The sequence below is a fragment of the Electrona antarctica genome (genome assembly GCF_951216825.1).
Source record: "Electrona antarctica genome assembly, chromosome: 3".
In the NCBI taxonomy this organism is placed as follows: domain Eukaryota; kingdom Metazoa; phylum Chordata; class Actinopteri; order Myctophiformes; family Myctophidae; genus Electrona; species Electrona antarctica.
The window spans coordinates 22,774,218-22,846,306 of record NC_136808.1 but is presented as its reverse complement, the minus strand read 5'-3'; the positions used below and the strand labels follow the sequence as shown (position 1 = coordinate 22,846,306).

Genomic DNA, 72,089 nt, shown 5'->3' with positions numbered 1-72,089 from the left:
CCACAAGCCCCCTGGTCCAGTTGCATTTAGCCTCCGAGTTGAAGGAACGTGCCTGGGTGGGGAAGACGGGGGGGACGCGGGTCTAGGATTTGAAACCTGTGTGGAGGAAGTAGAAAAAATAGAATCAAGAAGGGTTTGGTTTGTTACTCACTCATACAAGCAGCGAAATGTTGGTATGGCACGTTCCACAAGACTGTGCCACTGCCAACTACTAGACATGTAATGATGTAACGGTATGAGGTTTTACAGTAAGGTATAGTATCAGTACTGTATACCATGGTATTTCACTGTATTAAGATTTGTTTTTATAATTTTCTTTTTGGTACTATTGCTCATCAAAAAAATACAAAAAATAATAATTTAACTTTAACATTTAGTAATGAGCCGTACCGTAACATCCGACGTTCTGTACTTCAAACAATTCAATACACAACTCATTTCAGAGGCTGTTTGGAGAATTGTATGAGGGACAGAATAACAACTTGTCAGAGTTAAATAAATGTTGCATTTAGACACAGGTGCATTACATTCACCCATTCACGCAAACATTCATACACCGATGGCGGAAGAAACCATACAAGGCACCAACCTGCTCATCGGGAGCAATTAGGGGTTCAGTGTCTTGCTCAAGGACACTTTAACACTAACTCTGGGGGAGCCTGGGTTCGAACTGGCAACCTTGCGGTTCCCATCCGGCCATTCTACCCCTGAGCCACCATGTTAATGGGGGTGCTGGTTTGGAGTGGACCAAGACGGCAGCCAATGGAAATGGAATATATCATCTGTGGTTGTTTTTTCTTCCAGCAGAACGGTAGGAAACGTGTCGCCCATTCAATCCACTGCAGCCGCTTAAATCACACCAGGGCTGTTACTGTGAAACTGATAATGTGACCGACCACTTATCTTAGTGTGGACGTGACCACTTATCTTAGTGTGGACTGTGGACACAAAATGCGTCACAAAATACAGCCAGCTTGGAAATCTTGTTACATGCCAGGCCTAGTGCCAACAACAATATAATAATGCAGATACATATCACACACACACACACACACATACACACTTTGTGACTGATTTGACTTTTTAAGCTATGCTGCCCTCTGGTGGCGATAGCTCTGTGAAGAATGCTCAACACCCATCTGCTATACTATACTACAGCAGGGTAAACTGAATTAAACATTGCAATGATGATTTAACAGAAGACACAAAAATATCATTACGAATTATGTTAATTAATAGGTTTGTGAATGGGCATATGCAATACAATATCCAAGAATCAATGAATGCAGTAGAGGTTTGAGGAGGAGCGTTCTTCAAAACCCAAGACCTTCATAACCTGGATAAATAATTTAAAACCAATGGTGCATTTAATCAACCATTAGTTTGGGTGACTGTTGTTCAATAACTATATATATATAGTTATTGAACAACAGTCACCCAAACTAATGGTTGATTAAATGCACCAGTGAAGGTGCAACACCTTGAATTAGTTGGCATCGTTCATTTTATGCCCTGGATAGTTCTGACAAAGAAAACCAACAAAAGGCCTGCACTGACCATTGCACTAGTCTTGTAGCACCACTTAGTGGCAACATGCAATTATGCGTTTGGCTGTCAAGCTTGATCATATCGACGTGTGCCATCATCCATGCCTAATGATCATTGGTTAATTGATTTATGGAGCATACTTCATGTCTACCGTTATAATTTAACTTTTATAATTAATTAGGCACATGGGTCCTCTACAACGGATACAAGGAAACGACACCCGACTACAGTACAAGGACACAAAATACAGAAAGATTCAAAATATTCTTATTATTACAACAATGTTTTTAAAAGACACAGTGAATACTGTGTGTGACTCAATGTAGGACCAACAAAGCCATTATGATTAGGCTTACATTCCTCGAATCAATTAGCCCAAATAAATCTGTGCATGGATTTTGAAATCCCTCAACACAGCATGAAAGGTAGAGACGTCACATCATAGGTCACATTAAAATCCTTGCACTTGTCCATCTTTGCACGTTTACAGGTGCATTCAGAATCTTGCCTGAGCTCCAAAGTATACGACATACAACAAGTAACAAATACCCCCAAAACAACTAAATAGCAAACTGAAGCCTGTTCATTTGCTAAGTTCATTATAACTGCACCACAGGTTATGTAACTTATGTTTGTACATTGGCAAGAATGCCGCCAGGTGATTCTTCACCACACAAAACGTGTTACATTTACAATGTAATTATATGCATTGACATGTGACATTCTGCAGGAGGAAGCCTGAAAGAAAGGCCACGCCAAAATGCTGATAAGAAGAGCCAGTGTTGTTTTTGTCGACTAAAACCAAGCCGAAAAATGTTTGTCGACTACCTTCACTGACGAAAACTAAATGGAAACGAAATGAAAACTAAGCTATGAAGACTAAATATACTGTCCCTTCCTAAAATGTTAGGAAGTGACTAGTAGACAAGAGATCCAGTATAAGTCATTTTACAATTAGTTGCATGCTGAAAATAGACAATCTACAAGCGCACAACACGTTGCGCTGCGACGCGTTGTGGGCTTGTAGATGAGTGAAAAAAACCCAGTCATTACGACGACATCAAGGCCCACCAAAATACATTTTGTTCGACTAAATCAACTGTAGATTTAGTCGACTAAAATCTTATGATATTTAGTCGACTAAAACTAAAACATTCCAGGTGAAATGAAAACTATTCAAGAGACTATGACTAAAACTAAAATCAAAATGTGTTGCCAAAAAAAACACTGATAAGAGCAGCTGGCTCTCGTGTTGGCCTCAGGGTTTGCCAACAACTGTGCTCTTCTCTCTCTCTCCATCCATCCATCCATGCATGCAATGCACCCACACCCCAGTTAAACTTCCCCAGATGAGCCAAACTAATGCTGTGTTCAGATTTAGTCTCTCAAGACAGATGTGTTGCTCACAAAATCTTTCAAATGCTCTTCCGCCAACTAACAGCCTAATAACTCAGAAACTTAAATGAAAACCCAAGTTTGTTATTTTATCATAAATAGGAAATTCAAAACACGACTGTCTACAGTCGTAGTGGTCGAATTACTCAAATACCCTTTCGGTCTAAACTTACGAAGAGCAGGTGACAGGTCAACTTCTAAGTGGGTGAAATTACAGACAGACTGTGGCATTCTAAGATTGTGGAAGAAGCGAGTCTGGTTTGAGAGATTATTATTATGTTCAGACTAATGCTGTACTCTGAACTTCAGACAGAGTAGGCTAGGATTAATTTGTTTTGCAGTCATGTTACAGAGCGGATACGGAAACGGCCTGTGTGTGTACATCACCGGATGGAGTACGACCGGATATAAGCACCGCACAGTAAACAGAAAGGCGAGGTTTTTTAGTTCAGACTTCAGATGAGTGGCCGACACGCTTTGTCACCGGTGTCGGTGAGACTCTGAAGGCAGCATTAAACAGGCTTCACCTCGACACAGTGTCTCTTCTTGTCATAAAGATCATCAACACATATACGAGCTAACAACGTGCTGCGAAGGCTTAGAACGTCACTGAAGCATCATCATGACAACTACTTGTACTTTGGAACAAACACGCCATTTAACACACCGACCCAAAAAAATGAAATGAATTTTACAAGTAAACTGCCCCGATTACTTTTTCCTCTCTCATTTGGAAATACGTAATTTTCTTCTGGAGAAAATACGCCACTTTTTCGCCCCCGAGTTGAAAATACCTCTCATTATATGCCAGGCGATACTTTGGCTGATTAGCAACTACAATTCACAATAACGATAATAAAATACAACTTATAATAACAATAACTTATAACAATTATAACTTGGCACGAAGCTACTAGCTTGGTTCCAACACCGTGCCGTCAACAACACATTACGCCGAACAAAAACAAATTTCAGGATTTCTCAACAACAAACAATCTTAACCATTTAATTGAAATCTCAAGTTGTTACAGGTATATTTAATATACCGTACACACGATTATTGGGATTAAACATTGACCTGCTAGCAAGATGCTAACGCCTAAACCTCCACATTCACTTCAACAGCAACCGACAGGGTAATAATATATACATATAAAACGAATAATAATACTATATTGCGTGTTTTAAATATAAAAATAGGTCTCTAATAAATAGCATGTTAGCTTCGACCATCATAGCTGCCTTAACGCTGTGATGGGGAAGGAGAAAGCTAACATGCTAACAGGGCTATTGGCTCGAAAATAGCCAATCTACAAGCTCACCGCGCGTCACGCACGCGACGCACCGTGAGCTTGTAGATCGGCTATGTTCGGGGAAGAAAGCTAACAGGCTAACGCGCTGGCTAACAGGCAGTGCTATTCGGGCTCGACAAAACTGCCAATCTACAAGCCCACAGAGGGTCGCGTCCGCGACGCATCGTGAGCTTGCAGATCGGCTATTTTCGGCATGCTAACTGGCTATTTGAGCGATAAAAGCAAATCGGGATAATTGATCTATCCTCAAACAACTATGGCGCTACGATGCATTTATCAGCCATGCATTTTTAACGTGTTTCTGTGTGAAGGACTCGTTGGCGTCGGAGCAGCGTGTGGTGTTTTTTTATCAGCACACTGGAGTGGTATTTTGAGGCGTTGTTTAAAAATGTTTAGGGCTCGACACAACACAAACAAAACAAATAAACACAATAAATACTCACTGCACTGTCTCCTCTCGACGCCACAACGGGACCACGCGGCGGCCAAACAACGCTTCGTTCTCAGAAAACACAAAAGAGTCCACATTTGTCACGAAACGTCCCCTTAAACCCCGAAAATATCACAGGAAACACATTTTTATCTCAGAAATTAACATTAAAATCCAAGATGGCGGCGAGCAGCAGAAGAGGCGAGCGAGAGAGAAAGCCGCAGCACCGCCTTCTACGGGAAATAGATCCCCGATCGGCACCCACGGATCGATTCTCGGCCTTGTTTGTTGTTCGTTTGTTGCTCAGATCCGGATCGATACTTCAAGGCATCGGGGTGAAAACGACTTTATTGTTCCCGTATTTTAGGCGAGAAGAACGAGTGTCTTCCTCGGAAAGCAGCAGTCGCGCCCCGGCCCCGCTCTCACAGTTGGTAGAAAACATTCTCGGATGAACACACAGAAAGTAGTGCTGCATAAACAAACCTCTTCACGACGCTTCCGAGGCTGAGCAGAATCTAGTCGTAGAACGCTGGGTTCGGGTTCTCTCCGCGTGCGCGCGCGCCCTATCACACACACGCACACACTACTAACGATATGGGTTCTGCTCAGGGTTCTCCTCCCTCTGAACACGCGGTGCGGTACGTTGTTTCTCAAACATTTTGAGATGCCAGGCCAGGGACCCCCCAGAAGGCCAGAACACAAGAGAATACTTGTGTTGTTGTTCAGTGTTAAAAAAATGATTCAACATTTTGTCAAGATCTTTGAAGATTTTTCCAAAATTGATGCAACACCTTGTGGGGCTTGTAGATCAGCTATTTTTGACTACATTTGACCAAACACATTTTGCTGCATGTAATGGGGACGGGGACCACCCCGGACACCCCTGGGAGTCCCTGGACCCCACCTCCACTGCACTATAGCGAGGGTCATGCAAGCACCCTGATCACCTATGGTTCTCACTGCTTCTCAGTGCTTACAAAACACGAAAGCATACTTTAATATGCTGAATCTGACAAGAGATGAAACAGGCGATAATGCATAATGTCTAACAACTTAAACCCTACCCATATATACTTAGTTGAGCCAGGTCTGTCTATTCTTGGACCCCTCCCTTTTCCCTCTACACCAAATCTCTTCACCTTGTTGTTCATCAGTTGTGAGCAAATGTGTATAAGTTTAGGATTACATTTGCCCTTGACACCACACCAACGCAAGTTCAGAGTCAGTCAGTTCCAGTCAGCACCACACACTTTTATAGTAAATAGTAAACATTTGTATTATTTGGCTGCTAGCACAGTCTACACACTGTCAGAGCATAACACCAACATTTCACACGCATACTGTAGGTCTAGTGAGCATGACAAATACATCTCTTGATTCTTTCTGAATTTTGAAAGTCACCTTTGTCGCATATTCATAATCCGAATCCTTTATTGTCACATCACACGATTAGGTGGGTACAGTGATTTTTGCAAGTTTTCAACATTGCAGTTACAGCAAGAGTTACAGTCGGGGGAAAAAAGAGAACAGAGAAGAAAGGAACACAGAACAAGTCAAATAACCGGAAGGCACAGTCAAATCAAATATACAAAGTCCAGTATGCATAAGCTGCATGGCCACAAGCAGACATTACAGGTGAATACTTCTTATAATAACCCTGTCTCTAACCCTAACCGCACGCCGAAGCCATGTAGTCTGCTCCCGGATAAAGATGGGTAAAGATATGGGCTCTTTATGCGTAAAAGGGGACAGCCCCCCCCCCCCCCCCCCCCCCAGTGGCCCCAGCCCCTCACCAACCCCGCAAAGGTGTGACTACGTGACAAAAAGAAAGTCATGGGGGAGGGAAGCTCAGGGGTTCTAATTTGTCTGTTCCTATTTTGTTCATGGGTGTACTCAAGCACCGACGCATGCACCCACATAGTTGGCGCAGCTGGATGGCACTACGGAAGGCAGTGCCAGTAATGCTTATCTTGTGCAGGTGGAAAACCTGCTACATAAGAAAGTATACAATCACAGTTCCATGTGCACTATGGCTAAAGTGGCATAGTGGGAATATTTTACTGAATACATGATGTACTGTATATTGTTGAGCAATACCAGTTAGTGGAAAAGGCAGTTTGTTTTAGCCTGAAAGCTAAACGAAAAGGAGAAATATGCAGTAGGGAATTTTGCAATGACACAGCCTGACAGAAAGCTGAGTTTGTTTTTTATACCCGTGAGCACTGCACAGACATGCTTTTAGAATTGAATTTGGTGGGTGTTCAGATTGTCTTGTGTGTGTACATGTGTGGGCTGCATTCCTGCTGCAGCATTAGTTAGGAAGCTAGCTACCATGGAAACCACTTAAATGCTGTACCTTTATCCCCAACAAACTATTAGTAGTCCGGCAGCCGGGGAATTTGGTATATAGTCTTTTTTATTGGCCTAAAATATTGTCTATATAATATATACATTCATGAATCCACTTGCTGACCGGCTGTGGGTAGGGGTATTGGGCTTTTTTTTAATAGGGGTTTCTTGTGACCCTACCATTAACATCCTGTATAAGGCAAAAATGTTTTCATGATTCTGAATCCATTCCAAGCATTAGTTTTGCACAAAAAACACTCCTTGCTTGGGCTAAAAACAGCCATAGAAGTCATGACAAATGTGATGAGATCAGCACAAAATGTGATGAGGTCAGCACATTTGGCTATGGCTGTTTTTAGCCCAAGGAGTGTATTTTGTGCAAAACTAATGCTTGGAATGGATTCAGAATCATGAAAACCCCCTAGTTTGACTTGTCACACGCTACTTAAAGCAAAAGGAAAGTTTGACATTTGTGCCTGCCCTGCCATAGGATGTTAATGATAGGGTCACAAGAAACCGCTATTTAAAAAAAAAAAGCCCAATACCCACAGCCGGTCTGCAAGTGGATTCCTGAATGTATGTATATAGACAATATTTTAGGCCAATAAAAAATACTATATACCAAATTTCCCACTTTAAACAAAAGAAGCCTGTCGGCTGCCGGACTATATAGCCTAACTTCTGCTGCCATTCTGAAACCTTGCCTTCTAAACCTTCTAAAGTAAACTCTTTTAATAGCCAGCATGCAGGCCTGCTGTCCTCGAGTATGAGTCTGTATGACTTTTGAAACACCAAATCGACGCTGCTCAGTCGTGATTGCAAATTGCATAAAACTGAGCAATACAGTATATTGATGCTTCCAGGTGGGAATGAGAGAACGATGCCAATGAGTGTAAATCAAGGAGGAGCCGCCCTCAAAGTGGGTGAAGGTCTATATAGGCATTAGGCAGGCTATGCTAAGAACAAAACATGATATATAATGTATATATATATACATTATATATATAATATGTATTACAATTAGAATAATTGGTTGCTTTTTAGGCTGTGTCAGGTGCACTCATCTCACTACTGTGATTTTATAGAGCACATTGTGAAATACTTTACTGTAAAACTGCATTAGTGCACTACTGGCTACTAGTGGCTGCTGTAATACTGGACAACTCACCCCGGTGAGTTGTCTTCACTTTCTGACATGGCGGGGTGAGTTGTCTGTACTTTCTGCGGGTGCGAGTTGGGCAAGTTGGTATTGGGAAAAGACGGACAGCTCGCCCAAGAGTTAGTATTTCCCGACCACATAAGACAGTATAAATGACTATAAGACATTGTTAAATAAGCTGTTATTGCCTTTTGCTGTCTGAAGAAGGTTCATTAGCTATTGTTCAATATACAGACAGCTCAAGGAGGGTGATGGGTGAGGGATGATGCTAACAGACCCATCAGATTGGTACATCAATCGTAGACTACTATGTGTTTGGTAATTAAAACAAATTGCAATCTAGCATCCTCCCCTGTACATGCTATTGTTCAATACAGACAGCTAGAGGGTGATGGGTGAGGGTGCTAACAGAACAAATTGCATACCGTTGTAAAATAGTAGTTCATAATAACAATGATTATATTTGTATTGTTTTATTCTGTAGTATCTATCCACAGTTGTCCTGCTGCATACACTTATCTGTGTATTGTATGAAACTGGCAACACTTATCCGTGTTATCCATCCATCCATCCATCCATCTTCAACCGCTTATCCGTAGTCGGGTCGTGGGGGCAACAGCTCCACCAGAGTGCTCCAGACTTCCCTCTCCAGAGCAACATTAGTGACTTCCTCCTGGGGGATTCTGAGACGTTCCAAGGCCAGTGAGTCGATGTGTTTCCTCCAACTGCGCCTTGGTCTGCCTGTGTTATATTATTATCCGTGTTATATTATTATCCGTTTTATATTATTGCGAAATGTTCAGTAAACTATAAAAATAAAAAAGAGCTCAAAGGGTATATTCAGTAAACCATAAAAAAGAGCTCAAAGGGTAATCAAATGTATGTACACACACTCTGTGCAAACACTCAACTCACCCCGAGACAACTCAACCAGAAAGTGAAGACAGCTCACCAGGGTGAGTTGACTTCACTTTCGGGGTGAGATGTCCGGTAAGTTGTACGGACTTTCGGGGTGAGATGTCCGCACTTTTTCGTCAGAGGTGGAAAAAGGGTGAGTTGTCTTGTTACCCATTCGTTCAGCGACTAGTCTGTCTGCCTTCCTCTCTCTCTCTTTTGGGGGGGCTGGGTACCCCAAAATTACAGCGAAATGAAAACAAAATACCCCAATTTTTTTCGCGAAATGCACCACGCAGCCCAGGAGGGCCCTGAAAATGTGTCTAGCCCGTGGGAGGGTTTGATTGATTGATTGATTGAAGAATTTATTAACCGTTTGCAGAATTACAGTACATTTCAAGCACAAACTCAATACAAAGGCTGTTAACTGTGAGTGGACGACCCAATTAAGCATTACACTTGTTTCCAATAGGGTCCACCATGTTCAAATCATCAAAACATTTAGAGACGTACAAATAGACACTTCTATAGACAGAACAGGAATTCATCATAGTAAATTCGGCCCTACTTGGGGTATCACTTTTAATGCTGTAAGACACAGCTAGTATTGTTTTCAGGCCATCTCGGGGGTGTACAATGCACACATCCTGTTTATGATGTGTGGAGTTAAAGGACCACTTCACCACTATCAACCAATCTTCATATAAATTGGTCCTCCCTAATGATCATGATAAAACACATTTCCTTTACCAACTTGCCCCCGCGAAATGTTTTAATGTAGTTAACAGTTAATTAATTTAGTATTTCCCTCCCTCTCTGAAATCTGAAATTATCTTGTATACAGATTTATTTGATTGTATAGTCGATCTCTATACTATAAGAAAGAATAGTTGGTTCGGAACTGGAACAAAATAAAATAGCTGCCGGTTCCGTGAAAGCGCCAATGGTTCCAAGAATCTAGAACCGAACCAGTTCTAGAATCAATGTTTATTTGTTTGTTTGTTTGTTTTTTTGGTGGAAAGGGGGCCTGTCTGTCTGTACACTATACAGGCCCCTTTCCCACCAAAAACGCTGTACTTGCAGTGATATAATAACTGTGTAAAGCGTTATGACCCTGAATAGTGAAGACACTTTCTATTCTAATTTCAATTTTCTATACCCATCATCCCCATCCTTCTCTTACGGAACCCCTTTTGGTGTTTTAAGCAAAATTGTTATAAGACTACTTTAGGCTTTAGCTATTGAAGCAGATCTACAAGCTCATTGCTCTACGAGCTTGTGGATCTGCTATTTTTGAAAAATCGTGAAAATGTGGCACAAATCTTTGAATATATTATATTCTTTCACAGCGAACGTTTTTAACTCAAATGTTTGCTTCTGGGGGGTCGCTGGAACAACATATTTTCAGATGGGGGTCGGCGGCCAATTACATATATTTGTATATGTCCTTGAAATGAAAATGTTTGAGAACGACTGACATAGAAACATGAGGTTTTTCAGAAGATTGTCAGGATTTAGAAGACATTGTAGAATCGTCCTCAGGTCTAAATGGGTTAAGTACCCACGACTATCCACCAGGGGGCTCATTGGGTTAAGAGTACATTTCATTTTTCATTATGTTACACATTTAGAGCAAAACGAATTCAAAAACATGATGTGGAACGTAATGTAAACACTTAAACATAAACACAGTTGGCAAGTTATAGATACCCTATGAGAGAATCTGAACACGATTAAGGGCCCTTTATTCTCCAGATGTTGTTCTAATATGTAATTAAAGTATTATTATAATATAGATATTGATCCACGTTGTGGACATTGTATTTATAACGGCTATATTGAAATGATAATCTAACGTTATTTTAACAGTTGAGTTACAGTATATTTTATTGATTTTAAAATAAACGTGTAAGGTAAAAAGAAAAAAAAGTAGGTCATTTAATGACGTCAGAGTTGGGGAGGTCGGAGTTGAAAGTTGACAGGCAGTCACGTGGGTTGCAGTGGAAGCTTCGCGGGATTCTTGAAGTAATATTTTATTTGATTTACTTTATACTTTTAACCACTTTTACTAAATATACCGTTAGAATATGAACGTCACTAAGAACAAGCAGACTAGGATACATTTCGCTAAAGACTTTAATACTGCATGTGAAGTGAATAGCTTGAGATATAATCATCATTTAATAAATCAAATGACCATGCACGTCTCTTCAGCGGTCATTAATAGCCGACATTAATGCGTAATTTTGTTAAATACGTCATTAAGTAAAGTTTTAAAGAATAATGACGACGTGTTTGAATGATAGTCTCTAGTCTCTATTGCCGAAGCATGGATTGAATTAGCCTTTAGCTACTGTGTGTCTGCAATGCTAAGTTATGCTAACTCGTTTCTACTCACTGTTGTCAAGACTGCTACTATTGTTGTGTGTGTGTGTGTGTGTGTGTGTGTGTGTGTGTGTGTGTGTGTAGGCTGGCTGACACAGTACACATCAGTCTCATCATATTCACTGTTAAAAAGTGTGTAGATAATAATTCATCTGTGATACATCAACATGTATGTCTTTTTTGATGAATTGAACAAGGTGGACCCTTGTAAACAAGTGTAAGTCTCTTTGTATTGAGTCTCTTTGTATTGAGTTGTGCTTGAAATGTACTGTAATTCTGCAAACTGTTAATAAATATTTCAATCAATCAATGGGGACAGTAATGTATGTACGAGTATGAAGGACCCCCAATGGAAACAAGTGAACTGTCCTTTCATGTGCTTTTTTCTGCACACTGTCTATCTATCTATCTATCTACAGTATCTATCAATCAATGGTGATAGAGTGACTGTACATCATTATTGATATAATATGCATTAATTTATATTAACTCCGTTAGACCAAGTGCAGATGTCTACTAAAGCAGTGCTTCCCAAACTTTCATGTCAAGGACCCTCAAAATTGACACGTATTAGCCCTGCGGACCCCCATTTGAAGAGATATGCCAGGGACCCCACATATTAAGAGAAGATTTTTTACAGCTCTAGCAGTGATTCTCAACCTGTTTAATTTCAAGGACCCCCACAGTTTGACATGCATTAGGGTATGGACCCCCCATTTAATGGCATTTCTATCTCTGGGATCCCCAATGTATATTGTAAAATCAATGTTAATTTAACTCGGGAGTGCATTTGGTTCCATTTGTACACTCTCAGAGTTACAGACCCATAAGGGTCCATTTGGTTCCAAACTATCATTTAGCTGGGGACCCCTTGGAACTCCCCCAAGGACCCCTGGGGGTCCCCGGACCCCACTTTGAGAACCACTGTACTAAAGTACTGACAGACTTAAGTATTTATTCTATTGTATTCTTATCTGTGTTTCATAATCATTCTTACGGCTTTTGCGTTTATGACACCTGAATTGTCCCGTCCAGGATCAATAGGGGTCTGTCTATGTGATTATTGGCTATAGACGACGTGAAATCACTGGAAAACCAAGATGGCAGAGAGGCCAGAGGACCTTAATCTTCCCAACGCGGTCATCACTCGCATTATCAAAGAAGCGGTGAGTTCAAATACATGAATTCCTAATGTCTATTCCTAGTCCAGTGTTCAGTGAAGAGGTGACCACCGAAAGGTGGTTAGAAAAAACAGAGAGATGTGTTGTGTGAGCAGTGACCACCTTGTTGTGGCATTGAAGCAGAATCACAGTCGATACATAATCTGTAGTCTGATGATACTGTGGATTGACTATTATGTATTTGTTCTGAACAACCCGTATCTCCATATTTATTCCTATATGGCCATATCGGTCTGATTGGCAGTTCTGGACAACCAACTATCTCTGGTTTTCAACCAGTGGTCCGGGGACCACCGTGGTCCTTGAGGGGGTTCCAGGTGGTCCCCAGCTAAATGATGGGAGAGTTGGTAATGGATTGGACCCTTATAGATCTTTAACTCTTGAGAGTGTAAAATGAAACGGATCCATTTGGTTTCATTTTACGGTCTCAAGAGTTAAATTATTATTATTAAATATCTGCATTATTTAATCTACACAAAGTTTATACAATTATATAATAATAATTGTTATTTTGTCCAGTGTTTGCCTGTTATCTCTCCTAATGGTACCAACATCAATACAGCATGGAATTGTGGACAAAATGTTATCCAACAACAACAAAATATTCTGTCTTGGATCTGTGAGGTTAAATGTCATCAAATGATGGTCTGTGGCTCAAATTCTTGATGTAAAAAGGGTTGAAAACCTGACCGCAGTCCCCGCCTCAACGCTGGGGACTGCACTCCCTGAGGGCGTGGGTGACCATCTTGACAAAAGGAACAGATCTATAAGCCAGGGGTTCTCAATGTTTTTGGTTAGGGACCCCCAGAAATGCTTTGGTCATGTCTTGCAAAAACATTTTTATATATAATTTGGGGACCCCCCAAAATAATTTGGCGACCCCAGGTTGAGAACCCCTGCTATAAGCTAACAAGCTTGTAGGTCAGTCAGTTCTTTTTGGCAAGCAATACCCTTGTTTGACGGGAGTACAAATTGAGCTGAAATTGAGCATTAATTGTCTAAAGTTCTAAACCTTATTTGTTTTAACAGCTACCAGATGGAGTGAATGTTTCAAAAGAAGCTAGGCGAGCCATTTCCCAAGCTGCCAGTGTGTTTGTGTTGTACGCAACATCATGGTAAGAAAATAGCAGTTTCATAATTATTGTGGGCTCGCTCCAGCGACTCTCTACAGGGAGAGGGGGGAACAACATTTTCAGATGGGGGGTCCGTGGCCAAATACAGATAATTCCAGGGGTCCTTGACATGAAAAAGGTTCAGCACCACTGACAGTTTTTCAGAAAACTGATTTAGAAGACATTCTTTTTAGAATCGGCCTCAGGTCTAAATGGGTTATTTCACTGTGTTTGGGTAAGACCGGGTCGAGTGTACCATACTGTCTCACCTGCCAGTGAGGAGCGCCCGCTAGCAGGCACGAGGACAGAGTGGCATTGCGACTACGTGGCTTCCGCGTGCGGTTAGGGACGGGGTTAGTAATGCAGCGAGTCTGAATGGCAATGCGTTGGAATAGCGGGCTTCAGAATGCCGGTGTGCACTGATGTGCACACATAGACATCAAAGAGGGCTTCAGCACCTGCCCTTTTACCCGTCTGTAAAACAACTGCCCTCTTCAGACCACGAATGCAGTATTTACTACAGTGAAAGAATGCAAATGCCACTCCTTTCCATGCCATACTGGAAGGCAGCATTCAGGAGAACTGCTTTTTTCCGAAGTCTCAGTATTTTGCATTGAACAAATCTGTTTAGAAATCCATGTCGTACGTCGCATCTCCACTAGATAAAGAGTGCTGGGTTGCGCCCCGAAAATAGCTGATCTACAAACTGTCAACGCGTCACAGGCGCAGCACGATGCGTTGTGAGCTTGTAGATCTGCTATTTTCGCTATTTTTGTCCAAAAGTGCCCTCTTATGGGATTTCAGCCCCTGCCTCTCTAACCCTCTCTGCACGTCCCTGCCGGTGTGTAACCGGCAGGCGCCAACCTACAGCACCCCATTCGACTGAATGTATTGAATCGGTGAAATCATTCGTTATCAGCACGTTTGAATAGTGCCAAAATGTCCATACTGGCATCCTCACTGTTCAGTATGTCATTATCTGCGATTGTAGCATTGTCATTATCACTGATGTCCTGACGGAGGTGCGCCGTGTCTGGTGGCCATGAGCTACGTGAGGCACCGCCGAGCGAGGCGCTAGCCAAGCGAGTCGCCGTGCCGAGCGTTGCGAAGGCCACCAGACCCGACTCAGCGCCGTCCGAGTTACGTCCTGATAGGCAGAGAATAGTATATATTAGTAGCTCCTAGTTCCATGCACCGACAATAGTTGGAAATGACACGTCCACCAGGGGGAAACCTTGACCAGGCTATGTGGTGAGGATGCCAGTATGGACATTTTGGCACCATTCAAACGTGCTGATAACGGATGATTTCGCCGTTCCAATGCAGAGATAACGGTCGAATCCGCTGCCTACAGTGTCGTGACGAAGATCACTGGCTCCCCTATAAATGCCAGATCTGAGTTTAAGAGTTCCTCCTAACCTACAAAATGTTACACAACCTAGCACCATTAAACATTATACTCGACTCAACTCGAGTTAGGACCCTACGATCAAGCAATGCCGGTCTGTTAAAATGTGATGTGATCGAGCCGCTTGTCTATATGGAATCATCTCCCCACCCACATCCAACAGTCCAGCTCAGTCAACACATTCAAGAATAAGCAAAACAAAAACACACCTTTTTTGCATCAGCCTTTGACATCATCTAGTCTGAACCAAGCACTACATTATCCAGCTCATTGCTTTTTATTTGAAATGGCCAACGTCGTTTTTATGTGTGATTTGTAGCATGTGGATGTACCGTATTTGCAGTACTTCTGTGTACAGCCCTTTGGGACATAATCAAATTTGGCATTAACTTCACTCAATTTCCCCCTCCGATAGCGCCAACAACTTTGCCATGAAAGCCAAACGGAAAACACTGAATGCAGGAGATGTCTTGGCAGCGATGGAGGAGATGGAGTTTGAGCGATTCCTGGAGCCTCTAAGAGAAGCCTTGGAAGGTAACGGTTATGCACCCATTCTGGACGGGAACCCCCTTTGGTGTTTTAAGCATTATGTTATACTTTAGCTATTGAAAAATAGCGCGCTACGAGCTTGTAGATCTGCTATTTTTTTTATGATTTACCTTATTAATTTATTTTGTATATGAAACATTGACATAGACAGACAAAACGCAACGAAAGAAATGCATAACAAAACACAAAACAATATAACATAGATGCACAGACATATCCCGCAGTCCACCCCAGCCCCAATTCCAGACATATTCCTTCAGTGTATTTTTCTAAAGTTGCAGCCCGTTCAGAGCTCACTCAGAGCCAGAAACTAATCAGAGTCCTGATACGTGCATATGGTAAAAGCCCCATTTTAAGTCATAGTCGTCCATCCTATTGAGCAGCCTGTATGACAGTCTTACGTAAGCGGCCAATAGTCCCATCGAGGCATCCCAGAGGGATGGAGCAGGTGCAGATGGAGCCTTCCAGTCCTTGACCAACAGCCTCCTACCTGACATAATGGCCGTTTGTATCCATTCAGCTAAAGGAGGAGCAACATGCCTCAATGTGCCCCCAGAATGAACGGACTGGGTGAAAAAGGAATGTGTAGGCCTGTTATTCTCTCCAGTCTTTCATGTATAGCAGTCCAATATTCCTGAATTTTGGGACAGCCCCAAAGCATGTGTAAAAGTGTGTAGATCTGCTATTTTTGAAAAATCGGGAAAATGTGGCGCAAATCTTTGAATATATATATATATATATATATATATATATATATATATATATATATATATATATATATATATACATACATACATACATACATATATTCTTTCAGAGCGGGCGTTTTTAACTAAAATCTTTGCTTCTGGGGGGTCCCTGGAACAAGATAGTTTCAGATAGGGGTCGGTGGCCAAATTCAGATCATTCTGGGGGTCCTTGACATGAAAAAGCACCAGCTGCACCACCAATATAGAAACATAGGTTTTTCAGAAAACAGTAACTAACCCTAGAATCGGCCTCGGGTCTAAATGGGTTTTAACGCTGGGGAAATAGAGTGTCACCACCATCTGCTCCAGAACGGTGCTGACCATTGTAAATGAGTGGCCCTTTTTATTATAAGGGCATACGATGTATAGTGTCCAGTCTTTCTCAGAAACATTATTATGGGCACTTTCAACTGGCAAATATGTAGATTTGAAAACCCTCAGTGACCATTAGACCACTACTACACATTTTCTCTGCAACCTTTCTGATGCTAAATTTATGCTCCGAGACTGAAAATAGTTCACAACGTGTCATGGATGCATCGTGTGAGCTTAATGACCGGCTATTTTTGGCGCACCACACTGTCGTACAACTAAAAACGGTTTTGTCTGTCTTTTCGTGAGTATTTGGGCACTCTGAATTAGGCTTTAATTGATACATTTTAGTGAAAAAGTGTTTAATCCTGTAGATCACTAATGTACACCGTAAAAAGTGTGGTATTTTAATATTGAGAGATACTATTTATCTATGTCTCTGTCCACAGTACACACACACACACATACGTTTTATCCATAGCAGTGTCATTGGATTCCACAGCCAAATAAGATGCTTATAACATATCTATACAGTACGTTTTATCTATGATGTAACCAAAGCCAAAAGAGGGCTGAGACGCATTAACAGGATGGAATGGAAGCTAATATTTGTTTTGTTCCCTAACAGTATACAAGAAGGGCCAGAAGGGGAAGAAAGAGGTGTCCGAGCAGAAGCGCAAAGACAAGGAGAAGAAGAACGACGCTGAGCACGATAAGAGCAGGGAGGAGGAAGAGGAGGAGCGCATGGACGAGGAGCCGGAGGGGGACAATGAAGCAGAGGAAGAGGAAGTGGACAACTAGGGACAGGCTGCTGCTTATGGACTCTCATAACTCTGGGATTATTCAAATACGGACGGGTCCATTTGGTTCCATTTCAATTCGGTATTTTAAGTCCGACGTCATTTTGTAAGTCCTACGTTACGTCCGGGTCCAAGTGGCACCAGCTCCCGTCCGCTTCTCATTGTAAATAGAATATCTAAGCGTGTGAGTCTTTTTTCAATGACGGTATTTTTCAGAAAGGAATCCATTAAAATAAAATGCTTCCAACTCGAGTAGAATTATTAATGTTCTGTACAAGTGTCCACGACAAAGAAAATATATGATGTGGAGACAATAAATACTATTATTATTATTGAAGGTGGTAACAGTCCATTTGCTCAGTACAATATTTCGGTACAAAATTTAGAATGTGTGCAGGGTTGAGTATGTTGAATCAGGTTTGCATAAATGAGGATTTAGTTGAAAATGAAATAAAATGGCGATAGTATTCATTGTGGGGCAGACGGCCTGTCACAGCCAGATTTGGGAGACCAGTAGTTTTGTTGTTGCAAGGAAAGCGGTAAAATGAGACTTTCGTGGTTGTTTTCGTCTCAGATTTAGTCCGACGGAGGGACACAGTATAACTATGGGGAAACATAAGCGACACAAAAGTAGGACCCGGAAGTATCTCTGGAGGGAGCGCTTATGTCACAGCTAAAATACTGAACTCTCAGAGCTACATATCTGTAAGGGTCCTTTTGGAACCCTGAAGGTCCCTCCCTGGACCTCACTTTTGAGAACCACTGGTTTAATTTATACTCCACGTGGCGACACATTGCGCCAATTTGTTGATCCTGTTAACATTTTCTGCAAGCAACACGGTTGTACAATTAGGCTTCACAGCAGTGACGACCTGGACCTCCGTCTTCTACACTGTTTCTGAAATGTAATGTTACCACCTTCTCGGTGGAACCTTAGTGTCCCTTTTCTAGGCATGTCATAGTAGACATTGAGACTTGGTGTAGAGGGAAGAAATGAGGTAGCCACGTATAGATGCCTGGGGTACCCTGGTCAACAAATGATTTAGGGTTTAAAGTGGTTAAAGACAAGACTTAATACTACAAAGGGCGAATATGCATCAATGCTACAATTAAAGAGATTACTCTACATAAGGATGGTTTAGGGCTTGTTCTTCACTTGAAGAGCAACCTCCTGAAATTACATTGTAATTTGAGGATGTACATTGTACAACCCTGCATTTTATGTGGCACCAAGAGAGCGAGCCCTCGAGACACAATGCATTTGGAAGTTATTTTCGATTCTCACCTGCAGAATTTAGGTTACAATTAGTCACCCTTTCATTTTAGCTGATCATGCTGTAAATGGTTCTCAAATGAAGTACAGCTTTTTGCTTTGTCCTATAAGGTTTCACAATTTCCAGCTTGTATCATGTTCATTATGGTTTGTTTTTCTTTTGTACTTGGAAGATGCATATTACATTTGATTAATAAAAATAGTTGATGGTTGGGCAACTATATTGCAAGGTCAAGGTTTGTTATAGACTACCTTCACCTAATGTACTCTGGAACTCATGTTTATCTTCTGTGTGTATGCACTGTAGTAGTTAAGGTAAACGTGCAAAAAAGCAGCACACTGAAGTTAATTAACCTAGTATAAATTGGGCATAAAGACTAATTTTTATGCCCAATTTATACTTTGTTGCATGCTGCTGCACACCCAAAATATAGTAATACAGCTCACATGATATGACTGTCCTGTATACTTGGAGCCTGGATTGGTGACAAACCAATTCTTCTGGGGAAAAGAAACATGTATCAGTTATTTTGACCTCATGTGTTGACCATGAGGTAATTTGCTATGGCAAAGTTTTACGTTTGCAGAGCCAACAACATTTGTACTTTTGTAGAACTGCAAGACTTTTTCAATAAAGATTTTGTACAAGTGAACAAATTATTGAAGCATGTCATGTCCCAGTTAGCTGCATCTGGATGGATTATGGCCAGTCACTTTATGGTCATGCAGATTTGCCACCAATCAAATGGTTTCTTGAAAGCAACGGAATAGGCTGGGGATAAAGCCTACCATGACATGCTCATTCCACTTTAATCAACAATGGCCATCACAGGTTTGAAGTTCTACTCAGGATGGTCTGTAGTAGCAACTCCCATAGCAATATTTGGCATATTTATAGTTTGTTGGAACAGCAGCCACAACATTCCTGCCCAAGTCACCATGTCAGATCATAATAAACACAATATGAATGATGTCATCCCCAGGTTCACGGAAGTACTTTCTCTATGGAGAACAACATTCACAATAGTCTCAAGAATTGTAGTTGTGAGTAGACTTACGATTGTCAGTCACTCATATGATGAATCAGTTTCTAAAATGTAACTAATTCAACAGCAGTAATATTAGTGTTTTCTCTCAGTCAGTTGATTCTTCATATCCATACGAGTGTTACAGCCAGGATGATTTTTCAAACGCACTTATATGAGGTGATCTAAAATACCCCTATGAGGATTACAATGCAAATACTTAGGACTTCGCACCTACTGATATTTACATCAGACTTGTGCTCTATAAAATGTCCATTTGATATCACTGGCTTTAAATTAAACCCCAATATGAACAAGAATGTCCAGCCGTAAAATGTTCACTTGATGTCACTGGTATTAAAATGAATAAAAAGCCTTTAACACAGTATGGTCAAGTTTTGTAAACAAATTTATTTTTGCTCTCCCATTTACTCCGATGGGCACTCAACCTTGCCAGCATTGATGTCATCAATGACATCATGAGGAGGACGGCCATCAATGGTGCAGCCCACAGACTGGGCGGTACCAAGAATCTCCTTGATGGTTCCTGAAGGATGAGAAGATTTAAGACAAGATTAGACTTTAACCAAACTACCTGCCGTTTGTTTGTTTCTGAGAAACTCATGTTCCAGGCCTTTCGGCACAGAGTTACCCATTGATGTAGGCAGCCCTGCTTCCTAGAGCTGGGTCAATTTCAGCCTCCACTGGATTATACTCAGTCACTCTGACAGACAGGTATAGTGGCGGGAGGCTCAGTCATATGGTCCACAAAATACTAGAGCCTGATTAACCAATTTAGACCTGAGCTCGATTATACAAATGTCTTCTAAATCCTGACAGTTTTCTGAAAAACCTCATGTTTATGTCAGTGGTTTAAGATTTTAGTTAAAATGTTCACAGAATATATATATATAAAGATTTGAGCTACATTTTTCAAAAATAGCAGACCTACAAGCTCGTAGCGTGGCACTCTGTGCCGCACTATGAGCTTGTACATCTGCTATTTTTCAATAGCTAAAGTATAACAATGCTTAAAACAGCAAAAGCGGTTCCCGCCCAGAATGGATTAATTACGACTTTTTGATTTTTATTGTAACTGATGCAGCCGGTTTCCCGATCATCATAGCTGAACTTTTCCAAGATTCAAAATGTTCACAATAGCAGATCTAACAAGCATGCAATGCATCGCTACGCCAACAGCTTGTAGATAGGCTGCGTTTATGAATATAGCTTAAGTAGCTCATAAATTGAAGTTCCGTTTGTGTATTTTATATTTACTTGTCTGCTTGTTCATTAAAAGTTAAAATTATATATTAAACATAAATTAATGAAAAGAGCATTTTACGTACCAGAGAGCTCCCTGGCAATGGAGCGATGCCTCATGGTACGAGCAACGGTCACAATCTCGTCAAAGGTCACACTCCCACTGTGCTTGACTGTAAGCAAAGAAAACTGTTAAAACTTCAACGTGTCATATTCAAAGAGAAATCGCATGTGCTTAATTTAATTCCAAACGTTTTAGCTCCCCATCCCCACATAGAGGCACAAAGTGTGAAACAATGGGTGTTCCAGGCCTTTCGGCACAGAGTTGCCCATTGATGTAGGCAGCCCTGCTTCCTAGAGCTGGGTCTATCTGAGCCTCCACTGGATTATACTCAGTCACTCTGACAGACAGGCATAGTGGCGGGAGGCTGCCATACAATACATTACAAAACCAGATGACCGATAGAGCACACGCATTATTGTTCAACATAGTATAAATTAGGCCTACCCCCCCATGTCAATACATTTCAAATATAACCACCAATTATTAATGATCTCAAAGTGCTAGTGTTGAACTTACTGTTCTTGACCTTCTTCCTGTCACGAGGAGGCTCCTTCAGGGCCTTGATGATCAGTGCCGAGGCAGATGGAACCACCTCAATCTAACACAGAAAACAAAAAAAAATTGCCACCATGCTGGAAACTAGTCAAGCTCCAGAAATTGCATGTGCTTAATTTAAGAAAACAAAAAAAATTGCCATCATGCTGGAAACTAGTCAAGCTCCAGAAATTGCATGTGCTTAATTGAATTCCAAATGTTTTAGCTCCCCATCCCCACAGAGGCACAAAGTGTGAAACAATGGGTGTTCCAGGCCTTTCGGCACAGAGTTGCCCATTGATGTAGGCAGCCCTGCTTCCTAGAGCTGGGTCTATCTGAGCCTCCACTGGATTATACTCAGTCACTCTGACAGACAGGCATAGTGGCGGGAGGCTGCCATACAATACATAAAATACACTACAAAACCAGAAATTAGGCCTACCCTTATAATTGAAAGGAAATAACTAGCACCATATCAATACATTTTAAACCACCTCAATCTAACACAGAAAACAAACAAAAATTGCCATCATGCTGGAAACTAGTCAAGCTCCATAAGAGTCAGCATCATTCCAGAAAGATTCTTGATTCACTCTGAACCAAGAATACCTATATGGATGGATGCATAATGGAAGAGCTCAGAAGATGAGAACTAAGCATCCATGTTTCTACGTACCGCTGCGTTCCTGTTCTGGATGGTCAGCTTGACCGTGATCCTCAGACCCTTCCAGTCACCGGTGGCCTTGGCGATGTCATCACCAACTTTCTTGGGAGACTGAAAAACAGCACAGGAGCGAGGGCCTCGTTTTCAAACTGTTCACATAAATCCCCCAAATGTGTTAAGATAAAAGTCTTACAAAACTAAATTGTCCTTAACGCCACACCCACATGTAGTCTAGAGACCTTGATCTCCAGTGTTTTTTAATTTTTATATATTCAAAGATTTGCACCACATTTCACGATTTTCTCAAAAATAGCAGACCTACAAGCTCGGTGCCGCGCTATGAGCTTGTAGATCTGCTATTTCAATACCTAAAGTATAACATAATGCGTAAAACACCAAAAGGGGGTTCCTGTCATGAATGTGTTCCAGGCCTTTCGGCACAGAGTTGCCCATTGATGTAGGCAGCCCTGCTTCCTAGAGCTGGGTCTATCTGAGCCTCCACTGGATTATACTCAGTCACTCTGACAGACAGGCATAGTGGCGGGAGGCTATCGGTTTCATATTAAATTATGTTAAGTGCAACTCACCAGACCCAGTGGTCCAATTTTGGGGGCCAGGGCTGATGTAGCTCCAACCTCTCCTCCTGTGCACCTCATGTACACTGTTGGAAAAAATATACAATTGCCAGATTACATTTATGCATTGATAGGTGAATGTTACCTCAAACCATTGATAGTACCTGAAACCCTCACAAGATGGTTCTGTACTTAGTGTACAACAATTCCACTCGTTTAATCTGTATCCTGACTGCATTCTCTACGCTGATTGGATAAAATTGGTAGGCCCTATCCCAGTTTCAGATTAATAAAAATCTGGACACATGGACTCCTGTTACTGAACAAACTCTAAAAGCAATGAGTACTCTCACTATAAAAATTTCAAAATCACGTGCACGACAATGGGTGTTCCAGGCCTTTCGGCACAGAGTTGCCCATTGATGTAGGCAGCCCTGCTTCCTAGAGCTGGGTCTATCTGAGCCTCCACTGGATTATACTCAGTCACTCTGACAGACAGGCATAGTGGCGGGAGGCTGCCATACAATACATAAAATGCATTACAAAACCAGATGACCGATAGAGCACACGTATTATTGTTTAAAATTGGTAGGCCCTATCCCAGTTTCAGATTAATACAAATCTGGACACATGGACTCCTGTTACTGAACAAACACTCTAAAAGCAATGAGAGATTTATAGAGATTTCAAAATCACTTGCATGACCTTTAAACATTAGAGCTGGGCAATATATGCGATATGAAACTAGGCATTTCGGACATCACATCATGATGGTTTTAAAGGGCTATAGCGCAGTCAAGTGATGTCATTTTCATAATTTACCAGATTGTTCCATTATTCACTTATGTTCAAGCCTTAATGCCAAAAGTCAAGACAAGCATCCCAAGTCATGATCCACACAATACAGTATTGGTAACCTACAGCATATCTATGCACTCATGACTGCATCGGATGGTTTTACCCTTTTAGACCAGACGCAGATTAAAAGAAAAAGGCTTCTAAATCCTAAAAGTTCTGAAAAACCTGTCAGTGGTGCTCAACTTTACCCTGTTGACTAAAATCTGCATTTGGCCGCAGACCCCCCATCTGAAAATATGTTCCAGGGACCCCCCCAAGAAGCAAAGATTTGAGTTAAAGAACGCATATTCAGAGATTTGCACCACATTTTTCAAAAATAGATGTACAGGCTCGTAGCACAGCACTCTGTGCCCTGCCATGAGCTTGTAGGGGGTTCCAGGTGGTCCCCAGCTAAATGGAGTAACCACATTTGGTTTCATTTTATGCTTAGTTTAACATCTGCATTACTTAATTTACAAGAAGCCTAGACAATTAGAGAATGTAGAATCGTTATTTGTCAACGTTTGCCTTTTAATCAATAAAGCATTGAATTGTGGACAAAATCTTATCAAACCAATTATGAATGGTCTGCAAGGCTAAATCGTATCAAATGGTGGTCCGTGGCTCAAACGCTGAATAAATGGGCCTGGATTATGAAAAGGGTTGAAAACTACTAGAGTAGACCAAAGTCACAGAAAAGCCCATTTCTCAATCCTCACCAGTTTTCTAGTACATGATTTTTTTTTGCGTTGGGGATAAACGATTATATTTGTAATTCATGGCAGAGCATGAGATTTGTCTTGTGGGAATTTAGTTTTGCATAGCTTTTTCATAGCAGAGTGAAATTAAAGTGCTTCAAACCCATTTTGATAATCATATTCACATTACTAATTCGTTAAGTGAGTTTAACATTTTTTTGCCATTAGTCATTTGTCAAAAGAAAATGTGAATTGTTTTTTGACAGAGTTTAAGCCACAATCAGACTGCTTATTTTAACTTTATTTTATTGCCATTTTAACCATGGACCTTCAAGCAAAAATACATTTAACCCACACTTTTAAGTTTACCCCGCAAATCATAAATGTGCATACAAATAACGCATCTTGATTTCTAGTAAGCGTCGGGATGCTAGTATGACACCATTTAACAGTACTCATGTTGCATGACAACCACGAGGTGTCGCTCGCTGCTCAGAAATGTCCGTCGCTGCAGTAACTCTGGGCTCAGTCAAATGGTTATAATAAATACACGGTCTAAGGACCTAGTGTGATTCCACACTCATCAAATGTGAACGTAACGACATGTTCATACGGTTTATAATTATCTCTAGTAAATGTGAAAAAAGTAAAAATTACACCTTAGTGGTTTTCAAAACCAGTGGTACAGGGACCACCAGTGGTCCTTGAGGGGGTTCCAGGTGGTGCCCACTGCCCAGCTAAATGATGGAGTTGGTAACCAAATCCCTTTAAGATTTTTAACTCTTGAGAACATAAACATATTTCACGCTCTCAAGCGTTATTGTTTAACATCTGGCATTACTTAATTTACAAGTCTACACAATTAGAGAATGTGGAAGAATTGTTATTTTTGATAAAACGTTTGCCAACAAAATATTCTTTAGTTGTGTCTGAGGCTAAATGGCATTAGATGGTGGTCGGTGGCTCAAAAGCCCAATAAATAGACCTTGATATGAAACTGGTTGAAAACCTACTGCGCTAGGATGCTAATGCTAACGTGACTGAGTCCCGAGCTGCTCAGACAGACCCCACGTGGTCCGCAGCTTTACTTACCTAGTAGGTCCTGTACAACGGCAGATAAAACGTCTCATTAACGTGGCCGTCAGTACATAAAACATAATGTTTTATTAATAAAATAAACCTTAACACACCATCCCTTTCCACGTTCTGGTGTAAACGTCATGTGCGGCGGGCGCACTGAGCGCAGACCAGACGCGGCCGCCATCTTGACTTTAGAAAAATACTCCTAAAAACAAAAATCTCTCAATCAAACGTACCAACTTTAATCTCAAGGGGGTCGAATTTGGGAGGCATGTTGATGAAGTAGACGCTTGGTTCTGCAGGTTGTCACTGGTTGTGGTGGTGAGGGTGTCGGATGAACCCAGATAAGGGACGACCGATCACTGTTGCACCTTCACCGCTAAGAGAACAAGAAAGAGCGAGTAGAGAGGCCACACGTCTTTATATACCACCACCAAGTAACGCGAGACTTGTACAGTGTTGCCAGATTGCGTGGGGGGAGATAAGCGACCAGGTCTGTGAAAACCACAAGCCCAAAAGAAGCCTGACTACTTAATCTAACTAGGCTATTTTAAAAACAATCATGGAAAACATAAAATGTGACAAAATATTGAATATTCTTTGAAACATTTTAACAACACAAATCTTGTATGGGGGTTCCTGGCTGGCAAAATATTTTTTAGATGTAGAGGGTCTTTATTTCATTTGGCGGCAGGACAAATACATTAATCAGCGGGTCCTTGACATGAAAATGTGTGAGAATCACTGGTTTAAAACAACATTAGGAAACATGCCTAAATAAGCAACTACACTCTAGAGAGTCTAGAAACAAGCCCCCAAAAAACCGCAACTACCAACAAGCTATTTTACAGAAAAACAAGCCCAAAGTCGCTTATAATAAGCGGACATGGCAACACTGGACTTGTTCTCTTTAGTTGACTTGATTGATTGATTGATTGAAGAATTTATTAACAGTTTGCAGAATTACAGTACATTTCAAGCACAAACTCAATACAAAGGCTGTTAACTGTGAGTGGACGACCCAATTAAGCATTACACTTGTTTCCAATAGGGTCCACCATGTTCAAATCATCAAAACATTTAGAGACGTACAAATAGACACTTCTATAGACAGAACAGGAATTCATCATAAAACAGCTATGTGGGTGTAGTGTGGCGGTGTTGCTGTGTCCATGGCTGGCTGGCTGGCTGTGTCCGAGCACGAAAATAGCGTTTGGTTAGTTTCCATCACCACCAAGTGTCACTGTTGCGCAGCCTAACATACACACACTAACTGTATATGATGATTTCGGGTGTGACAGTACACTGAGTACAGTACAGTGACAGTACAGTACAGTCAGAGTAATCTAGTAAGAGAGTGGTGACACGCTTTGATCTCGCCGCAAAGCGGGTACCTATGGGCGATAGTTCCAAACATTGCTCCTATGGCTGGAACTATTCCATTGAGATAGAATGAGCACTTCCGCATTCCATTGTTACAATGAGAGTCAACGGGAGTGTCATTACTCTCTTACTAGATTACTCTGAGTACAGTACAGTACAGTACAGTAGAGGGAACCCCCGGGGACCCCCACATGGTAACTCTGTCATTTCTCAACCATTTCGGACGCGGGGCGGCTCGCCGGAACTAGGCCGCCCCCCTGGGCACGTTCCTGGGGGTATGGATGTTCCAGGGACCCCCACACAGTAACTCTGTCATTTCTGGACAATTTCGGATGCGGGGCGGCTCGCACCGGCACCCTGGCCACATCCTGTGGGCCTGGAACTTCCGGGGACCCCCACACGGAGTTGCACCACTCACTTCTTCTGCTCCTGCATTTCAGTCCTGTAGCTCGCTCCCCCTTATTGCCGTTTCAATGTTTTTATTTAAAAAAAATGTAAATAGCACTAAACAGCACTAACATGACAGGCAGCACATAAGACAAGACACGTCACAGAATAATCACAATATGAAAAGTCAAAAACACCAAAATAATCCATTTCCCTCATATAGGGGAGAACGGGGTAAGATGAGTCAGCGGGTAAGTTGAACCACCCCCTTTATCTAGAAAACTAGAAAACTGTGTTGCCATGTGACCTTAAATCTAGTAAGCATCCATCATTTACACCTGGCTGTGAAGTTGGGAAGCACACGGGGAAAGTAGAAAATCTTCAAAGCAAAATGTACCTAGGTCTAAAATGTAATATCATACACGTTGATGATTTGCCAATGGATAGAACCATGTGAATCATTTAGCAAATAAATTGTCTGAAGTAGCTTATTCTAGCATTGTTTTCTAAATTGGTGTCTATGGGTAAAATGAACCAATGTCCGGGGGTAAATTGAGTCAATGGGAATCACTATTCATATTTTTTTTATTAAGTCTTTGCTACTCAAATTATACTGAATGGCCTTTAATTTGCATGTACATACTCATTTAAGAGAAGTTTGCAATATTGTATTAACAATATTGCAAATATAAGGTTCTGAATAACAAACTTTATTTAATTGTCTTGATATTGTTTAAATAATAAATAAACACATAAATAAGACTATTTGCAATAGGGAAAACTGTTATTATATTATTATCAATAAGTGAATACATTATCTGTTCAAGTTTAAGCTATTAACATTAAAATATCATGTGGTTCAACTTACCCCTCGACTTGGATCAACGTACCACTTACCTGGGGCAAAGTGAGCCACATGACCAGGTCATATTTTCATGGACCTTTGTCATAGATGCTTACTCATCATTTCAATTGATAGAAGACATCCTGAAATATGGGTAGATCATTAGATTTTACTGCGATCTCATTTTGCCTTGCTTCCAGGACAACTTAAGCAAAAAGTGGTTTATCCGTTCTCCACTAATGTTCAGCCACATAGGCTATATTTTCCAAATGTAGCCTATGATGCCTGGCTGACATATTCAGCTATACTTCAATACACAAATCTATATACTCTCAACCCTCGAACCCACCTCACCCCTGCCCACTTTGACAGACTGGAATGGCTTAGGGTCGACGACAGAGTACATCATCTTGCAATGGGTCTGGTCCACAAGATTCGATACTCCACCAAGATACCCATGTACCTGTCTAGATACTTCCTTAATGTTAACGAAGTCCACACCCACAACACCAGAGGGAGTGCAACGAACCATGTACAACCCAGATTCGGCACAAACAAGGGACTAAATTATTTTCGCTCCTATGCCACCAAAATGTGGAACACCCTACCAACAGTCATTAAGACATGCAAATCCCTTGACTCCTTCAAAACCGCTCTCAAAGGGCACCTACGGACGGCTGCTATTCGAAACTGGCCCCCCCTTTTTTTCCCCCTCACTGTATATGTCTATTTTCCCTTTTTACCTCTATGATGAATTCCTGTTCTGTTCTTTGACTATATAGAAGTGTCTATTTGTACGTCTCTAAATGTTTTGATGAATTGAACATGGTGGACCCTCTTGTAAACAAGTGTAATGCTTAATTGGGTCGTCCACTCACAGTTAACAGTCTTTGTATTGAGTTTGTGCTTAAAATGTACTGTAATTCTGCAAACTGTTAATAAATATTTCAATCAATCAATTAATCAATCAATCAATCAGAGTTGTAAGGGTCCATTTGGTTCCTATCAATAATTTAGCTGCATGGGGGCTCCCTTGGAACCCCCTCAAGGACCCCTGGTCCCCGACCACAGCATGGCACAAAGGAACGCGCTGTGATCGGAGCATTTGTTTATTCTTTTTTACATAAATCTTACTCTTCAGAGTGGTTCCCCACGGTGCCTCACCGTCCCTGGCACAAACAGATCATGGGGGTCCGCTGCCAAATATAGGTCAATTTGGGGGTCCTTTACATTAAAAAGAGAGCCACTATGACATTCTTTCTGCCTTAATGATCTTCTAAATGTGACTTTGTGAGATCCTACACCTCTCTCCTCGCGAGGGTCTGTTTTGCTGTTTGACATGCATGCTCTCTTGTTTCCCTCACACATGGTCCCCCACCCACATCCCACACACACTGGCTTTTCGATTCAATGTAGAATATGAATATTTCATCATGAATGACACAGAGGGCATCACATACTTAAAGTGCGCTCTAGACTCTTCTCCCTCCTGGCTCCCAGGCTGTGGAATGACCCCTGATTTCCCCCCAGTCAGAACTGCACTGCCTATTTTCCACTGCAGTCTGAAAACTCACCCAAGCACTATTCTTTCCTTTTATCACTTAATGTACATCCTTATAGCACTCCTCCTTCCTTGTCGCATATTTTGGATATCAAAACTTGACTATTGTAACTCCCTCCTTACTGCCCTATACTGGCATGTTGGAGAGGTTGGAGAGGCTTATATTAAGCCTCTCCAACTGATACAAAATGGCGCAGCTCGCTTGGTCTTCAACCAGCCAAAATTCTCACATGTCTCCCCCCTTCTCCCCCCTCTGCTCCCTCCATTGGCTCCCGGTCACTGCCCGCACAGAATACAAAACTCTGATGCTGGCATTTAAAGCAACCAAAGGTATGGCTCCCCCATATCTTTGAAAGTATGATCGAACCATCCTGGAGGCTAATCTTTCCGGTGATAAAATGGCCACCAACGTAATCAAAAAAGTCAACCAAAGAACAAGATTCCTTTACAGGATCTCCTCACTGGTCAACAAAAACACCTTGAAGACCTTAACAGGAGCCCTCGTACAAGGTTTCTTTGACTATGCATGCACCTCCTGATACCACAGCACCTCAAAGGCCCTTAAAACTAGGCTCCAGACTTCCCAAAACAAACTGGTCAGGCTCCTACTTGGCCTCACCCCCCGAACCCACCTCACCCCTGCCCACTTTGACAGGCTGGAATGGCTTAGGGTCGACGACAGAGTACAGCATCTTGCAATGGGTCTGGTCCACAAGATTCGATACACCATGCACCAAGATACCCATGTACCTGTCTAGATACTTCCTTAATGTTAACGAAGTCCACACCAGATTCGGCACAAACAAGGGACTAAATAATTTTCGCTCCTATGCCACCAAAATGTGGAACGCCCTACCAACAGTCATTAAGACATGCAAATCCCTTGACTCCTTCAAAACCGCTCTCAAAGGGCACCTACGGACGGCTGCAATTCGAAACTGGCCTCCGTAAAATCTGAATCCCCCCCCCCACCGCCCACCCCCTTTTCCCCTCACTGTATATGTCTCTTTTCCCTTTTACCTCCCTTATGATGAATTCCTGTTCTGTTCTTTGACTATATAGAAGTGTCTATTTGTACATCTCTAAATGTTTTGATGAATTGAACAAGGTGGACCCTCTTGTAAACAAGTGTAATGCTTAATTGGGTCGTCCACTCACAGTTAACAGTCTTTGTATTGAGTTTGTACTTGAAATGTACTGTAATTCTGCAAACTGTTAATAAATATTTCAATCAAACCCTACAAACCCTCCCGCGCACTCAGATCAGCCAACGCAGGGAAGCTGGAAGTACCTTCACTAATAACGCCGGGACAACGCTCCACACGTCCCAAACTCTTCTTCTCCTTTCTGGCTCCAAAACTATGGAATGCACTTCCCATTACAATCAGAACTGTATCCTCACTCCCAATCTTCCGCCATAGTCTGAAAACCCACCTTTTGAGACTCCATCATGGCCCGTAGCACTTGCCCTAGCCCCTTAGATAGCACTTTATGTAGACTTAGATAGCATTTTATACAGACTTATATAGCATGTTACGTAGACAGCACTAGAATTGCATTTTATGTAGTCATAGCACTTTATAGTATATATGTATAATATAGTATGTATAGTTTATATGTATAGTTTCATTATATTCCACTGTTAGCTTACGCATGTTTCATGATAACTATTTTTATGTATGTGATGTATGGCCATGCTTTTGTTCTTGCTTAATCTAAGTCCCTCTGGGATTAAGAGCGTCTGTTAAATGCCTAAATTGTAAATTGTAAAATGTGGAACGCCCTACCAATAGTGTCCCATTTAAGCTCATATACGGGGGTCGGTTTCAGGCGTGGCCATGTGCGGTATAGGCCAGTCTGACGTCATATTGATGACATATAATATATACACTGTAGCGTTGCACGCACTGTTGATAGACTGTATCTTCATACCAGTGATAGATGTATCATGTATAGTGATAGATGTATATTCATTCATATTATTCACTACACATATTTATTGATATACTGTATGTCTATACAGTACTATATATGTATGTCTATATGCGCGCACACGCACGCACGCACGCACGCACGCACGCACGCACGCACGCACGCACGCACGCAAACACACACACACACACACACACACACACACACACACACACACACACACACACACACACACACACACACACACACACACACACACACACACACACACACACACACACACACACACACACTCATCACTTCATTCCAGTGCAGAGACCTTGGGCCAACAGCTCCAGTATTTTTGGTTCGGGACTTGTCTTGTCTTGTTTAGTATCCATTCCCAACACAGGTTTGTTCAGCCACATCATGTTACACTACAGCACACCGACACGAGGGCATTGTGTTTCACTCCAAAGGAGGGGCAGGGCAGCATTGTGATGTAATTACATTTCCATTCTCTTTACCACGTCCTGTCTGTGTCAATAAAGATATGCCTCTGTCTGTCTGTCTGTCTGTCTGTCTGTCTGTCTGTCTGTCTGTCTGTCTGTCTGTCTGTCTGTCTGTCTGTCTGTCTGTCTGTCGGTCTGTCTGTCTGTCTGTCTGTCTGTCTGTCTGTCTGTCTGTCTGTCTGTCTGTCTGTCTGTCTGTCTGTCGTCGTCTCCCCCTCCCCCCCACACACACACACACAATTTACAATTTAGGCATTTAGCAGACGCTCTTAATCCAGAGCGATTTACATTAAAGCAAGAACAAAAACATGCACACACACAGTAGACAGGTGCAATTATGGTTTGACCCTAAAAAAATTGCAACAGAAGGTTTCTCAACTGTTTTGTGTAGTATTAGGTGTCCTTAATAACATACTAAAAGTTTACCAAAGTTTGACCATGCGAAAGGTGTTATTTTAGCATAATATGCATAATATGCCCATAACATCCTATATAAGGCAAAAAAGTCCAAATTTCATCATTCTTTAAGTAACATGTGACATATGAAACTAGGGTGTTTGCATGATTCTGAATCCATTCCAAGCATTAGTTTTGCACAAAAAACACTCCTTGGGAGGAAAACGGCACATGGAAATAAAGGCAGATATATTTCTGAGCACATTTGGTCAACTGGATATGGCCTAATTTAGCCCAAGGAGTGTTTTTTGTGCAAAACTAATGCTTGGAATGGATTCAGAATCATGCAAACACCCTAGTTTCATATGTCACATGTTACTTAAAGAATGATGAAATTTGGACTTTTTTGCCTTATATAGGATGTTATGGGCATATTATGCATATTATGCTAAAATAACACCTTTCGCATGGTCAAACTTTGGTAAACTTTTAGTATGTTATTAAGGACACCTAATACTACACAAAACAGTTGAGAAACCTTCTGTTGCAATTTTTTTAGGGTAAGGTGCCTTTTTTTCATATATGCCCTCACCTACAGACAGATAATATAATAAAAACTTTCTTTTAAACTTAATTAATTTCATACATTGTACGTATACATTGTGTGTCAAAATTAGGATTATGAGTTGCTGGCTGGGTGGAATGATTATGTTTGCGTTTAATTGATGTGTCAATTGATCTGACATTCTCATGTAGGATGGGTCAAGAAATTGGCAGGACGTACATGGAAATAAAATGTGTGAAGTCTACTTTCAACTCATTTGCTGCTTTTATGGCACAGACATACTTTATATGAGATGAACAAATGAAATCTTTGTTCCAGATGTTTCTATGTCAATTTCAATATCAGAGACACTGCAGATATAAACTCACTGAGACATCAAAACATATATCTTTCCAAGCATACATTTTTTGAGATGAAGCACAAGTCAAAAACGGCACAGTGGGAACCCATCTGAAGTGTTGTTTATACTCTCACTCAGCTGTCACAGTGATAGTGTGTCACTCTGTCACAGGGGCATATGTCACAGTCAGACAGTGTTGTGTACTCTGTCACAGTGATAGTGTGTCACTCTGTCACAGGGGCATATGTCACAGTCAGACAGTGTTGTGTACTCTGTCACAGTGATAGTGTGTGACTGTGTCACTCTGTCACAGGGGCATATGTCACAGTAAGACAGTGTTGTGTACTCTGTCACAGTGTCACAGTGTCAGATGCAAGGACGTGCACACATTGACATCAAAGGGGGCTTCAGCCCCCACCCTTTTACCCGTCTGTAAAACAACTGCCCTCTCCAGACCAGGAATGCAGCATTTACTATGTGGTGAAAGAAATTGCAAATGCCACTCCTTTCCATGCCATGCCGGAAGCACCATTCAGGAGAAATGCTTTTTTTCCCGAAGTCTCCTGAACTTGACAGTATTTTGCGTTGAATACATTTGTTTAGAAATCCATGTCGTACGCCCCGAAAATAGCAGATCTACAAGCTCACAACGTGTCGCGCTGTGACGCGTTGTGAGCTTGTAGATCTGCTATTTTTGCTATTTTTGTCCATTAGGGGATTTCAGCCCCTGCCTCTCTAACACTCTCTGCACGTCCCTGGTCAGGTGGTATGACAACACAAGCGCCCTCAAGAGGGGGGCCGTTGGAAAGAGTTGCACACACAGCGTCTAAGATCATTGGCGGTGACCTTCCTTCTGTCTCCTTTACTGTATCCGTCACGTATCATATAATCAGACGCAAGAGTCGCAGATGGTGATGGCTGAACCCTCTCACCCTGCTAGCTGGCCCTCTCCAAATCCCTCCCCTCTCCACAAGATTCCAAAGGAAAGGGAGTATTGTATTGTCCCTTTACTTTTCTTTTCTGCATTCGCCCAGAAGATGGCTTAATTGCTCAGATGAGCGCTCGGTGGGAAGCTGTTTAACCACATGAGCCCATAGCACCTCTTTTGTACATGGGAATGTCATAATAAGTGAATGTTCTGCAAAAAATGTTCTGCCCCCTGGGCGTGTTCCTGGGGGTCTGGATGTTCTGCCCCCTGGGCGTGTTCCTGGGGGTCTGGATGTTCTGCCCCCTGGGCGTGTTCCTGGGGGTCTGGATGTTCTGCCCCCTGGGCGTGTTCCTGGGGGTCTGGATGTTATGCCCCCTGGGCGTGTTCCTGGGGGTCTGGATGTTCTGCCCCCTGAGCGTGTTCCTGGGGGTCTGGATGTTCTGCCCCCTGGGCGCATTCCTGGGGGTCTGGATGTTCTGCCCCCTGGGCGTGTTCCTGGGGGTCTGGATGTTCTGCCCCCTGGGCGCGTTCCTGGGGGTCTGGATGTTCTGCCCCCTGGGCGTGTTCCTGGTTCCTGGGTCTGGATGTTCTGCCCCCTGGGCACGTTCCTGGGGGTCTGGATGTTCTGCCCCCTGGGCGTGTTCCTGGTTCCTGGGTCTGGATGTTCTGCCCCCTGGGCGCGTTCCTGGGGGTCTGGATGTTCTGTTGACCCCCACATGGTTTCTCTGTCATTTCTCGACCGTCTCCATTTGGCTCTAAAATCCAATGATATTTAGTCAACTAAAACTAGACTAATAATACAACTAAATGCAATTTTATTCTAAAGACTGAATAAAACGTTGTGCAATATTCTACATATTACAATGTATTCGAAAATAAGGTACATTTACAAAACTGGAACAGATAATATAGAATGTCTACTGTAACTATACAGAATGGTACTGTTTACAAAAAAACAGGTTACTCATCATCCAGTTTCAGAACCACACTTACACTGGGACACAAGTTGGTCAGAGCACGGCACGCACGTCGCACAGGCAACCTTGTCAAGGATCGTCATACATGTCAAGTTTTGGTGGTCCAATGCGGAAGTGCAACCGAGCGCTCAATGTTAAAGCCCAGCTGCACGGGGTTTCCCGGTCATGAAACCACGGGTCCGCCTGTAGTCCCTCCTCTTAGCACTAGGGCCCAGTGCTTCAACGTTGGAGTGCCTCACTGGCCCCTTGGTGGTGATCCACCTGAACTGAAGCCGCACCCACAGCTGTAGTTGTATGATAAAGGGGGAGGGGTTAGGGGAGGGGCTGATAGTGTGATGTCACTATATTACTGTTTATTTCATTGGCCCGTTTGACTGTCAAGGGTTCAGCCTGCAGGAAGAAACCCTACATACAAAGTTAATACACAATTGCACATAAAAACGACTCCAGGGTGTCTAATGAAGTACTGTCACCTCATAGATACATGAAAAACTGGAAAATACAAAAATTGTGGCACTCCATCTTTAATATCTGGTAGCATACTTGTTGCGTAGACGTACTTTTATTTCAGAATTTAAAATTTTCAATAAACATTGTAGGCTACATACTGCAACATCCGATGTCTACTATTTACATTGTTCATGCAATTGCCAAATATGCATGAAGAGATAAGTGTGTTTTGCAGCCTACTGTATTTGTCATGATTGTGTATTTTGCTACTGTATTGTTGAAAGCAAGAGGGTCAGTACTGTGTGTCGCACTTTGATGGGTATCCATCTTGCTGTCGATCAATTCTATTCCATTGTAAAAACCGCACTGGTTTACTTTAAACAACATTAGGAAGCAAGCACAAATACGCAACTACACTTTAGAAACAAGCCCAAATAAGCAACTACACTACTTTAGAAACAAGCCCAACTACACTTTAGAAACAAGCCCAAATAAGCAACTACACTACTTTAGAAACAAGCCCAACTACACTTTAGAAACAAGCCCAAAAAATCCACCCCATAACACTGCAACTACCAAGTGACAAAAACATTGCTTGTAATAAATAAATGTTGCTTGTAATAAGCACGTCAACACTGACTATGCGACACCTGAATCTCTGCATGGGGATTACAAAGTGAATCCGCAGTGTGGAAGAAGATCTTGTAGTAGGGTTTGATTGATTGATTGATTGAAGAATTTATTAACAGTTTGCAGAATTACAGTACATTTCAAGCACAAACTCAATACAAAGGCTGTTAACTGTGAGTGGACGACCCAATTAAGCATTACACTTGTTTCCAACAGGGTCCACCATGTTCAAATCATCAAAACATTTAGAGACGTACAAATAGACACTTCTATAGACAGAACAGGAATTCATCAAAAAGGAGGTAAAAAGGGAAAAGAAATATATACAGTGAGGGGAAAAAAGGGGGGGGCGGGGGGGGGATTCAGATTTTACGGGGGCCAGTTTCGAATTGCAGCCATCCGTAGGTGCCCTTTGAGAGCGGTTTTGAAGGAGTCAAGGGATTCGCATGTCTTAATGACAGTTGGTAGGGCGTTCCACATTTTGGTGGCATAGGAGCGAAAAGAATTTAGTCCCTTGTTTGTGCCGAATCTGGGTTGTACATGGTTCGTTGCACTCCCTCTGGTGTTGTGGGTGTGGACTTCGTTAACATTAAGGAAGTATCTAGACAGGTACATGGGTATCTTGGTGGTGTATCGAATCTTGTGGACCAGACCCATTGCAAGTTGCTGTACTCTGTCGTCGACCCTAAGCCATTCCAGCCTGTCGAAGTGGGCAGGGGTGAGGTGGGTTCGGGGGGCTAGATCAAGTAGGAGCCTGACCAGTTTGTTTTGGGAAGTCTGGAGCCTGGTTTTAAGGGCCTTTGAGGTGCTGTGGTACCAGGAGGTGCATGCATAGTCAAAGAAACCCTGTACAAGGGCTCCTGTTAAGGTCTTCAAGGTGTTTTTGTTGACCAGTGAGGAGATCCTGTAGAGGAATCTTGTTCTATGGTTGACTTTTTTGATTACGTTGGTGGCCATTTTATCACCGGAAAGATTGGCCTCCAGGATGGAACCTAGGTAGGTAATTTCATCTTTACGTGTGATAACATTGTCACCCACTCTAACCAAGAAGCCATTTGCCTTGCTGAGATTACTAATAGAGCCAAAGAGAATGGATTCAGTTTTTCCCAGGTGTAAAGATAGTTTGTTATCAGCGAGCCAGGTGCAGATTCTACCGAGTTCAGAGCTGAGGGCATTTTCAATCTGCAGTTTGTCCCTGTCCGAGACCAGCAGTGCTGAGTCATCTGCGAACAGGAACAAGTTGCAGTCACAGGCTGAAGTCATGTCGTTTACATATATTAGGAACAGTAGAGGCCCTAGTATGCTTCCTTGTGGAACGCCACAGCTCACTGGGAGGGGGGGGGACAGTGTTCCGTTCACTTCCACCATCTGTTCTCTCCCCTCCAGGTAGGATTGCATCCAGCTCACTGATGTGCTATCAAAACCAATTGCTTTTAGCTTGTTAACCAGTATGGAGTGGTTCACGGTGTCAAAAGCCTTTTGGAGGTCCAGCATGACCATGCCGCAGTATTTGCCAGCGTCCACCTCTTGTTTGATGTGGTCGCTTAAATAGAGAAGGCATGTGTCAGTGGAGTGGGATGTTCTGAAGCCAGATTGGAACTCGTACAATAATTTGTTAGTGGCAAGATACTTTTCAACCTGTTCATAGACTATTTTTTCCATCACTTTCGAGATGGAACTAAGAATAGAAATAGGGCGGTAGTTGCCGGGGTCTAATTTACTCCCTTTCTTGTGCAAGGGGGTTACTTTGGCCAGTTTGAAATCTTGGGGGACCTGTCCCTGTTTGATGGAGAGGTTTACTATGTGGGTGATGATTGGAGCTATAGAGATGGCTGAGTCTCTGAGAAATTTGGAGGGAATGTTGTCATGGCCTGTGGCCTTGTGGGGTTGGAGGGCACTCAGTTTCTTAATTATCTCATCAGTTGTTACCATAACTAGTTTAAAATCGTCTTTACAAACACCTAGGTTTTTGTAGAAGGTTGTAATGTGCTCTACACCAAAGAGCCCAGAGTGGGAGGGCAGTTTGTTAACCAGAGTTGTTGCTATGTTTGTAAAGAAGATATTCAAGTAGTTGGCCACATCAAGGTTGTCAGTGATGAGAGTGTTGTCAGATTTGATGTTTATGTTCGAAAATCTGGTTTTTAGTTTCTGACCATAGCTTAGTTGATTGTTTAGTAGCTTCCAGAGCTCATGAGGATTGTTTTTGTTTTCCTGAGCTTTATCATTAATGAAGTTACTTTTAGCTGATTTGGTCATGGCAGTTACACTGTTTCGTAGTTTGATTCGTTGTGTATTAAGGTTGTTCAAACGAGCTTGGCGAACACTGTCGAAGCGCTTGGCTAGCTTTGACTTGCATTTTAGAACTTCAGAGCATTTTTTGTCTCTGGCTTTCATTGCAGCCAGTATGTCCGAATTCATCCATGGTTCCGAGCGGGTTTTGCCCCTGGTGGTTCTCAAAGGAGCCATGTTGTTCAGTACTGATGTAAATTTGGTTTTGAAGCCAAGCCAAGCTTCTTCGACAAGTGTGCTTTTAAGCTCATCGGACCAATCCAGACTCTCCAATACTTGGTTAAAGACCTCACTAGAGTAGGTTTTGAGGTCCCTTGATATGACTGTTTTGTGGCAGCCGGTCTTAAGTTTTTGTATTTTGCGGGTACAGAATATCATAAAATGATCACTAAGCCCACATACAATAACCCCTTTCTTGGAGATTCTGGATTTGTCCGAGGACAGAATGAGATCAATGACAGTTTGAGTAGAATCACACACTCTAGTGGGTTGGGTAATTAGCTGACTGACACTATGTAGATCACAGAACTTACTGAATGACTTAAACACAGGTGCTTCCTTACGTTGCATGTCTGTATTGTAGTCGCCAATCAGGATTTTCTCTACACATTCCTCCTCAGCTAAGCACCCCTCAAGTATATCATAGAACCCATGTTGGTCAGGCGGTCTGTAGACGGTGCCCACTAATACTGATTTAGCCTTTTTGAAAATTAATTCAACCCACACAGTTTCAATTTCATCATGCTGTAAGTCAGTACGAGTAACATATTCAGTGTCTTTGTGAATATACATACACACGCCGCCACCATGCCTGTTTCTGTCGTTTCTGATCAAAGAATAGTTCTCTATTTCAACTTCTGGGTCTTTGGTTGACTCATCAAGTTTGGTTTCAGAGAAGCTAATGATGTTCGCCTTACCGCATTGAAACATATGCCTGATTTCAGCCATTTTGGGTCCAAGGCTGTTGATGTTCAGGTGAAAGATATGAAGTCCGTTGGCTCTGACTATGGTGCTTATTTCCTCCGTGGTGAAGTAGGGAAGCGGAGGGCCATTGTTGATGTCTGTAGAAGCCGCGGGTTGCCGTGGGGGGAGGGTGGGGGGTGCGTGGGGGTCGTCGTGGGGTGGCGGGAGTGGGGGATGGGGTCCCTCGTCCAGGTTTGTTGAGGGCTCTGGTGGGGCCGATTGAGCCATGGTGTCGACCGGAGAAACAGCAGAAATAGCAGGTAAAGTATCACGTTGTCCGTCTCCAGCCGCTTTGTCCCCCTTGGTTGGATGTGGAGACTCTTCATGCCTGTAGATGGTGGTGTTGTCCGTGTCTTTTGCCTCGACTGCCGCCGATGTAAGATCACTCCGTCCATTGTCTTGCCCAGTGGCTGAGGTGTGAATGGGGGAGGGCGGTGGAATGTGGGGGGTGGTGCCGTTGAACCTGGTAATGTCTGCAGCCAGATCCAACTCAATGGCGGCCGTGTTGATTGCCGACACCTCTAGGACCGCGGCTGGGGTGGAAATGGGGGAAGGTGGTGGTCCATTGTCCTCAGTAGCCCTGGGTTGACTGGAGGTGTGGGGGAGGGGGGGGTGTTCCTCGGTCTGCTCAGGTAGGCCTGTGTTGTGACGGTAGGCCACGTTGATCTCTGCCGCTGGGGCGCCTTCAGCGAACAAGTAATAGCCTAGGTAGAAGGATATGACCCTTTCTGATTTCTGATTTCTGTCAGCTTGTTTGTGTTCCCAAATGTTGATTTGAATGAGTGACAAGAGGAAGTGATGCCGAAATGAACACCCCCTTCCCCCAGTAAGCTCATTGGGAAACTGGCAGAGTTATAGAGCGCCGAAGTCCTGACGTCACTCACTCGTCCCCTCAATTCCCCTGGTTCACGGAAGTAATTTCTCTATGGAGAATAACATGGGCTCATCTTAAAATCGTTTCATATAAGCGTTGTGGTCCAAAAATAAACAAGCTTTATTGTCAGGGAGGTGTCTCTGTATCGTTTGCAATAGTCAGTCACTCATAATGATACAGTTTGATACAGTCTGTTTCTAGCGAAAATGTAACTAATTCAGTAGCAGTAACAATAGCGTTTTCTTCATATCCATATGAGTGAAGCGGCCTGGATGATTTGTTTATTTTTCAAACACAGTTATTGTATGAGGCGATCTAAAATCCCCCTATGGGGATTACAATGCAAATAAAAAGTACATGAACCTGTGGATTTGTGCCCTCTACCGATATTGACGGCAGACTTCGGTGCTCTATTATTTCCCCCTTTTGGTGCCAGGCTTTGGAATCTAGGTAGGCAATCTGCTCAGACTGGCAGCCCCGATCTGAGCTTTGTATATCAGCTTTGAATCACATTTGCCTTGTTCAGAATGCATTAACTAATCTGACTTCAATCTGGATAGGAAATCAGATTTAGGCTGCCAGTCTAACAGGGCTTTTGTGATTCTGCATATTTATTTTGTACTGTGATTTTATGGTTGTGCATATTTTAGCTTTTCTTAGTAGGCCTACTGATGCATGCTGGTATGCTTTATAGGGATGGGCATGAAAGTGACCTGAAAGCTGCAGGTGAAACAAGTCAACTAGTGGGGCCCTGTACCTCTCTAAATACTTCCTTAATGTCAACAAAGTCCACACCCATAACACCAGAGGGAGTTCAACAAACCATGTGCAACCCAGATTCGGCACAAACCAGGGACTAAATTAATTTAGCTCCTATGCCACCAAAATGTGGAACGCCCTTTGACTCCTTCAAAACCGCTCTCAAAGGGCACCTACGGACGGCTGCAATTCGAAACTGGCCCCGTAAAATCTGAAGCCCCCACCCACCCCCTTTACCCTTTTTACCACCTGTTTTTGGCTATATAGAAGTGTATATTTGTATGTCTCTAAATGTTATGATGAATTAAACATGGTGGACTCTATTGTAAACAAGTGTAATGCTTGGTGTCGTCCACAGTTAACAGTCGTATTAAGTTGTACTAGAAATGTACTGTAATTCTCCAAACTGTTAATACATACTTCAATCAATCAATCAATCAATCAATCAATCAATCTTCATCAGCACAAGAAAAACATGCCCTTTTTTTTTCTTCTTTATAATTATTTTTCTGGCCCAAATAAATGTGTTTATTGTCATGAGTTGGCACCGTCCAAGTTGGCTTTGTCCGAGTCTTTAAATAAATACTTTCTGAAACGTCTATGGGAAAAATTAATGGGGGATTCTCTTCGGGGCCGGGACGGGGACGTTCTATAATAAGAATACAATAGAGGGTATATGCGCGTGATCATCAAACCTGGAAGTTATGTAAGAACGTCTACTGAGTGGCAAAAAACTACTTTCTGGCCTTGACAGCCCATACATCCAAACAGAAAACTTGAATTTGATTTCATTAAACGACGATAAACAACATTAAACTCACTTTGTCACTCATTTTGCCACTCGACTTGCCATTCACTTTATGCATGTGCATACCCTCTATAGAATGGAAACTGATGTCTAAATGTGGACATTAACCTTGTCTTCACTTTGGTATAGATGCAACACAATAGAAAACCTTCCAGTATTGCATTTCGACAATAGAGATGAACATATTTTGATATACAGTATGTTTAGTTATAGTGCTTGGTGTGAAGTGTGAACGGGTCATTGTACTGTATATCTAGCCCTCTTTTGTAACTATGAACCGTTTGATTTGTTCCAGGAATGTGCTGCCACTTTGTTGCCAGGGACCTTACATTGCATTCAGGGTCAAAACCTCTCCTGTCAATCACATTCCCATGACAGCGACATTGTTCCATCATCACATGACCTTCTCCCCTCAAGCCTGCATGTCTGAGAGCTAGAGGGTGAGTTGTGACCTTCTTACGCACATCCATGCCCTGCTTTATAAAATCTGGGAACTTGGGAAGAAGAGGAAATCCCTGCACAGCTTAGGGATGCAATAATTGTCTCCATCTTTAAGAAGGGAGACAAGGCAGACTGCGGAAACTACCGTGGCATTTCTCTCCTGTCCACCATAGGGAAGGCTCTAGCTCGCGTGCTGGCCAACAGACTCACTCCCCTGTCAGAAAACATCCTTCCTGAGTCTCAGAGTGGATTTCGCCCAAACAGAGGCACTACTGACATGGTTTTCACTATTCGTCAACTGCAAGAAAAATGCCCGGAACAAAATCAAGCACTATACATGGCCTTCATAGACCTCACCAAAGCCTTTGACTCAGTGAACCGCCATGCCCTCTGGCTGGTTCTGGCAAAGATTGGCTGCCCAGAAAAGTATGTCCGGGTACTGAGACTGCTGCATGATAATATGTCAGCCACAGTACTTGGCGGCAGTGGAGACGAAACTGAAACCTTCCGGGTCGACACAGGAGTCAAACAGGGAGGTGTCATCGCTCCAACACTATTCTCCATCTTTATTGCTGCTATCCTCCATCTCACAAGCATGCATCTGCCCCAGGGAGTCGACATTATGTACAGGACTGACGGTCAACTCCTCAACATCAACCGTTTCAGGGCTAAAGGTCAAACCACCCCATGGAGCTGCAGTATGTGGACGACAACGCCCTTGTAGCCCTCTCGGAAGAGGACCTACAGTCCATCTTATCCGCCTTTGCGAAAGCATACCAACAGCTTGGTCTGGCCCAAATCCTCCACCAACCACCACCAAACAGCAGTACACCTGTCCTACCCCCCAACATCTCCATCGACAACATCACACTGGAAAATGTGGACCACTTCCCATACCTCGGCAGCCTACTATCCTCAAATGCTGTCATCGATGATGAAATACACCATCGCCTCAGTTGTGCCAGTGGCTCTTTCCCAAGGCTAAGGAAGAGAGTCTTTGAGAACCGCGACCTCCAACCAAAGACCAAAATCTTGGTATACAAAGCTGTGGTGCTCCCCACCCTTCTGTATGGGTCAGAAGCCTGGACCACATACAGCAGGCACATAAAGGCACTTGAGACTTACCATCAGAGGTGTCTCCGGAAAATCCTCAGGATTACCTGGGAGGATCGACGCACTAAACATTCTCACCATCACTGCCACCATTGCCCAAAACCAGCTCAGATGGACTGGCCATGTTGTCCGCATGCCTGACTCTCGCCTCCCAAAACAAGTCCTGTACTCCCAGCTTGTTAAAGGGAAACGGGTCCCGGGAGGTCAAAAGAAGAGGTATAAGGACAACATTAAAACAATCCTAAAGAAGTGCCACATTGACCTCAAAGCTTGGGAAGACAAGGCAACAGACAGGACGACCTGGAGAAACCTTGTCCGTGAGGGTGCTGCAAAATATGATGATGACCTCCGCCATGCTGCACAGGACAAGCGCAGACTCAGAAAGGAGAGAGCATCCAATAAACCAACCCAAACCCACCACTACATTCCCCTGTCCACACTGCACCAGAATAATCGGGTCCAGAATCGGCCTCCATCGCCACCTGACGACCCACAAGGACCAAGAAGGAGGACAGTCATACTCGGATACGAGTGACCGCCGATGATGATGATGATGATGATGAGTTGTGAATGATGTGTGTGTGTGTGTGTGTGTGTGTGTGTGTGTGTGTGTGTGTGTGTGTGTGTGTGTGTGTGTGTGTGTGTGTGTGTGTGTGTGTGTGTGTGTGTAAGAACACATAAACATAAAAACAAAAATATACCACAAAATAAATAAAATCTTAATACAAAACACAAATGTAAAATACAAAAGGACAACAAAACAAAAGCAAGGAAGTAGGCAGAGGACACAAGCCGAGGGGCAGGCCGACACCAGCCACCCGGGCCAACAGTGGGTGAACTAGATCCAGCCCTGGCGCAGATGCCAATGGACTGGCACCCACACAAATAACACTATATAAAGTTATAAACAAGATTTTGTGAAGTGTGAAAGCGGGTGGTACTGTATACCTATAGTTATGATCACAGTTAAGGGATCTTCCCTCAGGATATTCCCTCCTGTAAGGAGAGCATCTCTGCAGCAGCTCTGTGCTGTAAATGGAGCCATGACCACACCATCTGAGACGGCCGTGGCGTGCAGCAGCTAGGGCTTCCTCCATTGTGTTCCAGTTCCTGGAACATGCAGCTTCATCCTATTACTGGAAACACGAGACCCACACACAGATAACATGAAATGGAGGGAATGAATGCTTCATGAGCATTAAAGCTACCAATACCATACTCACAGTCTAAGTGAAAAAAAATCATCACACTCGTGTAAAGTGAGCGGTGACTTTTATCAAGATGATGATGTATGATGAATGATGATAATGTATAATTTGAGTATGCAGTCTTGTGCGTCAATATATACGTCTGGGAGAGAACTGCAGACATGTTGTTTAGTAGGGTACCTGTGGTATATACGGTACGTCTTCCAAGGCAATTTGGAACAAATAAAGCAATGATTACATCAGATGTTTTACGTCGTTACCACAATGTTTACATCGTAGGCGCACGGACCCCATTTCTGCAGATTTTGAGCTGGCTTTCTGTGGACTGTCATAGTTGTTTGTTGTTTGTGCATCTCTCTACCCCCCCCCCCCCCCCCCCCCCCCTCCTTCTCCCTCCCTCCGGTTAGGCAGATGGTCGCCCACCTATAGAGTCTGCTACTGTTCAAGGTTTCTGCCAGGGGGGGTTTTCTTGCCATGGTTATACCAAGTTGCTCATGCAGGTGAACTGTTGGGTCTCGATCTTCTCTACAAGCAGTGGTTCTCAAAGTGGTGGTCCGTGGACCCCCAGGCCCATGCAGGGATCCTTGATCCTTGATCCTATGCATGAGTTAATAATAATATAGCATCTCTATAGAATCTCTTGCTCTATTGTTTTTGGCAGTACATTTCTATTTTAGTTCAGTCATAGTCTTTGGAATGAAACTTCATTTAGTTTTAGTCTAGTTTTAGTCGAATAAATATCATAAGATTTTAGATGACTAAATCTACAGTTTTAGTAGACTAAAATGCATTTTGACTGATTTTTACACTTGCTGAAAATAGCTGAAAATAGCCGATCTACAAGCTCACAATGTGTCGCGCTGCGACGCGTTGTGAGCTTGTAGATCTGCTATTTTCCAGCATGAAACCAAGTGTGACAATGACTTGTCTTTTATTGTCTCCACCAGGCCGAAGGCATGGGGAGAGAGTATGTTATGCACTCCGTCCGTCCGTCCGTCCGTCCGTCCGTGTGTGTGTGTGTGTGTGTGTGTGTGTGTGTGTGTGTGTGTGTGTGTGGACAGCTAATCTCTGGCACCGTTTGCTCGCAGCCACACACTCACTGAATGGCACAGTTGAACCACAGTTCAAACAAAATGCCGCAAATCACGAACACTTTGTGTGATTTCCGTGACATTCCCACTAGGCCGAGGAAGAACTTGAACATTTACAACTAGATGCCTCATGGTGGTGCTATAACTGGCCGATTAGTGTTTTTACCTCCAACTGCACCGATCTGTGTAAAACTTTGTATGCACACTCCCTAGAGGCCAAGGATAAACCTTTGCCTGACATTTTTCACATCTGCTCTTTATGGCGCCACCAGGAGGCCAACATATGTAAAACACATTTTCTAATATTACTTTCACGCAAATCGGTACACATGATCTGATCTCTATGGTCATGTGATAAAGACGCGTTTGTTGGATTTCTCATAATCCATCCTAAATGGTTTTTTTTTGTGGCTTTCGCCTTTACTTTTTATTTTTTATGGAGGGACAGACAGTAGGCTGACAGGAAATGGGGAGAGAGATGGGGGGGTGACATGCAGTAGGGGCCGTCAGGATCGGGAGTCGAAGCCGCGGCACACTGCCAGACTTGGATTACCATGCAGCCAAGGTGCCTGGACCGCTGAGCCACGGCCCAGGCCCTCATAATCATAATCAGTCATAGTTTTAGTCACCATAGCTTAGTTTTAATTTAGTTTTCGCCAGTGAAAAAAGGTAGTCGACGAGCATTTTTCGTCGTAGTTTTAGTCGACGAATACAACACTGATATGTAGTGGCACTAAATAGAATTGGCTGGACTTGACTTCAAAAGTAACGTCGGCATGTTGGTTAGGTCCTGATCATTTCCTTCCTGTCTGTGGATTATCACTGACACTTAATCCCTGATATCCATCAGCCAAGGCAACATCACCCACTACACCCTCATCTGATCTAAATGAAATGGTTTGTTCTGGTCTGAGCACAGCGATGCCCTGCACAATGAATAGTTTTTTACATGTGTTTTCCTTTTTCAGAGAGACACAATTTATTAAACAGTTCTTTTAAGGTGATCGAAAAGGCATAGGCGGAAGCTTATAGTTTATTAGTGCCTATCCTTATCACAATATATTACAAAATAACTGTACATAACAAACAACATAAACAAAACAAACAAAAGAACATTAAAAAAGAGAAACAGAACAAAAACATTTACAAACAAAAAAACCCCCCACAGAGAACAGAACAAAACAATAAAAACAGAAAACCACAGACAAAGAGAAACAAGGAGAGAAAAAAGACAAAAAGCTAAAATGTACTACTTCAATCCAACACAGATACAGTAACTCAACTCCCCACTCATTCCAGGTTATATTTGTCCAATAATTCCTTTTTGAGCCTCTTTTTAAATTGCTTTAGGTTAATGCTTTGCTTTATAGGCTCAGGCAAGCTGTTCCACAGCTTAACTCCATGAACAGAAAAACACATGCTCTTCAAGGTAGTTCCAATTGTTTAAAGTTTAATTCAACTCTCAACTCATACCCACCATCCCTATCCCTAAACCTTTTTTTAATATTGCCAGGAAGCAGTTTATGTCTTGCTTTATATAATATTTGTGCTGTTTTAAAATCTACTAAATCAAAAAAATGTAATGTATGCGAATCCAGAAACAGTGAATTTGTGTGTTCATAATATCCTACCTTATTGACTATTCTTATTGTGTTTTTCTGCAGTAAGTTTATTGGCTGAAGGTTGCTTTTGTAGGTGTTACCCCCTTAGAGTATAATATATACTCTAAGGTTACCCCACACTTCCACACAGTAGGTGAGATATGGTGTTAACAACGTCATGCAACAAGGAGTTCAGTGCAGAGATGGCGTCGAGTACAAAATGTCTGTGGTTTACACTACGGTATAGGCCCGAATCATCATGACATCACGACAGACAAAAAATGATTTCCAGGTATAGATAACGTCGGCAGAGTTGTATTAGATGGAAGAACAGGCCACTTATTGTTATTGAATATTAGAAATATATTATTTCGTTCTAAATATCCACAGGTTGACAAACCTGTCACGTTTTGGTCTAATTGGCATTTAAGGGTTAAGATGGTGTGAAACAGTTGCTGTCCTTAGTTTGAACTCTGTAAACTACATCATAACTCCAACATTACATTTATGAGGGGCGCTAGCCCCATCTATGTCCAGCTTTGAATGTTTGTGTAAACACAAACATTGAAGACGAAGGTGAGGAGTCTGAGGACGCAAATTGTGATTGGCCGGAATGAGATGATGTATGATGATAATAGCGCCCCTCATTTCACACAGGTGTGATTTTTGAGGCATTTTCATCTAAATTCCCATTGACAATGAATGGAGAATTTACGTCATATGTGGACGAGCAAATCGACATGTTACGTCATGATGATGTACGATGATAAGAGTGCCCCTCACTTCACACAGGTGTGATTTTTAGATACATACGGTAGAATAGATATGAATTGAAAATGGTGGACCCTATTGTAAACAAGTGTAATGCTTTATGGTGTCGGCAGTTAACAGTTTTTGTATTGAGTTGTGCTGATAATGTAGCCTACTGTAATTCTGCAAACTAATAAATACTTCAATCAATCAACTAGATAGATTATCATAGACAGAGAGAGAGGGAGAGAGAGAGAGAGAGAGAGAGAGGGAGAGAGAGAGAGAGAGAGCCTGCACGGCACGGGCACGGCGCCGCCTGACGCGAACCAATGGAAACTAACTGGACATTAACTTGATGCACAACTCTGCAAACTGACAACATAGGCTACCTGATTGACAACACGGAAACTTGGCATCTTTTTCTGCGAAGTTCTTTTTTCCTTTTTACAAAATAAATTTAGGGACAACGTACTCAGTCCTTTTGAACCAATAAATCAAGGAGATATATTGTAGGCTATATAGCCTATCTATCCAGCCTATTGCAGAGCAAGAAATGACAAGCGGCCAGAAAGATGACAAAACAACAAACGAATAATAACCGCCTGGTCAAATTAAGGTGAGTCAAAAACCCAGCGAGAATAATTCGAGATTGTGTGTTCAAATAAAATATTGTAATTACAACAAGCAGCTATAGCCGACCTATTTGAACAAATTGAACTTATATCTCCCGATAGGGAATTTGATACTAAACACTTAATATTCAGTAGGCCAGCTACCCTTAATTAAAACAAGTGATACCTCCGTGTGAAATCAATCCTCCTTTAGTGGCTGTAAGCCTCTGAAGTTTTTACATTTGAATGAAAAGGACTTTATTTGGCTATAGTTTATGAGTCTAATCATATACGAGTGTGTATGCATGCAACAATTATTAATTATTAGACTATTTCAAAAATAGCGAAAATATTATTATTATTTTATATACTTTAACAAATATATTTGTCATCATTTATAAAATATTCATATAATGACAACATGTGCAAAAAATGCGGACATCATGGGATGTGGTTAATAAGAATACACCCACCATATGGTCTAAAGATGTGTAGCATATATTTGTACGTCTCTAAATGTTAATTATGATGAAAACAAGTGTAATTCTTTATGGTGTCGTCCACTCACAGTTAACAGTCTTTGTATTGAGTTGTGCTTGAAATTCTGCAAACTGTTAATAAATACTTCAATCAATCAATCAATCAATCAATCAAGTAATATCTATAGGCCAGTCAATCTAAGCTAATTGCCCAAAGCGTCACCAGGCTATATGGCCGTTTTTAGCCCAAGGAGTGTTCTTTGTGCAAAACTAATGCTTGCAATGGAATCAGAATCATGAAAACCCCCTAGTTTGACATGTCACATGCTACTTAAAGCATATAGGCCTAATGGCATTTTGTAAATGATACCCCGACTTTCAATCCCTGAATTTACCATTATGTGTGTGAGTACCCCATAGCGATGATTTGATTGGCTGAGGGCTTAAAAAGTGAGGACAGAAAAGCGAGGACGCCAAAAGTGATTGGCCAGAATGTCATTGATTGATTGAAATATTTATTAACAGTTTGCAGAATTACAGTACATTTCAAGCACAACTCAATACAAAGACTGTTAACTGTGCGTGGACGACCCAATAAAGCATTACACTTGTTTACAAGAGGGTCCACCTTGTTCAATTCATCAAAACATTTAGCGATGTACAAATATACACTTCTATAGCCAAAGAACAGAACAGGAATTTATCATGAAGGAGGTAAAAAGGGAAAAGAAACATATACAGTGAGGGGGCAAAAGGGGTGGTTGGGGGATTCAGATTTTACGGGGGCCAGTATCGAATTGCAGCTGTCCGTAGGTGCCCTTTGAGAGCAGTTTTGAAGGAGTCAAGGGATTCGTATGTCATTATGTATGAATGATGATAAGAGGCCCATCACTTCACACGAGTGTGATCATGATGTTATGTTGGATGACCCTATAAGGATCATAACAATCCTTGAACGATTATTATTGCATTTTCTTTTGGGTCAAACCTTATTCGATTATTGACTATTCAACCAGCAGGGGGTGGTATAGTTGTGCATACTGTGCTCAGTAGGCTAGACTGCTAGAGTAGAAAGTGAGCATAAATAGGCATGTTAATGTTGACAAGGATCATCTTATATGTACAGTCCAACACCTGCACACGGATGTGTACTAGCCTAGTTTGTACAGGCCCATATATTTATATATTTGCTGTTTATAATGTATACATTGTGTATTTGCTCTGTGCACAATTTCTTGCGCCCGGCTACTGTTAGTGTACCATTTTGGAGAATTGTTGTATATATTGTATATGTTTCTTGAGGTATGTATTATTGGCTGTTGTGCAATTGCCCTCTATGGTTGTGAGATCTGGGGACCATTAGCAAACATTGACCTTGAACACCAAACCGAGACCCTACACACAGAATTGTGCAAATCCATTCTCCGGACCCAGAATGCTATCTGGCCCTAAACAGAGAATACACCGTGGCAGAATACCTGAGCACCGTAACCGACCCAAAACAAAGAAAAATCTTAACTAGGTACAGACTCACTGAGCACAGTCTTGCGATCGAGAAAGGCTGTCATAGGCAGACCTGTATCCCGAGAGAAGACAGACTATGCACCAACTGCACACAAAATGAAGTGGAAACCGAGCTACACTTCCTAACCATCTGTCCATTGTACCAAGTCATCAGAGACACATACTTCCCACATATTACAATCACCCACAGAGATTTTGAAAACATGACTAATGAGTAATGACAAAAAACTCCCATATCTGCTGGGCAAAGTACAACAATGTGCAAACACAGCAGCAAGATTTTTAAGCTGCTGTGATAGGAGAAGGATATCAAATGGAACACAACCATGCATCCTAAAGACAAATCATTGTGTGTATTCCTGCACTATCTGCATCGAGTGATCTCGGTACATGGAAATAGATTTATTGAAGATTCTGACTTTCAAAAGTCATTTTTGTAATTTTGTTTTGATTGTATTGTTGTATTGTGCTTTTTGCTTTGGCAATGCCAATAAAGCCCTTTTAATTGAATTGTAAATGTAAAAAAGGCCAACTGGATCCTGAATCAGGATTCATGAACGTTATGGTACAAAAACGATATACCTGGCAATGCTGACTGTGCTCCTAAATAAAGCCTATTCTCGATATTCAGACCGCAGCCATCTTGCCAGCAAGGTGATACCTAGGTGACACTTCCCATAGACAGCCCATTCATCCAAACAGAAAAGTCCTCTCTAATTATCTTAAACAACGTCAAAATCACCAACATTGCAGCTGTAGGGAAAGCTTGAATTATCCTCTTTCAATCTGTAAAGTGTTTGTTTAATAAAAATCCACCGTAGACATTTTATGAGCTACTTCCTGTCAAGAAATTCCTTGCAGATGATTTTTTTTCTAAGTGCTGGAGTTTGGAAGTGCTTGTTGACTATCACTCAACGGCCCATGCGTACCACCTGTTTTGAATGTGCACATAATGCAGGAGGCAGCAGGAGGTTGCTTTACTGATAACGAGCGCTTCCATACTCTGATAATAATCATCTGCAAGGAATGTCTTGACAGGAAGTAGCTCATAAAATGTCTACGGTGGATTTTTATTAAACAAAAACTTTACAGATTGAAAGAGGAAAATTCAAGCTTTCCCTACAGCTGCAATGTTGGTGATTTTGACGTTGTTTAATATAATTAGAGAGGACTTTTCTGTTTGGATGAATGGGCTCTCTATGGGAAGTGTCACCTAGGTATCACCTTGCTGGCAAGATGGCTGCGGTCTGAATATGGAGAATAGTATCTGACCTTCACAGCAGAGTCTTGGAGATATTGCTTGAAAAAGTTCTGAGAATAGAATTGTGCCATATAAAGGCATTTGTTAGTGTGTGTGTGTGTGTGTGTTTGTGTGTTTGTGTGTGTGTGTGTGTGTGTGTGTGTGTGTGTGTGTGTGTGTGTGTGTGTGTGTGTGTGTGTGTGTGCGCGTGTGAGTGCATGCGTGAGTGCATGCGCGTGTGTGTGTGTGTGTGTGTGTGTGTGTGTGTGTGTGTGTGTGTGTGTGGACAATGAAAGGGCCTAGAGGCCCGACAGAATATTCCGAGGCCATCTATTGGTTCAAATTAAACATGGTTCTTATAAATCTGGCATAGTTATATATTCATGTGGGACACATACCTATAGTTATGTATAATATCAATATGTGCGTATCTAATACTAACCCAACATTTGTAATTACATTTGTAATATTGTGTAATGTTTATTTACTTGTTCAATATTTCAGTCCAAGAAAACGTGTTAAACAGAATCAACTGTCCATTCTTGATTCAGCAGACTTCTCTGTCTTTCCTAAATGGATTCTTCTCGTCCTGATGTCCTTTTCAAGTTGACATAGAGAGACCACTCAACCCCTGTGCAGGGACCGCCAGCAGCAGCCATGCCCATCATCAGCAACGCCAACACCAACGACTTCGGCAACTACTCGGCCAGCGAGGACAGCAGCCTCGACCGCTTCTTCACCGAGATCCCGGAGACCGAGACTATCAAGGGCGTGTACTTCCTGCGCGCTCGGCTGCTCCCACGCGACGTTGAAGCCTCCTCCTCCTCCCGCGCCATTGACCACACCCTGCAGGCTCTCGTCAACGTTGGGGGCAACCGCTACGCGTTCCCCTGGAGCACGCTGGAGCAGTTCCCCCAGAGCCGACTGGGACGCCTGCGCCTCTGCACCACCGCCGAGGAGAAGGCGCGGCTGTGCGACGACTACGATGAAGCCTGCCAGGAGTTCTTCTTCGACCGCAACCCTCGGGCCTTCAGGGTGATCCTCAACTTCCTGGCGGCGGGCAAACTCCGCCTGCTGCGGGAGCTGTGCGCCGTGTCGCTGCACGACGAGCTGGACTACTGGGGCGTGGACCCGGGTCACATGGAACGATGCTGCCGGCGCCGCATGATCACCCGCGTGGAGGAGGTGTGCGAGCGCGAGCGCCAGGAGGAGGAGTGGAGGCAGAGGAGGATGGCCATGAAGAGAGCCTCCGTCCAGAAGGTCGAGGTGGGACGCCGCAGGCTGCTCAGCATTCTCCGGGAGGTGATGGAGAACCCCGAGTCGGGCCTGGCGGGCAAGGCGTTCGCCTGCCTCTCCGTGGTCATGGTGGTGGTCACCGTGGTCAGCCTGTGCATCAGCAGCATGCCAGACCTCAGAGAAGAAGAACGGAAGGTGTGTATGCAGCATGGTTGGCTGAGCGACCCCATAGCGATGATTTGATTGGCTGAGTAAGACCCCTCACTTCACAAGTACAGTGGTGGAAAGTACTGTACTTAAGTACAATTTTGAGGTATTTGTACTACTTGAGTATTTCCAATTTCCAATAATTTTACTTCTACTCCACTACATTTCAGGTAAAAAATTTGTACTTCCACTATACTTCCACTATAATTATTTCAAAACTTTAGTTACTATAATTACTTTGATTATTATTATTACAAAACATGCATTAAACACTTCAGTCCTATATACATTTCGGCCATTTGAAAATAGCAGATCTTCAAGCTCACAATGCGTCGCGATGCGACATGAGTCACGCCTATATGAAAAATCATTTGTAGGATTTATAGGATCAATCTTTGTATGTAAATTGGGCTGTTATAGCACCACCATGAGGTGAATCGGTGTGTTTATTTTATCCCTACATGGGCATTAGACTGTGAACCTCTGAGAGACAAATACCTGAATATTCAATAGACATGCATTGTAAAATTGTATTCATTCACTTTAATTCAATACGAAAAAAAGAAAGGAAAGAAAAAGCACATTTCTTAGCAAAATAGAAGTCCATGATTCCCCGGTGAATCTAGACAATGTGTTTTTTTCTGCAAAAACTGTGGGTGGAGTACCTTTGTGGATATAAATGGGGGCAAAACAATACTGTGGTTGCCTAAGGGCAACCACACTAATTATCATATCTTCTTTCAGTAACGTTAGACACTGACAAAGTCAACTCCCCTGAGGCAGACGAAAGAATATCCTACCTTACAACAGGTTCCCAGCCACCTGTGGATACAACAGTATGTTTGGCCCACCACATATTTTGTGCAGTGAAATCATAGACTGTAAGAGTGAAATAAGCAATACATTATCATTTTCCCTATGTGGACATTAGACATTAGACATTAGAGGGGGCGAGGGCCGCTCTTATCATCGTACATCATCAGGACCGATTTATTGTGAATGGGAATTTGATGTTTTTGTAGGACAAAAATGCCGATTTGCTCAGACACATACAGTATGACGTAAATTGGAATTTAATGTTTGTTTAAGATGAGACTACACTAATTTCCCTCAAAAGTATGTTAAACAACAGTTACCTGCTCACACAGCTTCACAGATCACATTACTTCTGTAAGACTTAGCAAGCTACAGTATTGTCACACAAGTTTTTAAATGGGTGAAAATGCTATCAATGTTTTATAACGTAGCTGGACATGTTGTCTGTCTGCATGAAGGCATGCCCAGCAAGGACTTGTACACATGGACATCAAAGGGGGCTTCAGCCCCTGCCCTTTTACCTGTCTGTGAAACAACTGCCCTCTCCAGACCACGAATGCAGCATTTACTATGGTGAAAGAAATGCAAATGCCACTCCTTTCCATGCCATGCCGGAAGGCAGCATTCAGGAGAATAGCTTTTTTTCCGAAGTCTCCTAAACTTGAACGCAGCATTTTGCGTTGAACTTATTTGTTTCGAAATTGATGTTGTTACACCGCATCTCCAGTAGATAAGGAGTGCTGGGTTGCGCCCCGAAAATAGTCGATCTACAAACTCTCAACGCGTCACAGCGTAACGCGCTGTGAGCTTGTAGATCTGCTATTTTTTTACTGGATTTCAGCCCCTGCCTCTCTAACACTCTCTACACGTCCCTGATGCACAGCAACAGTACAGTACAGTACAGTACAGTACAGTACAGTACAGTACAGTACGTAACAGTGAAATATCTATATAATGAAACTATGCATACTATAGAGTGCTATGTCTACACACAATGCTATCTAAGTTACATAAGTTGAGCCTTTGCATACGCCTGTAAGGACGTTGAGTGCAGTGCAGTGCAGTGCAGTGCAGTGCAGTGCAGTGCAGTGCAGTGGTTTTCAACCATTTTCATATCAAGGCCCTTTATTGTCTCCACCAGGCCGAAGGCATGGGGAGAGAGTATGTTTTGCACTCCGTCCGTCCGTCCGTGTGTGTGTCCGTCCGTCTGTGGACAACTAATCTCTGCCACCGTTGGCTTGATCGCAGCCATACTCTGCACACACACTCCCTGCCACAGGTAAACCTCTGCCCCACGGTTTTCACATTGGCCTCTTATAGCGCCACCAGGAGGCCGCTTTGTGCAAAACATTTTTTTGGACAGTACACCTACAGATTTTGTTCAAACATCATGCAAATTGGTACACAGTCTCTCTAGAGCCATTCAACGAAACGGGCCTTTCAGATTTTTCAGACTCCATCCTGATTGGCTAAGATTGGCTTCCAAAGTTCGCAGGAGTGCTCGGAACATTCCCACTAGGCCGAGGAAGAAATGCCACTTGAACATTTTCAACTCAGCCTCATGGTGGCACTATAACTGGCCGATTAGTGTTTTTACCTCTAACTGCACGGATCTGTGTAAAACTTTGTATGCACACTCCCTAGAGACCATGGAAAAATCTTTGCCTCGGATTTTTCACATCTGCTCTTTATAGCGCCACCAGGAGGCCGACATATGTTAAACACATTTTCTATTATTACTCCTTCAGATTTTATCCAAATTTCACGCAAATCGGTACACATGCTCTCCATAGTCATGTGATCAAGACGGGTTTGTTTGATTTCTCATAATCCATCCTGATTGGCTAGGATTGGCTTCTAAACTTTTCAGGAGTAGCCCGCTTTGTACCCGTTTTGTACAAATCGCCACAACTCCTCAACGCAGCATCTGATTGCGGTGAAACTGTATAACGCATACTAGGCTGAGGAAGAAATGCCACTTGACAGTTTTCAAATCAGCCTCATGGTGGCGCTACAACAGGCCAAGTCGCGTCACACACACACACACACACACACACACACACACACACACACACACACACACACACACACACACACACACACACACACAGAAGAATATGTTATTGTCGTTGGATAAGATTTTCTCCACAATTCCATGCAGTGTTGATGTTGGTACCATAGGAGAGATATTAACAGGCAAACTTGATCAAAATAACAATTATTCTACATTCTACATTCTAAGGACCAAATCACTGTAAATCCATTGTGACATTGTGTGACCTTGCATATAGTTTACTATATTATAGTAAACTGCTCTGACTGCTCTGCAGTGCATTCCGTCCGATCAGGTATTTTCTGGGCGCACCCCAGCACTCTTTAGCTAGTGGAGATGTATGGTGTAACGACATGGATTTCTAAACAAATTTGATCAACGCAAAATACTGTGTTCAAGTTCAGGAGACTTTGGAAAAAAAGCAATTCTCCTGATTGCTGCCTTCTGGTATGGCGTGGAAAGGAGTGGCATTTGCATTTCTTTCACCATAGTGAATGCTACATACGTGGTCTGGAAAGGGCAGTTGTTTTACAGACGGGTAAAAGGGCAGGGGCTGAAGCCCCCTTTGACGTCTATGTGTGCACGTCCCTGGTGAAGGCTGTTCAGGGCAGCTTTATCTTAAATGCCCAACATCTCCACAGGAGTCTTAAATTACGATAAAAAACAAATAAGAATAATCTTGGTACAGTGTTTAAGGGGTAGTTACTATACAGGCTGCAAAATAATTTATAATCTAATAGATAAGAAGGAAAGGGAAGTAGGGCACATGAAACCGATAAACACCACACGAAGGAACACATCAGAAGTTGTGGTATCCCATTCTTTGAACAGCAGATTGTTTAAGGCATTTCATTAACAGCTCGGAACAAAACGGAATAGCAAACAATAATGCTGAACCAAAATGCACACAGGAGTTGCATTTTGTTATTCCCCTTAGTGTGCTGTATTAAAATGGGAGATGCGTATTCCAAGAAGATAGCGAAACAATGTTTTATTGTGTGTGCCCTGCAGTGCAAAGTCCAATGGAGGGTTTTATTATTTTATTACAGCAAAGCAAATGGAATGAGATTGCCTGCCCTGGCCTAGATCATTGTTTCCCAAAGACTGGGTCGTGACTCAGTGGGACTCAGCGGGACATTTAAATTTGGTAGCCAAAATATGTTTTTTGCATTTTGTTTTTTGTTTTTTGCACACCTGGCCGGGCACAGGGTTATCAACATGTCCGTACACTGACAAACGTCAAACGTTTGGATCTATTTGCTACAACATCAAAATGAGGGCAGAACTGGCCAAGTAAAGCTGGTTGAAAACGATTTTCACTGTTGAGAGAAAGTGTTTCAAAGTGTCCAAATATAACAACATATAACTATAATAACACTCCACGATCATAATCTGTGGAAACCCTTGATCCACATTCCACAGCCTGGGGCGTCCACAATCCACCATCAGACCTCCAGCTTAGTTTGCTCACCTCTGATCAAAGTTAGGATCCCTTGCATGAAACTAGTAGTGACAGTCCTTGAGGGAGTTCCAAGGGGTCCCCGGCTAAATGATATAGTTTGAAACCAAATGGGTCTGTAACATTTGGCAGGTGCCTTCATCAGAGCATAGTATAACAACGCTACAGTTCCCAACCACGTCTGAGTGGCGAGGGGTGGTGCTTCAGTGTGGGGTGGCACACTAGATGTACGCCAAGTAGTTGGTGCGGAGGCAGTATTGGCGTAGGCTATCTGCATCTGGAGGGAGAGTTGGCAGCACAGGCTTCTTGTCTCCATAGATCACCTGTCTCGTATATGCAAAGAACTCTTGTTCTACCTACTTCTCAAGGTCAAGGCTATCTCCACTGATGATTTTCTTTTGCCATAGAAACCCGAGTTGGCATCACAGCCTGCATAAACAGTGAAGAAGATGGTGTCAGCTTCAGACTGCTCAATGCTGTTGTCCTCCATCGGTTGTTGTGTTGATAAGTTGGTGCAATGTGGGCCAACAGAGTAGACAATCTCTGCATTCACATTGGTCCTCATTCACAAAGGAGAAATACGCCACAGTGTAAATGATAATGATCCGAACGACGAAGCTACGATTAGGTCCCGTGTTATTCAGTGAAGCTGGTGTAATCACTTAATTTGTGCGGATCGCCGGGTGTACCTTTTCCGCATTTTTCCCAAGCAATTCGCCTGGTGTCGCCTGGTTTGATGGAACATCCACGCCCATTCCACACCATATAAGGCAACAGGAAATATCGAAATACGTCATCATAGCCTGCACAGATCAAGTTATACAACAGTGAACCGCGATGAGCTTATAGAGCAGTTAATTAAAGGCGGGTCTCTGCACGGACAGATCTTCAAGCAAACAGCGCGAGTTATACAGTATGTATATAATTATAAACGAAACTTGCCAACTTGGCACGCATTGCTTCACTCCTTGTTAAATGTCAGAACGTTAATAAGTTAACTGATGTTACAGTTACTTTCACATATGAGAAAGAAGTTAATTTGTACAGTTCACCACACGACCAAATGCTATATTAAAATTCGGCAATGATAAAAGCCCTGATGAATTGCCATGCACTGCAGGGTTATAAAAAAAAGAAAGAACAATTTACAATTTACAATTTAGGCATTTAGCAGACGGGGCTTGTCTGGGTTCTCTGCCTTAAGCAGAGTGGTGAGGACGTACACAAGATGATCTCCCAGTATAAAGGCAAAGGGCATGCATTTTGTGATACCTACACCACGGCCAGTTGAAGAGGACGAGGATGATGATGCACAGAGGTGGAGTCATCTGAATCGGATGATTCGGAAACCAGTGACACAGAATGCTCTGACACATGTGTTTTGTGTTTGTAAAAATTACAAACCCCAAATAAATTGCTTTCCTATTCAAAAGTAATGCTTTCACGCTACTGGATGGCGGCCATCATGAATTTCGGGGCCAAAACAAGGTCTTATGATTAAAATGGTGTCAGATTTGGAATCCTCGTGTTTGACTTGTATGAAAAAGTGTCTTCATACATGATTCTAGGTCATCTGGATCAAAAGTAATTTTTTTGGCTATGGTGCTGTGCGCCTAGAATTTTGCCCTCTAGCAAAAAATGCCGGGATTTTTGCGAGGGACCTGGGGGCTAAATCTTTTATAAAGGGTCCAGAGAGGTCAAATCAATCATCAAAACATTGTTGCCAGAGGATGGTCACAGAACCTATTGCTTGTGACTCTACTCTCTGAAAAGGCTCAGAGTCCTCCTGCCTAAACACATTAGCCTGAGGTATATAAGGACTTGAGCAACTTGTGCACTTAATTGAGCTGGCATCCTTTATTCCTAGGAGTGCTGCCATTTCCACCTTGGTGGTTTTGCATAAAGACATTGATGTTATTTCTTTTGAATGTAATTGTTCAGGAACAAACCCTGAAAAAGAGCCATAGTTTTTGCAATACCCAAGAACAAAACGGAACAGGTTTTTTTCTAATCTGTGAGATTGAATTTGCGAGATTTTTCTACAGAAATCTCTAAGATTAATGTCAGAAAATTGCCCCGCCCCCACCAGCGCTTTCTTTTGTTTCTTTTTTTCCTCCTCACCGAGATGGCAGTAATAGAGGGTATGCGCGTGACATCATCATCAAACCCGTTTGATGATGCAGGAAGTTATGCAGGAATGCCTACTGAGTGGAAAGAACGACTTTCTGGCCTTGACAGCCCATGCATCCAAACCGGAAAGTCCTATCTGATTACATTAAACAACATTAAACAATGTTAAACTCACTTTGCATGTTGCTTTGCCACTCGATGTGCCATTCACGTTAATCATACCCTCTATACGCCGTCGTACAAATGTGGTCAATCTCTTCGTGGAGACATTTCATGACTTCTGAGGTCAAAAACTTCTGACTATCCATTTCATGAAGAGGACAAGTAAAAGTTATGGAAAAACAAGGTTGAGTTTTGTTCTATACTCCTGATAGAACAGGATTAGGACCAAGACAGTATTACATGAGAATGTTCCTCAGAAAAGTCCACATTTAGCTATTTCCGCCTATAAATAAGGCCAGGCATTATACAAAAGGTTGCCGATTCACAATAGAACCAAATAATGACATCCTGGTTGCTTTATATGGTGTTGTAGGGACATTACACCCTATAATGAGGCCTTATATAAACCGGGACCGCAGGACCGAGATGTCTGGAGAGCTCTTGTTCGTGGCCTATGCCCAAAGGCTATAGGCGCCGCGTAAGTATATAAAAGGTTGCCGATTCACAATAGAACCAAATAATGACATCCTGGTTGCTTTATATGGTGTAGGGAAATTACACCCTATAATGAGGCGTTATATAAACCGGGACCGCAGGACCGGGATGTCTGGAGAGCTCTTGTTCGTGGCCTATGCCCAAAGTTGGGCTATCGGCGTAAGTATATAAAAGGTTTCTGATTCAAATATTGACATCCTGGTGTGATGTACAAAACAAACACCAGGTAGAAATGACAGAGCATATACTTTGCCTACTGTATATACAGTATGTGTTGACCTTTGCAGTAGAAGTAAAACTTGGGGACAATCCATTTCATGAAGAGGACATCCTAAAGATATGGAAGAAAATCACACCCGTGTGAAATGAGTGGTGCAACTCCGTGTGGGGGTCCCCGGAAGTTCCAGACCCACAGAACCACAGCCAGGGTGCCGGCCCGGTTCCGGCGAGCTGCCCCACATCCGAAACGGTAGATAAATGAGAGAGTTACCATGTGGGGGTCCCCGGAACATCCAGACCCCCAGAAATGCGCCCATTTCTGAAAAAGTAAAAAAAAAAAAAACGTAGTGCAGGCTGCCAGTTAGTTTCATTTAAACTAGCAGTCAATTTAATTTACACTACCAGTCACTTTAATTTAAATTAGCAGTCAAAACGAAACACAGGATGTTCACTAACAAGTTAAAGAGCTGGTGTCGGGGTGAGGGGCTAGATGAAGACCACGCACTCTTGACTGTTGTCCCAGAAGAGACACAAATAGCATTCACAGAAGAAGTCCTACAGAGCATAAAGTGCCTTGGAATGGTGCGCGTGAGGGGCAGAATGTTAACTGATGCAGGAGATGCGCTCATGGTGCTCTGTGAGTGCAGAGAAAAAGTGACAGAAGCACAATCAATTCCGTCCGAAGTTGTTCCCGGCAGAAGGATCCGAGGCCTGGCCTATCTACACAGTGATCGAAAGCCAAGTGGACGATTTCAACACCAAATTGAGTGCTCTGCTTAGAGCCGAGGGAAAGACCATGGGAGACGTACAGGCTTTGTGTACAGGGCCAGAGCCAGCCCCGTCCTCTGTGGAATCCATAATCCACGCAGATGGGGACCTGCTAGATAAAACAGGGAAGCCACCTCCGGAGAGTGGAGGATACCGGCGCCTGCGTGTGTTTTCAGGTACTGTACCTACTCCAGCCAGGGAAGAGCAGTTCGACCATTGGATGGAGCAGGCCTATTTGATGGTGGAGGAGAGTGATTGCCCACCAAAGGAGAAACGCATACCAAGTATAGGGTGTGCCACCTGGCAGAGATTTATTGGCCTAGTCTAAAGTTGAAAACATGCCAGTCAAATGAGGCGTGTGATTATCAGTTGTAATGACAAAGTGATTCCAAGTTTTTGTTTTTTTCTACAGGTGAGATGAAGCGAATTTGAAATAAATTTTCTGTGTTTTCTTGTGTTGTGTTCCTTTAACCAGTTAACCCCTATACTTCTTTGACAGGCATCCCTCAGGGGTATATTCTGGGCTCAGTTCTTTTGTCCTTCTATGCCCAAAAAAGGGTTGTTAGGCATGAGGGGGACGATATGAAAATGTCATGTCAAGATTATTGTGGCCAAAATCATTCTGATTAGCGTGATAATCAATACATCAAAATATGCTTAAAACTGTTAAAATACCACTTTTGTTAACCACTGGAACCCCAGCATGCATATTCTGGAGGTAACATAAGCCAAAAATAGCTGAACTACAAGCTCACAAGGCGTCGCAACGTGCTGTGAGCTTGTAGATTGGCTATTTGTTGGCGAAGATATTTGGTGTACAGAGAGAAAAAAGTGGTCCATATTATTTGTAGACTGGACTCAACCAAGTTACGGTGTGCTAACAAACTACCGTATGTTAAACCTTTAATCTAATGAGTATCTCTCCCTGTCTATTTCCGCAGGGTGAATGTTCCCAGAAGTGTTACAACATGTTTGTGGTGGAGTCAGTTTGTGTGGCCTGGTTCACCTTCGAGTTTGTGCTGCGGTTCATCAATGCGTCGAGCAAGCTGGCGTTCGCTCGCAGCGCCCTCAACATCATCGACGCCATCGCCATCCTGCCCTACTACGTGTCCCTGGCCGTGGATCTCCGAGACGCGTCACTCGAAGACCACCACAGTGCCGGCGGCGGCGGCGGACCGGGCAGAGGGTACCTGGACAAGCTGGGCCTGATCCTGCGCATGCTGCGCGCCCTGCGCATCCTTTACGTCATGCGGCTGGCTCGCCACTCGTTGGGCCTGCAAACCCTGGGGATGACCATAAAGCGTAGCATGCGGGAGTTCGGCCTGCTGCTGCTGTTCGTGTGCGTGGCGGTGGCCCTCTACTCCCCGCTGGTCCATCTGGCGGAGAGCGAGCTGGCGCCGCGCGCCTCCGTCCCGCCGCGGCACAGCTTCAGCAGCATACCGGCCACGTACTGGTGGGCCATCATCTCCATGACCACGGTGGGCTACGGCGACATGGTCCCGCTCAGCATCCCCGGGCAGCTGGTCGCGCTGGCCAGCATCCTGAGCGGGATCCTCATCATGGCCTTCCCGGCCACCTCCATCTTCCACACGTTCTCCCGCAGCTACCAGGAGCTCAAGCAGGAATACAATAGGCTGTGGAAGGAAGAGAAAAAGGAGGCCGACATGGTGTCCTCGATGGATCGATCGTTGTCTCCTGATGTGCCAACGGGAGACAATGATGGAGTCATGTCATCCATGCTTCCATCTACAGCCTTTTGATTACCTGGAAACCTCTCAGATGGCATTAACCACATGAACTGAATTCTGGGCTGAACATTCCCTGGGGGACTCCAGTCAACTATAAGTATAGTGGTTAATTACATACTCAAATGATACTCAAATGATACTTTTACAATTATTGAAAGCTTGTGTTTGTTATATTATGTACTGTGTTCAAATTAAACCTTTAGTTGTGGCCTATGCATACTCTGAATTCATGCTTTTCATTGAAGTATCAGTGGTAGCCTATACCTTTAACAACAATGCCTTGAGTTATCATTTGTTCTATGGAATCGTGCATTTTTGTTCTGACATTCCATATGTTGATCTGACCTCCTCAAACCCTGTACACTCAAGACATGCTCCTTAAATAGCCTGTACAGAATTCATTCCATGTTGATCTGACCCCCCATGCCAAAGCGCCAGCGCCCGCCCAGCGAGAGTATGTGTAAAACAAATTAGTGTATTCAATATAGTAATCATTATTCTCATGGAATTTGTGAATAATGATTCAAGCACTCGAAGGAAATGAAAGGAACAAAATATTGCTGGAACAAAAACATTACTTATATCAGTTGATAAGTAGTACAATGTATGCACCTGGCTCCCTTCATCCAGGTATAAAATGGAACCACCCACTGTGGTTAGCATGATGTCATCGTCATTATTACCAAGGCCACTGAACCTATGCAGCATTCATTTAAATAAAACAAAACAAAACTAGATAAAATGCCCCTCGGGGCACAGGTCTCCACCAGGGCAGGTCAGGTTGTGGCCTCCTGGTGGCACCATAATAGGCCGCTATAACAGGTCGTTCAGGAAGATTTGGGGCAGAGGTTCATCGTTGGCATCCAGGGAGTGTGTGCAAAGTTTGGCATGGATTGGGCCAACGGTGCCGGAGATTAGCTGGTAATGGACGGACGGACACTCACACACACACACGGACGGACACACACACACACATGGACGGACACACACACACACACGGACGGACACACGCACACACACGGACGGACACACACACACACACACGGACGGACACACAAACGGTCGGACGGATCAATTTTATATTCTCGGAACATTCATGGAACGTGTCCATTTGGTTTCATGTTATGCTCTCAAGGGCTAAAGATCCAATAAGGGGCCATTTAGTTACTAACTCTCCATCATTTAGCTGGGGACCACCTGGAACCCCCTCAAGGACCACTGGTGGTCCCCGGACCACTGGTTGAAAGTTACTGCTTGCCATAAGCACATGTTTTTGTTATTGGTTTAAAAATGATTTGCATTTTCCTACAACTGAGCTAGGGCAGTGTGCTGAGCAGGCTGTGATAAAGCTGGCCGATGGCCGGAGGCTCCGTGAAGCAGACAAGTCCACAAATACATCTTGGGCATATTTGTTTACCTCGAAAAGTGAACTAAACAGTGCTAGCCGGCGACCATACAAAAACAATAAGAAACAAAATAAACTTTTAAGAAAACAACAAAACAGGAACTTGAGGTACTGTTACAGTCTAGAGCCAAATTCCAATCCCCAAAATCTCAGCCACTCACTCACTCACACTCGACCACTCCAGCATGGCAGTGTTACAGTGAAATTGGTGACCTGCCGAAATATGTGACCATCTTGTGGACTTCACACAACTTGCATGGAGGTCTTTAAAAACGGGGCCTACACCGCTAGGTTGAACTCTGCTAATGAACAAAGTAACAAACTACAATGATTTACGTGTGGACAGTGATGCATAAACATATTTAAAATTATTTAAATCATTAAGTGTTAATTACTAAAAATGTCATTTGTACAATATATGAACCGTCACTTCCAATCCAGCTGGTTTGTCAATAAATTGATCAAGTTGACTTGGCTGTGTGGTCTGCTGTGTGCAAGGTCCTTGATATCGTCTATAGCAGTGGTTCCCAAAGTGGGGTCCGGGGACCCCCAGGGGTCCTTGGGGGAGTTCCAGGGGGGTCCCCAGCTAAATGACCCTTATGGGTCTGTAACTCTGAGAGTGTACAAATGGAACCAAATCGACCCTAATGGGTCCATTTGGTTCCATTTACTCTCAGAGTTAAATTAACATTGATTTTACAATATAAATTGAGGTCTCAGAGATGGAAATGCCATTAAATGGAGGTCCGTAGCCTAATGCATGTCAAACGGGTGGGGTCCTTGAAATTAAACGGGTTGAGAATCACTGCGTAAAAATCTTCTCTTATGGGGGTCTCTGGCATAATGTGGGGGTCCTTGACATGAAATAGTGTGGGAACCACTGGTGTGGGAACCACTGGACACACCAGAGATTGTAGATCTGTCATTTTTGTTTGACTCTAGTATAATGAAGTATGGCAGTCATTTAAGAAAAAATCACAGCTGTGTGAAGTGAGGGGAACAAACGCAAACAAAACAAACATTAAACTCTCTTTATTGTTAATGGCATTTAATGTTTGTGTTGGTGACTAAACAAACCTTAAATTATCTTTATTGTCAATGGCAACATTGAACTAAAAACAAACATTAAACCTGTGGGGCTAGCGCCCCTCAAAAACGATACAAAAAACATAAAATATAGAGCTAAGAGGTAACTCCGCTCGATCAGTAATATTTGAATCTCCATTTTCCAAATTGCATGGGAAGGTGAATAACTAAAACACCATTTTCAAACTAAAACACCAAAGCTGTTTTCTCATAAATGTAAAATGCAAAAAGATATTCCTCATTGTCATAAAGTAGCCATTGCTTGCTGTGTGAAGTGAAATACATGACATGCCTGAGTAATTACAGGGGAGTCAGAACATGTTTTCAACAGTCATGTAACATGTCTTCAACACAAACTGAAAAGTGCATACAGTATATGCCCATAGAAGAATCACACATTTCTTCGTGAAACATGGATCAAACCCTCACATACTTCACAGATATTTACACAATCAAGGTGAGCATGCTGTGACTTAATAGCAGTGGTTCTACAGCCCTGTCGTATCATATCAAGGACAAGGTCAAGTTTATTTGTATGTCCCAAAGTGGATGCAGTGGCAGAATAGGGGTTTCTATGCAGAAATGGGGCCCGAGACCTGAAACCTGACAAAAAAATACAATGGAAAGGGCCCAAAAGTGTTCCCACGTTACAGGGCTGCCAAAGAACAGTCCACCCACGGTAAGGCGTTTACCAAATCATCAGAGCACCAACCAGAACACCAGAACAAAGTAGCAGCAGAAACACTAATCAGTTCCAGTAATCCATTTTTATAATAAGTTCAAAGTAATATTTGAAGATACCTTGGAAGACAACAGAAGAGAGAGATCAGCTAATCAAGAAACGACAGGTGAACAGGATGGGCTGTGATCTGGGCATGATCACTGGGAAGGACATGGAAGAACACTTGCTATGATGAAAATAGTCAAACAATGGGGAGATAGGCTGCAGATCAACTAATCAAATGATTCCCGAGCGTGGCACGGCTGTGGCTCACCGCTCCAAGAGATGGGTCCAATGCAGAGAACAGATTTCTGAAAATATTTTGTGCAAGGGGAACCCATACAAGATTAGTGTTGTTAAAATCTCAACAAAAATATTCCTAATTTTCCAAAATCTTCAAAATGTATTTCAAAATAGCTGTTTACAAGCTTGTGGATCTACTATTTTAAATAGCCGATAGCCAATATGGCTATCGACCCCAGGGTCCAGAACAGGTACTTTTTAACGACGTGTTAAGGACACGGCTAATATTTGGAAACTATAGCTTGTGTCTCAGAATCCATCTTATCTTCCACAGTTCTTGGCAGAGAAAACAGAAACTCATAAGAGGAAGAAAGGCGTTCTGTTTGCGCTCACAATCTAAGGTTCAAATTCCAAAGGTGTGTGTGGGCAACTAATTGACTCAAGCTCAAACTAAATGAAAGACACAATTTTAAAACCAAAGACATGAGTTTAAATGACCTCAGGATGTCAATAGAAAACTAGAAAAAGTGCCCTTCTGGGCACAGGTCTCCACCAGGAGGATAGGAGTGTGTGTGATGTTTGGCAAAATGTATATAAACATGTTTTTTTGTTTATTTGTTTTTTGCAACAATTTTCTTCATTTTGTAGAGGATAGAATTCTGGATGAGCAGGACATGTGCAGCATTTTGTACAAAACGGGCCACTCTTGATCACATGACTACAGAGATCATGTGTACCGATTTGCGTGAGATTTGGATGAAATCTGTGCGACTAACAAATAATAATGTGTTTTGCAGAAATCGGCCTCATGGTGGCGCTATAACCGGCAGATGTGGAGGGATGCAGGGAAAATGTTTTTTCATGGCCTTTAGAGAGTGCACAGTTGCATGCATACAGATCGATGCAGTTATAGGTAAAACAGGAATTGCCCTGTTATAGCGCCACCGTGAGGCTGATTTGGAAAAAAATAAGTGGCATGTCGTCCTCGGCCTAGTGGAAATGTGCGTGTATAATTTCACGGAAATTGAACACTGTGTTTGTGATTTGTGGCATTTTGTTCGAAACGGACCAATCATGTAAGCTTTGGAAGCCAATCTTAGCCAATCAGGATGGAAGATGGGAAATGGTTCATCGTTGGCATCCAGGGAGTATGTGTGCAAAGTTTGGCATGGATCGGGCTAACGGTGCCGGAGATTAGCTGGAAACGGACGGACGGAAGGAAGGAAGGAAGGAAGGACGGACGGACGGACGGACGGACGGACGGACGGACGGACGGACGGACACACACACACGCACATACACACACACACACACACACGGACGGACGGACGGAGTGCAAAACATACTCTCTCCCCATGCCTTCAGCCTGGTGGAGACAATCAGGAAATTATCTGTAAAGGGCCCTTGGTGCACCTACACACTGACTGTCTCTCGCTCGTCTCTTTCACACATACTCGCACGCCCACAAACACACACACACACACACACGACTATCCTTTATTAGTCAGAAACACATTTCTCTGAATCATGGCAACGGTCCACTTTCTTTTCATCCCATATTTGTATTTGAATGATTATGTATACTTTCATCATTGACTCACACATTTTCATCTTGATATTTATTTTTAATAATTATCTTTTGTCTACGCTGTCAAGGACAGCTCAGAGTAGCCTGGTTAATAAACCAGACCGAATCAGCCGTTGGCAAAAAAAAATTGCCTGCCAGCGGTGTTGTGTGATATTAGTCTGGCTTATTAGCCAGGCTAAGCTCAGAGTTCAAGCACTTCATTGCCAGCACTATGTTACGGGCTGTTTTATTGTGCCTTTGATACATATAGTCTAGTAAACACTGTCCATGACTAACAACAACTCATTCATTCAATAATTAACTAATTAAGTTGAATTTTGTTTCGTTAGTAATGTATCTATTTCAGATGAACATATTAACATATAACAAAACATGCAATACAGAATACTAAAACCATAATAAGTACTGAAAACCACAGCAGACATAACAATAATAGGCATTCATTTTTTCCCCACTTTTTTGCTTCCTTCATGTCATGGGATTATATTACAACCTTACACAACATGGACTTGAACATGTGAAACTTGAACACCTGTGTCATTTGCTGAAACAAATAGAGGCGGGGTTTTTAGAGCAGGTACGAACCTGTGAGCTCCATGGTTGCCTCTAATGATTTACATATCCTGGGGAACTCTAGAGAGACAATTCTATGGCAACACAACGTAGGAAGTACTTCTAGCTAGAGCATCGTGGTTTCAACACAGCCTACTAGTGTTGTGATTCTACATTGAGCCACCAGACAGTCTGCTGGTGGTGTGAGACTTGCAAGGCATATGAAAAGGAATGAACAGCCTGTTTTGTAACATCTTTTTCTATACCTTTGTGCTGTTTTAACAGGATAGACACACTGAATGGGTCTAGTTAAAGGTCAGGTTGAACTTGAAGTGATGCCTTATCAATGGCTATATCACACTCTCAGCTACTTACTTACCAGCATCCCTGCCAACGCGGGGTGTGTCAACAATAGTGTGTCAACAATATTGTGGCTACACAGAGGACTGAAGTGAGGATGAAAAACTGGCTATACCAGTAGGACAACATAGTGTATGCAGTCCGTTACTGTACTGGCACATATAGGAGGAGCACGAGGCATTCAACTAACAGTAGACGAAGGTATGTATGCCACTTCTTTATATACCACTTAAACACAAAATGTGTTATTTTAAGTACGTGTGGGAGATTGCGAGGTTATAGTTTGATGAAGTATCTCAAACAAGTTGGACTTGTTGCTCTCCAGTTACATTTGAGATTTGTGTCTGTTCAGTCCGTTATGTACTGCATTGTACACCACTGTATAATGGGGTGAATGACTTATTATTTTGTCATGAATAATTTGCATGAAGGATTTAGCATGTCAGCATTATAGAACAAAGACATACATTAAGGACTACTTTACAGACATACATTTTAAATGAACATTTAAGGATTTAATTCAATTATAGACAATGTTTCAGCCGGGCGTATATAAAGATGATAGGGATGAAGAAATACATTTTGAGCAAAATGTTCCACCAATGCACCTGCAGTGCAGTGGTGGAAAGTAACTAAGTACATTTACTGTACTGTACTTAAGTACAGTTTTTAGGTATTTTTTACTTTACTGGAGTATTTCCAATGTCCTGTACTTTTACTTCTACTCCCACTACATCTCAGAGTTAAATATTGTACTTTTACTCCACTACATTCATTTGAAAACGTTAGTTACTAGTTACTTTTTTACATTTAGATTATTATTACAAAACATAAATTAACCACTCCAGCCCATTTTGGCAATTTGAAAATAGACGATCTACAAGCTCACAATGCGTAGCGATGCGACGCATTGTGAGCTTGTAGATCTGCTATGTTCAAAAAATTTGTATACATTTCACACATTAGAAAACTTTAGGACTTTAAGTACATTTTGAATCCTCAATTCAATGGTAGGGGAGAACGGGGTAAGATGAGCCAGCGTTTAAGTTGAACCAACCCCTTTATCTAGAAAACTAGAAACCTGTGTTGCCATGTGACCTTAAATCTAGTATTAAGCATCCATAATTTACACCTGGCTGTGAAGTTGGGAAGCACATGGGGAAAGTAGAAAACATTATTTTACATTATTTTTGTCGGTCAAAGTAATATTTCGACACATCATGTAAAATGACTGTTATACAAAGCAAAATGTACCTAGGTCTAAAATGTAATATCATACATGTTGATGATTTGCCAATGGATAGAACCATGTGAATCATTTAGCAATTAAATTGTCTGAAGTAGCTTATTCTAGTCATTGTTTTCTAAAATGGTGGCTATGGGTAAGATGAGCCAATGTCCGGGGGTAAATTGAGTCAATGGGAATCACTATTCATATTTTTTTATTAAGTCTTTGCTACTCAAATTATACTGAATGACCTTTAATTGTCATGTACATACTCATTTAAGCGAAGTTTGCAATATTGTATTAACAATATTGCAAATATAAGGTTCTGAATAACAAACTTTATTTAATTGTCTTAATATTGTTTAAATAATAAATAAACAAATAAATAAGACTATTTGCAAAAGGAAAACTGTTATTATATTATTATTGATAAGTGAATACATTATCTGTTCAAGTTTAAGCTTTTAACATTAAAATATCATGTGGTTCGACTTGCCCCTCGACTTGGATCAACTTACCCCTTACCTGGGGCATTTTTTTTTAAAAAAGGTCATATTTTCATGGCCCTTTGTCGTAGATGCTTACTCATCATTTCAATTGATAGAAGACATCCTGAAATATGGGTAGATCATTAGATTTTACTGCCATCTCATTTTGCCTTGCTTCCAGGACAACTTAAGCAAAAAGTGGTTCATCTTACCCCGTTCTCCCCTACTTGAAAAAACAGAAAAATATAGTTTTTGTATTGTCTTCACATTTTTATATTTGGTTGCTGTAATGTTTAGCAGTTTATGACCAGACAGTGGCCTTGTGGTTAGAGTGCCTGCCCTGTAATGGGGAGGTTGGGGGTTTGATCCCCGCCGGGTCATACCAAAGACTGTAAAAGTGGGACCCAATGCCTCCCTGCTTGGCACTCAGCATCAAGGGTTGGATTGGGGGGTCAAATCTACTAATCAAATGATTCCAGAGCACGGCACGGCTGCAGCTCACCGCTCCAAGAGATGGGTCAAATGCGAAGAACAAATTTCACTGCGGTAACGTGTGTGACAAATTGTACGACTTTGACTTTGATATTGCACAAATAATGAACATATAAGCCTGATGACCGATTGCACTGAGACTCCAAGTGCAACCATTTTAATCCGTATCTCTGAAGTATTTCACAATGCAGCTAGCAGGTTTCTCAACTTCGATAGATAACTTAGAAAGGGTTATGAAGTGGCTTCAGGTAACTCCTGATTGGAAGTTTACTTGACTTAACTTTTTGTTTGAGTGGGGAGGGTAATTGCTTTTGAGCCCAGACACACCCACCCCCACCCCCCCAAGGCAATGGTGGGAAACACAGGCACCTGTCAAAAAGAAAAAAACAAGATGACACACT

General features: G+C 42.5%; 4 protein-coding genes across 8 annotated transcripts in view; 2 read left to right on the top strand and 2 right to left on the bottom strand.

Annotated features, from left to right (window-relative positions):
- kmt5b (lysine methyltransferase 5B) overlaps nt 1-5,324 on the bottom strand; it is a 16,071-nt gene extending 10,747 nt beyond the window's left edge. For 3 of the 4 annotated variants that reach the window (XM_079497746.1, XM_079497748.1, XM_079497749.1), the window contains exons 1-2: nt 4,700-5,151; nt 1-96 (exon numbers count right to left, since the gene is read on the bottom strand). The exon at nt 1-96 is cut by the window's left edge and continues 171 nt beyond it. The gene's annotated coding sequence lies outside the window, so the exon portion shown is untranslated. The other variant, XM_079497747.1, reaches the window with a different exon arrangement.
- Nucleotides 5,325-11,048: 5,724 nt separating this feature from the next.
- Nucleotides 11,049-17,916, top strand: pole3 (polymerase (DNA directed), epsilon 3 (p17 subunit)). Of its 2 annotated transcripts, none has more exons than XM_079496175.1 (5): nt 11,049-11,113; nt 12,509-12,639; nt 13,684-13,769; nt 15,590-15,708; nt 17,413-17,916. In XM_079496175.1, the coding sequence occupies exons 2-5, from the start codon at nt 12,574-12,576 to the stop codon at nt 17,583-17,585; spliced, it is 444 nt and encodes a 147-aa protein (XP_079352301.1). In that variant the 5' UTR covers nt 11,049-11,113; nt 12,509-12,573; the 3' UTR covers nt 17,586-17,916. The 2 variants fall into 2 exon arrangements, with proteins under 2 accessions (XP_079352301.1, XP_079352302.1); XM_079496176.1 differs by having other exon boundaries at nt 11,050-11,113; nt 12,547-12,639.
- A 2,357-nt stretch (nt 17,917-20,273) lies between these two features.
- Nucleotides 20,274-26,003, bottom strand: rpl12 (ribosomal protein L12). Its single transcript, XM_079496714.1, has 6 exons — nt 25,834-26,003; nt 22,995-23,068; nt 22,420-22,518; nt 21,726-21,807; nt 21,232-21,318; nt 20,274-20,429 (listed from the first exon to the last, which is right to left on the bottom strand). The coding sequence occupies exons 1-6, from the start codon at nt 25,868-25,870 to the stop codon at nt 20,311-20,313; spliced, it is 498 nt and encodes a 165-aa protein (XP_079352840.1). The 5' UTR covers nt 25,871-26,003; the 3' UTR covers nt 20,274-20,310.
- A 26,886-nt stretch (nt 26,004-52,889) lies between these two features.
- On the top strand, nt 52,890-63,571 carry LOC306919964 (voltage-gated potassium channel regulatory subunit KCNG4-like; the record flags this gene model as incomplete). Its single annotated transcript, XM_079496543.1, has 2 exons — nt 52,890-53,663; nt 62,719-63,571. The coding sequence occupies 2 exons, from the start codon at nt 52,890-52,892 to the stop codon at nt 63,535-63,537; spliced, it is 1,593 nt and encodes a 530-aa protein (XP_079352669.1). The 3' UTR covers nt 63,538-63,571.
- Between the last annotated feature and the right edge of the window lie 8,518 nt (nt 63,572-72,089).

Bases quoted from the DNA above. Each gene is read 5' to 3' on its own strand.
- rpl12 (XM_079496714.1), bottom strand. From the start codon at position 25,870: ATGCCTCCCAAATTCGACCCCCTTGAGATTAAAGTTG. The intron at 21,808-22,419 runs GTACGTAGAAAC...TTTCTGTGTTAG, and splicing joins TCCAGAACAGGAACGCAGCG to ATTGAGGTGGTTCCATCTGC. The intron at 20,430-21,231 runs GTACGTAAAATG...CTCATCCTTCAG, and splicing joins CATTGCCAGGGAGCTCTCTG to GAACCATCAAGGAGATTCTT.
- pole3 (XM_079496175.1), top strand. From the start codon at position 12,574: ATGGCAGAGAGGCCAGAGGACCTTAATCTTCCCAACGCGGTCATCACT. The intron at 13,770-15,589 runs GTAAGAAAATAG...CCCCTCCGATAG, and splicing joins GTGTTGTACGCAACATCATG to CGCCAACAACTTTGCCATGA. The intron at 15,709-17,412 runs GTAACGGTTATG...GTTCCCTAACAG, and splicing joins TCTAAGAGAAGCCTTGGAAG to TATACAAGAAGGGCCAGAAG.